We start from the raw sequence: 69570 nt of genomic DNA on the forward strand, positions 1-69570 counted from the left end.
TATCCTCTGGCCCCCAACCCCTTCCCTGCTCGTCCTCACTCTCCCAAAAATAAAATATGAACATTAAAACCATTTCTTAACAAGAAGTCTGATTTCAAGCTGTTAGAGCCCACTTTATCTCAAGAATTCAGTCTTTCCTCTTTCTAACCTCTGGGGACTGGCAGCCATCTTTGAGCTGGCCTGGCTTGGAGGTGCATCACTTAGTCCCTCCCTTGATCACCACACACCGTTCTGTGTGTGTCTGAATCCCCTTCTCAGCAGGACAGCAGTCAGTGAATTTGGTTGACCCGAATCCAGTATGACCTCATTTTAACTTGATTACATCTGCAAAGATCCTATTGCCCCAGAAGGTTACAATTACAGGTACTGAGGATTAGGACTTGAACCTATTTACTTGAGGCACACTCTGTGACCCACAACATGGCTAAAGGACACTATGTCGTTAAATGTCACTGAGGGGTTAAAGTGCACTACAGGTTTTGAGGTTGGGGGTGGAGTGTGTGCAGGGACATTAAGGATATGAGGGATATGTGTATCAATGGAACGAGAGGGTGAAGGGAAACATGGGAAGGAGGGAGATAATGAATAAGGAATTAATTGGCAAGAAGAGTTAGGAAGCAAGGTTGGGTAAAAGGCATACACACCTTACTGCCTATCAAGGATTAAAGAACACAGGGGTGGAAGGGAGAGAGTTGCTTATGAATGGAGACCTGGGAGTGTTCAATGCTCCAATCAGAGATACAGGGCAGAAGGTAAGATGATGCCCGAGGAACATAATGTGCATAGGAAGTAAGTGCGAGTAGAGGCAAATCATCAGAACTGGGAGAACAGTAGGCATCCTTCGGCTAAAGGACCCATGAGAAAGCATCATGGAGAGTAGGACTGGAGGTAATGGATGCAAGGTCATGAGGAAACTAAAGACTCCTGATAAATGATGGCTAGGACACTGAAGGACGTCAACATAAAAGACACAATGAATGAACTCAAACATTGGAGTAAAAGGTGGGGAAATAAACGGCAATGGAGAAGGAAGGAACGGAGAATGGAGGTTTGGGGGGCAATGGATGTAAGTTACATTAAAAGCTCTAGAATCAGGAAAAAAGGGGGTTTATTGGTACTGAGGTCCAAAATGAACAAGATGAATGTAGAAAAGCAATGGGGAAGCCTGGAAGGATTCTTTGGAAGGAGAGTGTTAGGTCTAATAGACACCCACATGTCAGGTGGGGTGCAGAGATTGAGGTCACAATGAGGGATAGAGATGGAGGGAGGGAAGGGTTGGATCTGGTAGTGATGGAATTTGCACACGTTCAGTTGGAGGTGATCAATTAATTCTCCTACTCATTAATTTCCCCATTTGCATTTGATTCACAATTGTCAACAGTTTCTAATTTAAGCCCATGAGGCAATAATCTCACCTCTACAAAATACCCAGTAGGCTTTTCAATGGAATACACAGTAAAGAACCACAGGCAAACTGTTTTTTCATATTTTTATTTTGAGAGATAGTGTGTGGAGGGGGGGGGAAGAGAGAGAGAGAGAGAGAGAGAGAGAGAGAGAGAGAGAGAGAGAGAGAGAGAGAAAATATTCCAAGTAGGCTCTGTGCTGTCCACATGAACCTGACATGGGGCTCAATCTCACTGACCAGGAGATCATAACCTGAGCTGAAATCAGGAGTCCAGTCAGACAATTAACTGAGCCACCCAGGTGTCCCAAACTTACAAAAATTTTAAATAAGTAAAAATCCCCATTAATTATCTCCAATTAGTAATAGTTCGATGTTTAGATACAATAGATCATCAGTTTGAGGTGTTTCCTCTCCTTGTGCAGTTTTAGAGTGTATATGAAGTTTTTTTAATTTTTTTAAATGTTTTTTTTATTTTTGAGAGACAGAGAAAGATAAAGCATTAGTGGGGGGCGGGGGCGGGGGAGGGGAGGGAGGAAAACAGACAGACAGGCATCATCTGACGGCTCCAGGCTCCAAGTAGTCAGCACAGAGCCCAACACAGGGCTCAAACACACAAACTATGAGATCATGACCTGAGCTGAAGTTGGAATCTTAACCGCCTGAGCCACCCAGGCACCCTAAGAATGTATGTGAAATTTCATTTGAAGTTTATTTGAGAGAGAGAACATGCATGGGGGCGGGGGAGAAATGGGAGAAAAGTGGAGAGACAGGGGACAGGAGAGCAAGAGAGCGCCAGCATGAGAGTATGTGAGAATCCCAAATAGGTTTCTCTCCATCATTGCAAGGAGCCCAACGTGGAGTTTGATCTCACAAGCCTGTGAGATCATGACCTGAGCAAAAAATCAAGAGCTGGACACTTTACCAACTGAATCACCCAGGCGCCCCTGAAGTGTCATTTGAAATTGTATAACCACAAACTAAAATAATTTGTACTTCCATCAATGTTTACATTGTCAATCAATTGCTTTCTTTAATCAATGTTACAGGAAGATGGTGTTTTCACACGAGTAGAATTGGATTTACCTGAATTGGCCTTCCACATGACATATCAAACTGAAACTGGCAAAATATAGAGAGAATTCTGAAAGCAGCTAGGCATAAAAGGGGCCTAACATTCAAAGGGAGACCTATCAGAGTAGTAGCAGACCTATCTACTGAAACTTGGCAGGCTAGAAAGGAATGGCAGGAAATCTTCTATGTGATGAAGAGAAAAAATATGCAGCCAAGAATCCTTTATCCAGCAAGCCTGTCATTCAGAATAGAAGGAGAGATAAAGGGTATCCCAAACAAAAATTGAAGGGATTTATCACCAATAAACCACCCCTACAAAAAATCCTAAGGGGGACTCTATGAGGAAAATGTTGCAAGGAACACAAAAGTACAGACACTACTACAAGCATGAATCCTACAGAGAACACAATGATTCTTAAACCCATATATTTCAATAGTAATAACACTGAATGTAAATGGACTGAATGCTCCAATGAAACAACATAGGGTAGCAGAATGGATTTAAAAAAAAGAAAAACGAAATCCATCTATTTGCTGTATACTAGAGACTCATTTAAGACCTGAGGACACCTTCAGATTGAAAGTAAAGGGATGGAGAACTATCTATGATGCAACTGGAAGTCAAACAAAGCCAGAATTGCCATACTTATATTGGACAAACTGGACTTTGAGGTAAAGGAGTAACAAGAGATCAAGAAGGACATTATATAATAATTACAGGGTTTCTCCATCAGGAAGAGCTAACAATTTTAAGTATCTACATATTGAATTCGGAAGCACCCAAATATATAAAACAATCACAAACAAAAAAAAACTTATTGACACCAATGTGCTAATTGCAGGAGATTTTAATACTCCATTTACAGCATTGGCTAGATGGACCAGACAGAAAATCACTGAACAATGGACCTAAATGATACATTGGAACAGATGGATTTGACAGATATGTTTAGAACTCTACATCGTGAGGCTAAAGAATTCATATTCTTCCTCAAGTGCACATGGTACATTCTCCAAGATAGACACATACTGGGTCATAAAGCAGCCCTCCATAAATATAAAAGAATGGAGAGCATACTATGCACGCTTTCAGGTCACATGCTATGAAACTTGAAATCAATCACAGGAAAAAGTCTGGAAAACTTCCAAATATGTGGAGGTTAAAGAACACCCTACTTAAGAATGAATGGGCTAATCAGGCAATTAGAGAAGAAATTTAAAAATATATGGAAACAAATGAAAATAAAAATACAACAATCCAAACTCTTTGGGATGCAGCAAAGGCAGTCCTAAGAGGAAAGTACATTGCAATCCAGACCTATTTCAAGAAACTAGAAAAAGTGCAAATTCAAAATGTAACAGCGCACCTAAAGGAACTAGAAGCAGAGCAGCAAGAGCACCCCAAACCCAGCAGAAGAGAAATAATATCAGAACCAAAATAAATATAGAATCCAAAAAAACACTTGATCAATGAAACCAAGAGTTGGTTTTTTGAAAAAATAAACAAAATTGATAAGCCTCTACCCAGGCTTCTCAAAAAGAGAGCAACCAAAGAGACAAAAATCACTAATAAAAATTCATATATATTACAACCAATCCCTCAGAAATACAAGCAACTATCATGGAATACTATGAATTTTATATGCCAACAAACTGGACAACCTAGAAGAAATGGAGAAATTCCTGAACACACACACACACACTACCAAAATTCAAACGGGAAGAGATAGAACATCTGAACAAACCCATAACCAGTGAAGAAATCGAATCAGTTATAAAAAATCTCCCAACAAATAAAAGCCCAGGGCCACATGGATTCCCAGGGGAGTTCTCCCAGACATTTAGTGCAGAGTTAACATCCATCCTCAAATTATTACAAAAGATCAAAAAAAGGAAGACTTCCGGACTCCTTTTATGAAGCCAGCATCACTTTGATTCCCAAACCAGACAGAGACCCAACAAAAAAAGAGAATTGCAGGTCAATATCCTTAAGGAATACAGATGCAAATATACTCAACAAGATACTCCCAAATTGAATTCGACAGCACATAAAAAGAATTATCCACCATGACCAAGTGGGATTCATTCCTGGGTTACAGAGCTGGTTCAATATTCACAAGTCCATCAATGGGGTACATCACATTAACAAAAGAAAAGATAAAAACCATATGATCCTGTTGATAGATGCAGAAATGGCATTTGACAAAATACAACGTCCTTTCTTAATAAAAACCTTCAAGAAAGTCAGGATAGAAAGAACTTAACTAAACATCATAAAAGCCATTTATGAAAAGCCCACAGCTAATATCATCCACAATGGGGAAAAACTGAGGGCTTTCCCCGAGATCAGGGACACAACAGGGATGTCCACTCTCACCACTGTTGTTTCACATAGTGTTGGAAGTCCTAGCATCAGCAATCAAACAACAAACAACAACAACAACAACAGGCATCAGAATTGGCAAAGAAGAAGTCAAATTTCACTTGTCACAGATGACAGGACATCTGCATGAAAACCTGACAGACTCCACCAGAAGCCTACAAGAACTGATCCATGAATTCAGCAAAGCCATAGGGTACAAAATCAACATACAGAAATCGATTGCATTTTTATACACAAATAATGAAGCAACAGAAAGAGAAATCAAGAAACTGATCCCATTCACAATTGCATGAAAAACCATAAAATACCTAGGAATAAACCTAACCAAAGATCTGTATGATGAAAACTATAGAAAACTTCTGAAGGAAATTGAAGGACACAAAAAAAATGGAAAAACATTCCATGCTCACCAATTGAATAAACATTGTTTAAATGTCATTATTTCCCAAAGCAATCTACACATTCAGTGCGATCCCAATCAAAATTGTACCACCATTCTTCTCAAAGCAGGAACAAATTGTCTTAAAATTCATATGGAACCACAAAAAAAACCTGAATAGCCAAAGTAATACTGAAGAAAAAAACCAAAACAGAAGGCATCACAATCCCAGATTTTAGCCTCTACTACAAAGCTGTCATCATCAAGATAGTACGGTATTGACACAATAACAGACACAGAGACCAGTGGAATAGAATAGAGAACCTAGAATTGGACCCACAAATGTATGGCCAATTTATTTTTTTTTATGGGTGGAAATTTCTGTATACTGAAATATTTATTTATTTATTTTTTAGACTGTAGGCTTTTTTTGCATTTTTCTAACTATATATATTTTTTTAGAATATAACACTATTTTTTAACATATGCAATTATTTTCCATCATTTACAATACAGTAGTTACAATGACACTCCAAACAGAAAAGGAAAATAAAAAATCAAAATACCAACTTCTATTTCATGTAATTAGACTTATATAAAAATTAGAAGGTTATGTAACAACTAGTTAATCCCCTAATTTCACAGCTATCTGAAGTGGCAATCATTATATAGCAGCTTATCTATGACACATTCAAGATAAATGATACAATTTATTACTTGCCCATAAGCTAAAACACAGCCTGCTTAATACCTTTCCTTAAATTCCACCTCTATACTACAATATACTTGAGGTCCATGCAAAAAAGTAGCTACCTTTAACTCAAAATGGCTCAAGGACCTGAATGTGAGACAGGAAACCATCAAAACCCTCCAGGACAAAGTAGGAAAAAACCTCCTAGACCACCATGCAGCAATTTCCTACTCGACACATCCCCAAAGGCAAGGGAAATGAAAGCAAAACTGAACCCTTGGGACTTCATCAAGATAAAAAGCTTCTGCACTGCAAAGGAAACAATCAAGAAAACTAATAGGCAACCAACAGAATGGGAAAAGATAGTTGCAAATGACATACCAGATACAGGGCTAGTATCTAAAATATACAAGGAACTCACCAAACTTCACACCCACAAAACAAATAACCCAGTGAAGAAATGGGCAGAAGACCTGAACAGACACTTCTCCAAAGAGGACATCCAGATGGCCAACAGGCACATGAAATGATGTTCAGTGTCACTCATCATCAGGGAAACACAAATCAAAACCACACTGAGATACCACCTCTCACCAGTCAGAGTGGCTAAAATGAACAAATCAAGAGACTATAGACGCTGGCGAGGGTGTGGAGAGACGGGCACCCTCCTACATTGTTGGTGGGAATGTAAACTGCTGGAGCCGCTCTGGAAAACAGTGTGGAGGTTCCTCAAAAAATTAATAATAGAACTCCCCTGACCCAGCAATAGCACTGCTAGGGATTTACCCAAGGGATACAGAAGGGCTGATGCATAGGGGCACATGTACCCCAATATTCACAGCGGCACTTTCAAAAATAGCCAAATCATGGAAAGAGCCTAAATGTCCATCACCTGATGAGTGGATCAAGAAGATGTGGTATATATGTACAATGGAGTACTACATGGCAATGAGAAAGAATGAAATATGGCCATTTGTAGCAACGTGGATGGACCTTGAGGGTGTCAAGTGAAATAAGTCAGGCAGAGAAGGACAGATACCATAGGTTTTCACTCATAAGTCTAACAAGAGAAACTTAACAAACGACCATGTGATACATCACATGGGGGAGGGGAAAGGGAAGAAAATAGTTGGGGAGAGGGTGGGAGGCAAACCATGAGAGACTCTTGAATACTGAGAACAAACAGAGGGCTGATAGGAGACTGGGAGAGGGAAAGGAGGGTGATGGGCATGGAGGAGGGCACTTGTGGGGAAGAGCACTGAGTTTTATATGGAAACCAACTTGACAAACTGTAAAAGAAAAAAAGAAAAGAAACAAAAGAAAAAGAAAATTTAATGTACATATCAGTTCCTTCAATTAACACCACACAGTATCACCTTCCGTTTAACCACTTTTCTCACGTGGCCTGAATGTCTTGCCCACTTCCATTGTGACATAGGAGTCAGTGTGAAGGCTTTCCCTGCCCAGGTCGGCCCATTTTGCACGTGCGCATAAGACACCAATGAAACTCTGCCCTCACTTGCCCAGACTTCACTCTTGATAATGGCTACCCATAGGGTCTGTGCAGGACGAGATTTCTGCCAGTTCTGCACATGTGCAGAGGACTTTCGGCACACACCGAACCGTTTATTTAGTTGATCGCTTACATAGTTGAATGTGTCTGTCATGTGATGTTACACACATCATGAACTGTAGACCTTTGATTTGCACACATTTGACTTGACTGGGTGGTTCTGGGACAACCCACTGCTGCATCATCAAAACTGCACATGGTTGTATGGGCGGACAGTTGCTAAATTACCCTTGCCAACGGTGCGGGGAGGGGGGGGGGGTCTTAACATCCTATCAACTATGTTTCCACTGTTCAACAGGGAAGCCATAGCCCGAGGTGACTCTAATGCCTCTATAGTGTCTGTAAGTGATGGACGACTTAATCCACAGTCACTGCACTGGAGTGGAAGAAAATGAACTTAAGAACACATGAACGCAAGAACACATGAACGCAAGAACACATGAACGCAAGAACACACTTGAGGTTAACTAGGCCTTCCAAAACAAGGCAAATGTTAAGGTATATCCAAGCACTCTCCTTGCTGTGCTTCTACCGCCACTGGGGAAAACCTTACCATAATTTCCTAGAGGTAGAGCATGCCAATTTGAATACAGTTTAACAGGTCAGATTAATTCTTGAAAACTTGAGTGCACACCCGTTCATCTCTTAACACCACACAGTACCACCCTTAATTGTAAGCACTTTCCTCACTTGGCCTGGCCCCCTTCCAGCGCGGCGAGTCCCATCTTTCCCTGCGCGCCTGGCTCGCCTTCACACATGCGCACAAGAAACCACCAGGACAGTTGCGCAGATTTCACCCTGGGGAAGGGCTCCCCATGGCGCCTGCGCAGAGAGTGGCCCACCAGTTCCGCACATGCGCATAGACCTGCAGCACACACGACCAGCTCAGGGCCAAGCCTGCAGTCCCGTGCTCCCTTCACGAGCCGGGTCTCCAGAGCGCCGGCCCCCAGTCCCGTTTCAACCAAGCACTGGCACCCGAGTCCACAGTCCCCCTCCCGTTTCTGCTTTTCCCACTGCCAAAACTTCACACGTGCTTACAAAGAGAATTCAGGTGAACCCCCCGCCCCGTCCCCACCCCCCACCCACCCGGAAAGACCTGAGTCCAGCACCTGCCACAATACAGAAAAACCCCGAGCAAACTAGGACCAGGGATCCAGGATCACGCTGTGTGAAATAAATGCATAGGTGCCCATCAGGCTTACTACTGCAGAGGACCTTCCGACGCCCCCCGCTTTAAAGGCCTCAGCACAGCCCCCCCTACCTGCCATCATCACCTCAGAGTAGGAGAGCCTTGAATGCGGAAAACGCCACCCTCCCCTTCACTTTGTCACAGGAAAGATTGAGAAAAAAGGGGTTCTTGCATGGACACTTACCTGTGAGTTTCTCCTTCCGGGTGTCAGATGTCCTCCCTCCACAGACAGCCACACGCGCTGCCACAGCTCGGGGACCTGCCCCTTCCGAGTCCACGATCCACGACGAAGAGCCCACCTTCGCCTCTTCAATCGAAAGCCAGACGCAGCCCTCCCGAATACATCTGCGAATCCTCGTGCTTCCCCCGGGCCTCCCCTGAGGATCACCTGGAGCTCACAGTTAAAGCAGCACCGAGGCCCTCATCCTGACCAATAGAAGCCGCTGCAGAGGGCACAGCTGACGCCGGTTCTTAAATCTCACCATGGGATGTCTACTGCAAACCCAGGCTGATAAGCAATTTGTGCTTCAAGTGTTCATGTGAATACGAATCACGTGCTGTCCAGGCCCCATAGAAGAAATGGGGATTCTGCGGGTTTGGAATGGGGTCTGTGAATTGGCATCTTTCACCACTTCCTTGTTAGTGCTGATCCTGCCCCCCCGAGACCCGCATTTAGGGGCACTACACTAGAGAACGCAGACTCAGCACACCTGAGCCCCCCACAGCCACCATCTGACTCAACACAGACAACTGCTGAGTTCCCAGGGAAGAGTTTACCACTGAGGTTCCACTGTGTTCGGTTTACTGTCTGTTCCCAGCAAAGACCACCATCAGCATCCTGCAGGACCACAGGCTTGCACAGCACTTCAAAGTTGACTGAAAGAAGGCTCCTCAATGCTCTGTGGGAGCCAGTCTCTACTTGGAAAACACGTGTGTACATGGATTACTGCAGTGTTTACTGAGCACTAATTTTGTGTTCACAAGGAAGTTACGGTGCACCACGCTGGGTACTCACATGCATGATGTGATGTAATCCACGTAGTCCCCTGCAGACTGGGTACGAGGTGTCCTATAATAACCACGAAGATGTAGATATTGGTCTCAACCTCAACCTCTCTGCCTCCTCTTCCGTTTCCCTATCAACTAAAAAACAAAGGTGGGGGGAAGCCTGGGTGGTGGCTCCGTCGGTTAAGTGTCCGACTTCTGCTCAGGTCATAACCTCACGGTTTGTGGGTTTGAGCCCCGTGTCAGGCTCTGTGCTAACAGCTAGCTCAGAGCCTGGAGCCTACTTTGGATTCTGTGTCTCCTTCTCTGTCAGCCCCTCCTTGGCTCAGGCTCTGTCTCTCTCTCTCTCTCTCTCTCTCTCTCTCAAAAATAAATAAAAACACTAAAAAAAAAAAAATTCAGAGTTTTCATTGTTGTGTTTACGCTTTCTTAACAGGATACAAAAATGTTTCAGTTTATGATTAAATGCCAGTTCTCCTGTACATGGTACACTCTCATCAGCAATGTATGATTATTTTAATTCCTCCAAATGGGTGTTAGCAATTTTGTTGTCTCCCCGCCCCCACCCCTTGTTTAGTCCTTCTAGAAAATAAGAAGTGTCATCTCACTGTATTTTCCCTGTTTCTAGGAGAGGTGGTTAAAGAAAATGTGATAGGAGTACCTGGGTGGCTCAGTCGGTTAAGTGTCCAACTTCGGCTCAGATCATGATCTCATGTTTGTGAGTTCGAGCCCCACATTGGGCTCTGGAGCCTGCTTCAGATTCTGTGTCTCCCTCTCTCTCTGACCCACCCCACTCACTCTCTGCCTCTCTCTCTCTCTCTCTCTCTCTCTGACTCTAAAGAATAAGTAAATACTAAAAAAGAGAAAATGTGATATATACACATTAAATGTATTTATATCATATTAATTATATATAAGTATATACTAATATATAATTCCTTAAATTACTTTATATTTTATATATTTATATCTTATTGCTTATATATAGTTATTATATATGTACTTATAATATATTATGTATCATAAATAATGTATCATATATAATATCTATTATCTACATATAAAATGCAGCCTTACAAAAAGGGAAGGGACAATGCAGGTGAGCCTGGAGGATATTATGCTAAGTGGAATAAGCCACACAAAATGTCAAATACTGTATTATCTCAAATATATCTGCAATCTAACAACACTGAAATCCTAAAAACAGAGTAGAAGTGTGATGGCCAGGAGCTGCTGAGGGCAAAGTTGCTCAAACGGCACAAAATTTCAGTTATGCAGGATGAATAAATTCCAGGGATCTAAAGCACAACATGGGGACTACACACATGTCTGTTATACTTGAGATTTGCTAAAGAGAGGCGCCTGAGTGTCTCACTTAAGCGGCTGACTTCGGCTCAGGTCATGATCTCACGGTTCGTGAGTTCAAGCCCCACGTCGGGCTCTGTGCTGACAGCTCAGACCCTGGAGCCTGCTTTGGATTCTGTATCTCCCTCTCTCTCTGCCCTCTCTCTCTCTCAAATGAACAAACATTTAAATTTTTTTTAATTTTTTAAATAAAAAAATAAAATATATCAAGTTCATTGTGAGTTCAAGCCCCACATCTAGCTCTGTGCTGACAGCACTGAGCCTGCTTGGGCTCTCTCCCTCCCGCTCTCTCTATGCCCCTCCCCTACTCTTGCTCTCTCATTCTGGATCAATATATATACAAAAAATAAACTTTAAAAATGTATCTTTTCAAACATAATCTAAACAAATCACGGCAAAATTACTGTATGATCCTTGGTCAAAATGCAAACTACAAACCTTCAACAGTCTTGTTCCTTGATATAATGATCTGAGAGTTAACGGTTTCCTTGGTTTTACAATTCAGATTCCAAATATGGGTTGCTCAAACCATTTATGTTCTCAGTAAGGTTTCTAGTCAACAGTAGTCTATAATAACAGTTAAATTTGGTGGGGGAGGGGAAATCAACGCTATTCACCTATTTCAACTGCACAGGGATTAGAGCCCCTAACCATGCATTTTGAAGACTCTACTGAAAATGATCTAAGTGTTTTAACTTGGGTTACTGTCTATAATAAATATTCCGATTTACATTATTGTCTTAAAAGTGATTATACACTGGGGCGGCCTGGGTGGCTCAGTCGGTTGAGTGTCCAGCTTCAGCTCAGATCATGATCTCACAGTTGTGGGTTCGAGCCCCCTGTCAGACTCCGTGCAGACAGCTCAGAACCTGCTTCAGATTTGGTGTCTCCCTCTCTCTCTGCCCCTCCCTCGCTCATGCTCTGTTGCTCTCTGTCTCAATAATAAACTTAAAAAAAAATTTTTTTAGGTGGTAATAGGCTTAGTGCTTTTCACTGTGAATTTTCATATATTTATTCAGATTTTCTTTTTCATTATATACATTGCCAATTTTTACATATTTGAAGTTTTTATGTTATATGAACCTCTTCTGATCTGAAATGTATATTTAAAACAAAAGTTTCCCCCTATTCATTATGTTTCTAGGGTTTCTTTCCAGGATACACTCTGAGGTTGAGTTGATGTTAAGTTCCATGTAAAGGTTTTGCCACATTCTTTACATTTATCAGTTTTCTCCACAGTAAGCACTCACTGATGTTTGCTCAAGTTGTGATTTGGCGAAGGCTTTGCTACAGTCTGTATATTGGTTGAGTTTCTCCCGGGTACATATACTCTGATGTCAAAGAAAGCTTAAGCAACGGCTAAAAGCTTTACAGAATTGTTTACATTTGTACGACTTCTTCCCGGTATGAGTTTTTTGATGTTAAGAAAGGCTCTGGGCTGATTAAAGGCTTTGCCACATTCGGTACATTTGTAAGGATTCTCTCCAGGATGAAATCTCTGCTTTTGAGTGAATTTTGAAGACCGCTTAAAAGCTTTGCCATATTTACTACACTTGTAAATCTTCCCTTTGGTAAGCATACAATGACGTACAAAAAAGTTTCAGCCTTGATAAAAGACTTTCTGACATTTCTTTTATAATGGCATCTGGAAAGTGAGTTCTCTGAAGTTTATTAGGACTTGACTCTTGTTAATGCTTTTCTCAGATTCATTGCGTCTGTAAATTCTGTCTCCACTATAAACATCTTGGTAATTATTGAAGATAAAGTCCTCACAAAAGGCCTTCCTAAGTTCACTACACGTGAAATGTTGCTCTAAATTATGTATTATGTGATAACTATGGAACAGTGATTGTTAAGTAAAGATTCTCCCATGTTTATCAAAATTAGGAACTTTGGAACAAAGGGATTATTTGTTGATAGAAAAATAATGAACCCTCAGAAAAAGACTTTTCAAATTGATTTAGACTCATTTTTTTACATTGTTTAAATGTTTGTTTTGTTTTGTTTTTTTAATTTTTAATGTCTTATTTATTTTTGAGAGAGAGAGACAGAGACAGCATAAGCAGGGGAGGGTCCGGGAGAGAGGTAGATACAGAATCCAAAGACAGGCTCCAGATTCTGAGCTAGCTGTCAGCACAGAGCCCAATGCGGGGCTCAAACCCACAAACCATGAGGTCATGACCTGAGCTGAAATCGGATGCTTAACCGATTGAGCCCCCCAGGTGCCCCTATAAATGTTTATTTATTTTGGATAGAGACAGAGACAGAGCATGAGTGGTGGATGGACAGAGAGAGAGGGAGATGCAGTCTTTGAAACAGGCTCCAGGCTCTTAACTGACAGCACAGAGCCCGATGTGGGGCTCAAACTCCCAGACTGTGAGATCATGACCTGAGCCGAAGTTACATGCTTAACCAACTGAGCCACCCAGGTGCCCCTGATTTAGACTTCTGATCTTCAGTTTGAACTTTCTGATATGCAGAAATCTTCAAATAATTAATTCTTCCTGTATTTGAAATGGGTCAAATCACTACTTTCAGCATGGACCAGGGGACTTTCCAGAATTTCCAAATTTCTTTTTAAAGAATATGTGTGTTTGAAAAATGGAATTGGGTCTTTGTGTTCGTAAGGACATTATCCTACAAACATACCTGTCTTAAAACACGTGTTTGCCCAAAATTTCTTCTACGCTCCATCTCTTCCGGCAATAAGGATTCCATCAAGGAAGTTCACTGACACCCATAATAACATTCATTCTGCCCTTCACTCCCTCCCATTACCTTCTCTACTTTTCATGACCTGTGCTTTCTTAAAGTCACAGCTTACATAGCTTCCCGATTGCACTTTATTGAATAAATCTTCTTTGCCTGTCTTTGTCAAAAATCCCAGGTGTCTTAGGATACCTGGGAGGCCCAGTTGGTTTTGAGCGTCCAACTTCTGCCTAGGTCATGATCTCGTGGTTTGTAGGTTCGGGCTTCACGTCCTGCTCAGTGCTGACGGCTCGGAGCCTGGAGCCTGCTTTGGATTCGTGTCTCCATCTTTTTCTGCCCCTCCCTGGCTTGTGCTTGCTCGCTCGCGCTCTCTCTCTGTCTCTCTCTCTCTGTCTCTCAAAGTGAATAAACATTTAAAAAATGTTTAAAAATTCCAGGGGTGCCCGTGTGGCTCATTTTGTTGGGCGTCCAACATCTGCTCAGGTCATGATCTCGTGGTCTGCAGGTTCGAGCCTGCATCGGATCTGTGCTGATGGCTCAGAGCCTGGAGCCTGCTTCAGATTGTGTGTGTGTGTGTGTGTGTGTGTGTGTGTGTGTGTGTGTCTGCCCCTCCCCGGCTCATGTTCTATCTCTGAAAAATGAATAAACCTTAAAAAAAAATCCCAGGTGTCATGAGAAGACATCACCGAAAAAAATACCTAATAAGTTACCCGACTTACTACACCTACCTGTATATACTTTAAGACGCTAATGTATAAAATTCAAATCCCTCATAGGACATCAGGACAATGGAGAAATAGGAAGCATGGGGACTCTGCTCTTCCGTGGAGATACGAACTAACCAAATTGCCTTTTTGAGTGCTCTGGAAGCCCGTTGGGAGAACACAGCGCCATCAGGCTGGCACAAATGAAGACGAGCCCGTTTGAAGAAAGAAGGAACGTTTGTTACCCTCCCCACCCACGCTGCTCGCCCTAGCTGGCGCTCCATGGCAACACTGTGAGGACACGCTCCACTCTGCTCGGGAGAGAGAGACACGAGTGACCTGTGGGGCAACAACCTGGCTTCCCTGCAGCTGCCCGGAGGACTGGTGTCTCTCGTGCATGAGGTGGAGGGCTGAGGGCATGGAAACGCCCTCTTACCAGAGTGTACTGTCTGCCCTCAGAACAGGTAAGTACTTGTTCAAACAGCAGAGAGACTGCAGGGCTGAACAGCACCGGGAGAGCAATGTATGAGGTGCGACGAACAAGAAACAACAAACACTTCAATTACAAAAACTCAGAGGTTATGTATCCCTGGAATGTGTCTCACACGCCCCAGATCGTGTTCTCCACAAAAAGCAAGTCCATATATCCTGGGACCAGAGGCTGGTTTTTAAATTCCCAAACGGCAGCAAAAGATCACAAGGCATATACAGAAATAGAAAAATGCGGTCCAGTCAAAGGATAAAATTTCAAAACTGGCTCTCAATGAATAGAGAGCTATTAATTACCTAAGAAAGGATTCAAAACAACATCATAAAGCTGCTCCTGAAGGAAGAGGAGAAAACAGATAGATAACTAAAATGATATCTGGTAAGTTATGCACGGCCAAAATAAGTATCCAAAGAGTCAGAAAATATAAAAAAAAAAAAAACAACAAACAGAAATTGGGAGCTTGAAAGTACAATAACTAAATTTAAAAGTACACTAAAGGGTCAGCAGTCTAGATCAAGCTGAGAAAGAATTAAACAACTTAAAGACCCCTTGTTTTATTTTTAAATGTTTTTTATTTATTTTTGAGAGGCAGAGAGAGAGAGAGAGAGCAGGGGAGGGTCAGAGAGAGAGGGAGACACAGAATCCGAAGCAGGCTCCAGGCTATGAGCTGTCAGCACAGAGCCCAACGTGGGACTCGAACCCACAAACCATGAGATCATGACCTGAGCCAAAGCTGGATGCTTAACTGACTGAGCCACCCAGGTGCCCCAAAGATCCCTTGTTTTAAATCATCCACGGAGGGGAGCAAAATACACATGAAAAAGGACAGAGTCTACTGGACTTATGGGACACCAAACGTGGACAAATAGAGTAAGGGGACCCCCTAAGAAGAGAGTGAAAGGGGGCAGAGAACTTACACGAAGAACTACTGGCTTAAACTTCTCACAACTATGGAAAGACAGACACAAATTCAAGAAGCTCAGTGAATTCTAAGTCGGATAAATGTCAAGACACGAACACAGTGGCACATTATAATTAATATAAAAAATCACAAATGAGGGGCACCTTGGTTCAGTCCGTTGACAGTCTGACTTCAGCTCAGGTCATGACCTCGCGGTTAGTGAGTTCAAACCCCACATCGGACTCTCTGCTGTCAGAGCAGTGCCCACTTCAGATCCTCTGTCCCCCTCTCTCTGCCCGTTCCTCACTTGAGTTCTCTCAAAAATACACAAACATTTAAAAAAAAATCACATGCAGCACCGAGGTGGTTCAGTCAGTTAAGCCTCTGATTTCGGCTCAGGTCATGATCTCACAATTCGTGGGTTTGAGCCCCGTGTCAGGCTCTATGCTGACTGCTCAGAGCCTGGAGCCGGCTTCGGATTCAGTGTCTCCCTCTCTCTCTGCCCTTCCCCTGCTCATGCTCTGTCTCTCAAAAATAAATAAAATGTTTAAGATGTTTTCAAAAAATTTTTTAAATTTTTTTTCAAATAAATCACAAGTGAAAAGGAATTTCGGAAAAGCATGAGGAAAACAACGCATCTTGTGCAACAGAGCTCTTCTAAGAATATGAACGGTCTCTCAGCAGGCCTCCCGTGAAGTAGGTGGGATAATACATTCAAGTCCTGAACAGCCAGAAACTACCAACCGAAGATATTGTATCTGGCACAACTGTCCTTCAAAAATGGAAAAATAAAGAATTTCCCGGGTAAAAACCACTAGATCTTCCTTGCAAGAAACATTAAAGGACGTCTTTCTGGTGAAAATACATTGACTCCAAACAGCAACTCAAACCACATGACAAGATGAAGCTCTCTTGAGATCATGACCTGAGCTAAAGTCGGAATCTTAACCGACTGAGCCAGCCGGCTGCCCTAAGTAGGAGAGTTTTGTATGCTGCTGACAGTGTCAGGTTAAAATGGTTTGTTACAGCTTTCAGAGGTTTTAAGTAATCCCCATGGTAACTGGAAAAGAAACCCTATAGAAGACATAAAAAGGAAATGAGAATGGTATCAAAGCATCTCATTACAAGGCTGCCTGGGTGGCTCAGTCGGTTAAGTGTGCGACTTCGGCTCAGGTCATGGTCTCACTGTTCATGGATTCGAGCCCCATGTTGGGCTCTGTGCTGACAGCTCAGAGCCCGGAGTCTGCTTGGATTCTGTGTCTCCCTCTCTCTCTGACCCTCCCCTGCTAGTACTCTGTGTCTCTCTATCAAAAATGAATAAATGTTTTAAAATATTTTTTTAAAAAGTATGTCATTACAGGGGCGCCTGGGTGGCTCAGTCAGCTAAGCGTCTGACTTCAGCTCAGGTCATGATCTCACAGTTCCTGGGATTGAGCCCTGGGTGGGGCTCCGTGCTCATAGCGTGGATTGTGCTGACAGTGCTTGGGATTCACACACTCCCTCTCTCTGCTCCTCCTTTGCTCATGGGCATGCTCGCTCTCTCTCTCAAAATAAAAAAATAAACTTTATAAATAGAAAGTTTGTTATTGGGTTACAAAACAAGATTAAGTGAAATGTTAACTGAAATTTTTTTGGATAAAGCATATACGTTCTATTATAAAAAGGATCCTTCTACGTAACCATAATTTTAAGATTTTCTTAATGTTATTTTCGAGAAAGAGACAGACATAGAGCATGAGCAGGGGAGGGGCAGAGAGAGGAAAACACAGAATCTGAAGCAGGCTCTAGGCTCTGATCTGTCAGCACAGAACCCAAAACGGGGCTCGAATCCATGAACAGCGAGACCATGACCTGAGCCGAAGTCGCACACTTAACCGACTGAGTCACCCAGGTGCCCCTAACTGTAAGTTTTAAACTGACTGGGCACTCAAGAAAAGCAGCCACCTGAAACGGTAGCAAGTGTTTATATGACATAAATTGCTCAGAAAATTCTTTTCACTGAATCATAAAATGCTCCAATAAAAATTTTGTAAGTATTAAATGACTCTATAGAGTATGTTATTAAGAGACACTCCCACTTTTACACAGAATGCCAAGGCTATATATAATTCATCCTTTAGAACCAACAACAGGGGTGCCTGGGTGGGTCAGTCAGTTAAGCATCCGACTCTTGATTTTGGCTGAGGTCATGGTCTCATGGTTCCTGGGATAGAGCCCCATGTCAGGTTCTATGCTGACAGTGTGTATCCTGCTTGGGATTCTCTCTCTCTGCCCATCTCCCACTCACGCTTCCCTGCTCGCTCGCTCGCTCTCTCTCTCTCCCTCTCTCACTCTCTCAAAATAAATAAACTTTTTTTTTTAATAGAAGGAAAGGGTGTCTAGGCTCAGTTGGTTGAGCGTCCAACTTAGGCTCAGGTCATGATCTCACAGCTCATGAATTCAAGCCCTGCTTCCGGCTCTGTGCTGACAGCTTGGAGCTCTGAACCTGCTTCAGATTCCGGGTCTCTGTTTCTCTCTGCCCCTGCCCTGCTTGCACTCCGTCTCTCTCTTTCTCTCAAAAATTAATAAACATTAAAAAAAACGTTTTTTAATGGAACAACAACAAACAGTTCTGAATAAAGCAGCACCATGATTGTTGGACAATATGCTGAGTATCACTGAGTATTACATGAGTATTACATAACATAGACATTTGAGTATTAATTATACCACAATTCAAATACATTTTGAGAAAAGTGGATGAAAATTCTGATGATTACTTTTTGCCCCAAAGGAATTTATATTTGTGAGCAAAACATTTTAACAAAAATGGGGATTATGACTAATTATTAAACTCACTTCTTATAAAACACATGTACATTTGCATGTTCTATCAGAATTCGGAATCTAAAACCACAGCTGAATTTCACAGAAAAACAATCACAACCTCAATGTATGGAACACAGTCATGAAGGGGGGGCCCTGAGTGGTTCAGTCGGTGAAGTGTCCAATTCTTGACTTCAACTCAGGTCATGATCTCCCGGTTCATGAGTTTGAGCCCCACACTGGGCTCTGAATTGACAGTGAGGAGCCTGCTGGGGATTCTCTCTCTTTCCCTCTCTCTCTGTCCCTCTCCCTCCCCCAACTTGTGTGCTCTCTCTAAAAATAAACATTAAAAAAAAAAGAACATAGTCATGGGAACATGATATAAACAAAATTCAAAAACATAGTTGTTAAGAAATACCAGAACAATTGACATCTGTCATACACAAAAATGGAACTTAAAAAATGGCTTAGCATAGAGTTCCTCAGAAATATGCACAGATTTCCCCAGACCCCCAAAGCAGCAGAAAAGCAGACAAGACATCGCACACCCTCACAGGTAATGGAAAGGTCTTGACCCTGACTGCAAATGTGATGAAAGATCAGGGGGGTCAAGAAGAGTCCGTAGAGGATGTAAGAGCATGGTGAGTGTTAGATAGGATTGCTTTTCTGTGACAACAAGGGAAATGAACAGAAGCTTCCAGAAAATTAGTTCCATCCAAGTAGAGCTTCCCAAGCCACATTTTTTAAGGTCTGGCTTCCTCCTTCACTTTTGCACCCCGTCTGCTATCTGCTTCATTCTTTGCCACCTACCTGGAAGTAAGGCGCTGTCTCTTCACACCCCAGGGCTCCTCCTTTGCTCCAGAAAGGTGACCAGCTCTGGCTTAGATATAGCAAGACCCATTTATTTTAAAAATAGGAATGTGAGGGGCAACTGGGTGACTCAGTCGGTTAAGCGTCCTACTTCAGCTGAGGTCATGATCTCACGGTTTGTGGGTTCGAGCCCGCATCAGGCTCTGTGCTGACAGCTCAGAGCCTGGAGCCTGCTTCAGCTTCTGTATCTCCCCCTCTCTCTGCCCCTCCCCCGCTCATGCTCTGTTTCTCTCCATCTCTCAAAAAAATGAATAAACATTAAAAAAAATTTTTTAAGGAATGTGAGTTTTGTTAAAGATTCTTTAATTTTCAATCCAGTAATGTCCTCATTAGAGATGAGAGGATATTATAGAATTCTAGAAAATTTCCCAAAATACTGTTATTTGATGAGTTTGAATGGAATGATTTTTTGAACATTTATTTTTGAGACAGAGCACAAGCAGCTGCATAGCATCACTACATAGCATCAGAACAATTTTTATAAGTTAATCCAAAAAAAAAAAAGCCCACCAGAATAATTTGAGACCAAACATAATACTCCTTTATGACAGTATTTTGCCACCCAATAAATGGAAGAAACTGGGTTTTAGCCGAGATGATCTGATCCAGTTTATCTAACATGGCACACATGTCTACACACAGTGACTACCTTAAAGCAACGTTCTGTAGGGGCCAGGGGCAGGCTACCCCAAGATGGGACACTTTGGCATGAACATTTTTGGGGGACAAAGGTAACTGACATCCTGTGCGCCCAAGAAAACCATTTTTCCCTCTCTTTACTATGTAGGAGAATCTAAATTGGGGGTCTTTCAGAGAATAAGTATTATCACCAGAGACAAGTTTTACCTGAGTGACATTGCGAACGGGCAAACACTGATTATCAGACACCTGCTCTCCTTACTGCCCTGTGAAGCATTTCTCCACTTCAAAGTCCCGGACCCTCCTCCTTGGTTCAGGATGACATCGAAGTCATTCTGACTGACTGTCTTTGGGATTTCTGTGTCTGTGAGGGTTCCTTATGCTTATGAAATTTAATCTGATCTTTTGTTAATGTGTCTCATTTCAGTTGGATTCTCTGTCCAGCTAGAAAGGCCTTAAATGGGAAATAAATTCATACTCCCTGACAGTATCAAGCAAAATCGATCTAATGAAGTCAGCATTGATCTTGTCAGTTCAGATGAAAGATGGCACAGGTCATACTGCTCCCAGGCACAGCTGTGCCAACCAAGGAACATGTAGTCTCGGCTCAAGAGTCAGGAGTGTAACCCACTAGCTTGCAAGTAGTCGCCCGGCACTGCCTTGCCGACATAACTACCAGATGCACCTAATAAAACCTTTAACATAAAGAAAAAATAATTTTCTGATTCAAAGTCTCTTGAGATGGAATGTACCTCTGGGGTATCAGGTAAAGTGGCAGCAAAAATTATTGAGTAACATCTGCTAACGTGGCCTTCGGGGTCTCCAATCAATGGCATCCACCTTTTTAGTGACAGTGAACCAAACCATGCCCTTGGGCTCTCTAAGCAAAATAAATGGATCATAAACCAAATTGGAGCTTCACGCAAGGTGTCATTGCACCTTATGCTTAAGAAGAAGGGACGCTGGGCAAAGGAAAGTGTCACAAAGGACACAGGACAAAGAAAAGTGTGGATGTCAGGGAGAGTCCAACATGGCGCACGCTGGTCCAGTCTGCCAGTGTTCATAGTAAGCATCCTCCCTCCCAATTCCTGCAGCATAAACTACTCAAGATGCAGACTTTTGTTTGCTTTTTTATTTATTTTTTTTTCCCTAATGGAGCCAAACAATCCTGGATTTCACGGTCAGTGTTAAGGGGGCCTGAGTCTAGCCCAGGTTCCGTCTCATCAGAAAAGTGTTGAACCAATTTTCCCCTTTAAAACTTTCACTTGCAAGCTACTGGGGAGTTCAAGACTTTTGAACATTAGCTCCCATTTCTCCTGGGTGGGTCCACACAAATAGCTTAAATGGATTCACTGCCGAAGCTCAGTATAGGATTTTACTGGCTTGCGGCACACGGTGGACAAACTCTCATTTGCTTTGGTTACTATTCTGGTGAGCACAAAGGGAACCCAGTTCCATGTGGCTGTCCTGCTCATGATTCATTGGCCCCTGGCCAGTGGGGGCATCTCAAGGTCCCTTTGTAAGAAGGGAGATGATTCATCTTCAGAGATACCAAATAAAAGCCATGTGGTCCAATTAACAATAGGTTTACAACTTATCCGAAATACATGCAAACTCTCCCTCCCCCGACGTTGGGAGTCCCAACACCTTAGACACTTCGCTTCCTGGCTCTTTTCCCCCTCTCCACTTAGCTGGTTTATTTTTGTGGGCTTTGCAGTGAGCATGCGCTAAAGAAGAGCGGGAGGAGGGACTGAAATTCTCTGCCTCCCCTCAGGGAATATACATTTGTTCCGATCAGACTACTTTTTGCTCTCCGTGGACATAGGCAACTTCTGGGTAGGGCTGTGACCTCTGCGGCACTCAGCCAACGAGGAACCAGAGGGACTACACGCTCGGAGGTCAACCGTCTGCTGTGACTGCCCCGCGTGTGCCTACGCAGCAGAAACCTCCTGCCAGACCGTAGTAAAGCCGCCCTTCCCGGTGCCCCGAGTCTCCGCTCCCTCCTCTGAACGGGTCGGGGGGCTTACTTCTCACGCCATCCGGCAACTGCCCAGAAACTTCTTCTGGGGACATCACTGAGACTCTGACTACTGGGCTCTGCGGTGTGCTTTAAAAAAAAATTTTTTTTTGAGAGATCCACTATCGTTTTTCTATTTCTTTTCTTTCTGTCTCACTTTGGGCCGCAAAATCACACCATTTCTATGATTTGTGGTGAGCTGCGGACAACAGAAATGTTCAAAGTTAACTTACTCTAACACTAAGGCAGTGAAGTGCAATGAAGGCTGAATTCTAACTGTAAAATTTTTGGTAACATTTTCAAATCTGCTTAAATCCAGAGATTTTTTTTAATGTTTTATTTATTTTTGATATAGAGAGAGACAGAGCATGAGAGGGGGAGGGGCAGAGAGAGAGGGAGACACAGAATCCGAAGCAGGCTCCAGGCTCCGAGCTAGCTGTCTGCACAGAGCCTGACGCGGGGCTCGAACCCACAAACATGAGATCTGACCTGAGCCGAAGCCGGCCGCTCAACCGACTGAGCCACCCAGACGCCCCCAGAGATTTTTTAATTACAAACTTTGATTTGCACAGCAATAAAACACTAGATACATAACAAGACAGATGAAGAAATAAGAACTTAATTTGCAGTGAAATTATTACATACATATAAAGCACATATAGTGAGAAGGGGTCACAATAAAGGGCGACATCATTCTGCTCAGTCACTAAGGAAAGCCACTGACACGTCCGATTTCACACCATGGAGTCTGTCGTTCTTGCTGATCGAGCAGAACACAAAACAAATGTAGATCTCAGGGCTGACTCTCAGAGGTTCCAGCACAGATAACTTACTACACTGACCCAATCTGGGAGTCAGTAGGGACCAGGAGATCGCTGCATGAAGGGGTGAATGAGTCCTTTTTCCTGTGTCAGCAGCTAGGATTATTATGTTTCTTGGATTTCCTTGAAGGGCTTTTCATTTTCTCAAATATTCAAGAGAAATATATTCACCTCGGAGCCCTACACTAGCATTTATGTGCTATGGTCTTGAATGTAGAACAATGTTTTACATTATACACTCTAGATGGTGTTGGCCCGAGGAATATAACTGCCCACGCTATACAACAGTCTTAAAAATGGGGCGCCTGGGTGAGTCAGATGGTTAAGCGTCTGACTCTTGATTTTGGCTCGTGTTAACCTCAGGGCACTGTGAGATTGAGCCTCGCATCTGATTCTCTGCCCCTTCCCCCCTGCCTCTAAAAATAAATATGTAAAAACTTGAAAAACTAAAAATAAAGGGGTGCATGTGTGGCTCAATCAGCTAAGCGTCCTGTTGGGAGTTTTGGCCGCCTGAGGCAAGGACATATGGCTCTCCAGGGAGCAACCAGAAAAACAAGATTTACATCGGGAGGCTAGGAGAGTGCATTTCCTGGTCCAGATTTTGGAGACTGTCCTACTGAGCCAGACGAAAAAGGCCAAGGTGATCAAAAGATCTAACCGCATTTTGGATCATTCAGCCCTAAGCTTCCCCTCCCCAGCATTGCAGAGGCAAGTCTGGGCGCTTTTTTTTGATGCTGTGTCCAGAGTTTGTTTCGGTTTTAATCATTTGACTCTGTTACCTGGCATCCAACCTGGGTCAGTTCCCCGCCCCAAATCCTATATGAGTGCATTATTTTCTTAATAAAGGAGAGAGGCTTGATCGGATTCCGTGTGCTGTCTTCACTCTCTGCGTCTCCCTTCCTGCCCTTTCTCTCCCTCCCTCAGGATCAAGAACCCGCAAGGATTCACCGGCCCGCGGGCCGGAGCGGGACCCGACAGCGTCCAATTATGGCTCAGGTCATGATCTCGTGGTCCATGAGTTCAAGCCCTGTACTGGGCTCCATGCTGACAGCTCAGAGCCTGGAGCCTGCTTCAGATTCTGTCTCCCTCTCTCTCTGCCCCTCTCCCTCTTCACACTGTCTCTCTCTCAAGAACATTAACAATTTTAATTAAAAATAATTCTAAAAATAAAAATAGATTCAAGAGAAGTTACTAGGAAATGCTGACATACTATATATACACAAATTTTTAGTTTGATGTATCTCATTATATGGAAAAGCAAAAAATCCATTTATAAAGGAAAGGGTTTTTTTTAGGACTCCAATGTTTCTAACCCTTCTACATTTGTCCTGAAATAGACACATCAGAAATGTCACCTTCCCAAAACATTGCCCATTTGGCCTCAACCTACAAATACGTAGGTAAGCAAAACTTCATGTCAGAAGTAATTGTTCTATTTTAATAGTACAAGATAAAATTTATAATTGAACTGTCATGAAATGAACAAAAAAGATTTAAACAGACTATGCATCAAACATTTAGCCTTAAGGCCATGATGGAAGATGTGAAATTATTCAACTATGATGCTTTCATCGTCCAGTGAGAGAAATAAGACCCCTGGCTGGGGAAACCTCTCTTGATAAACAAGATGACACCATAGACATTTTTGTTACTTAGAGTTTCATCATAAACTCGTTTTGGTGAGGACTTGTACTCTTCTGGTTTCAGAATCTGAGGCTTTGTCGTTCTGGGTCTGTGCTGGTCTGTGCTGGCGTTGTTTCTTGGCTGGCAATGGGAATGGTTTCTGATTCAGCTCCCCACATGCAGCCCAGTAGGCTGCGTGCTACACAATAGGCTGGTGTCCAGTTAGGACAAATAAAGGATGGTCATTTTCCTTTGTAATGCTGCATGGCCACAATACACTGTAGAGTCAGGAAAGAGCAGGTTGCAGGTCTATGGCAGAGATGACTCTTCCTCTTAGAAATTTAAAATCCTTGGTGTGCCTGGGCGGCTCAGTTGGTTAAACATCCAAAATTGGCTCAGGTCATGATCTCATGGCCCAGGAGTTCAAGCCTGCATTGGGGTCTGTGCTGACAGGTCAGAGCAAGGAACCTGATTCAGATTCTGTCTCCTCTCTCTCTGCCCCTTCCCTCGAGTGCTCTCTCTCAAAAATAAACATTAAAAAATTTAAAATTCTAAAGTGTTTCCAATGTAAATGCATGATGCATTCTGTAGACGAGATTCTGGATGAATCCCAAGACAAAGGCCATTAGCTCTTCTCATGAGACAGGGGCCGAGTCCACAGCACCCACCAGCCATCCCACAGGGACTCCCGTTCTCAACACAAATAATTTAGTTGCTCTCAGGGGAACCATAGAAGAATTAGCCACTTAACATGCCGAACACTTTGAATTTAGGCAGGCTCGGTGCAGAGAAAACCAAGATACAAAATACAATCAACCAACTCCCTGAGCAAGATCCTGCAGGACCAGACTCTAATTAGCACATTCATTCACAGCTCAAACTCCTTAGGTAGAGCTGAGCATTTAAACTCAACAGGAACCAAAATAAACCATCACAATAGGGGAAAGGATGGAGAACCACCTTCCACGTCTAGCGGGACTTGTGTTTAACACACACAGATGACATTTCCAAGTATCTAACTACAAAGAGCTAGACTAAGGATGACTGTAATGTTCAAGTGGCCTAAAGGAGGACCCATGAAATAATGTATGTAGTTACGCACCCACCTCGAGAGCCATCTTTTTGGCTAAACAAATCGAGTGGGATACATATTTAGACTGCTTCTTTAAAGAAAACACTATTGGGGCACCTAGGTGGCTCAGTCGGCTAAGCGTCTGACTTTGGCTCAGGTCATGATCTCACAGTTTGTGAGTTCGAACTCCCCATCAGAGCCTGGAGCCTGCTTGATTCTCCCTCTCTCTCTCTCTGCCCTCCCCCACTCACTCACTCTCTCAAAATAATAAACATTAAAAAACAACCTAACATGATAGTACCAATGCAATAAACAAAGAACCTTCTGAAATCATGGCAAAAACTGAGCTAAAAAATCAACTCCTCTAGAAGTACTTCCTACTGCTCCATGTTTTTATACATGAAATGGGATGCCAGGAAATGGCACTAAAGTCAAATCTTCTGTCAGAGAACAAGAATTCCTGTTGTCTCAAAGATCCTTCTAGCCAGACTAAGAATCAAATTGACACGAGACATGTTAACAGAAGATGATCAAATTCAATAGGTATATTTACAGGAAATCCATATAAATATGGAAATTCCAGAGACTGTCAGGTAAGATGAGGTATGAATGTCATCCTGAACTAAGGAAAAAGTGGTAGGACCCTGGAGCTTCCTAGGAAAGGAAGGCCTTTCACATGAAGATAAAATCACATATTTGGAAATTAGGCACTTGGCCTATCTCACAGATGGGTCACTCAGATAAACCTTATCTTGGTTAACTCTTACTCTGGGAAAAGCCCTACAATTTGGAGTCTTCTGTGTGGTTAAGGGAGGGGAAAATGTTCTCTTAAGCCCACAGGTTCAAAGTACCTTCACCTCAAATCATCAACAAGAGAAAATGGCACATTGTTGGGGGGGGGGTAGGAGGTTGTCCTAAACCACTTCGGTTCCCCCATTGGAAACTTCTGTGGTAGGCTCACGTGGTAAAACCTGACCTGGTAGACTTTTCATATCATTGATCTACTACTTTAATCCTAACACTAGGTCAGTTTGATTAATCAAACAAATTTCAGGAAACAAAGATTCAGCTGTACATTCAAAGTTAGCCTTGTGGTTTTAAGAAATGTCACTAAATGAGGCATTTATACGAGAGCAAATGAACTATTGCTAATAGTCCCTGAGAGTTTCTGAATTCTGAAGGAATCATGTAGGGAGAAAAGATAAATGTTTCAATCTGTTTAAAAGGTATGTTTTGTGAAACTTCTGCAAATCTGTTAAGAGAAAATGTATGCTTAACTCTGTAAAAAACACAATTATTTTTTTAAGGTTTTATTTAAATTCCAGTTAGTTAACATACACTATGTTAGTTTGAGGTGTACAATAGTGATTGTGTAATCCCCTACAACACCCAGTGCTCAACACACGTGTACTCCATAATTCCCACCACTTATTTAACCCATACCCCCACCCCCCCTACTCCGGCAACGATCAGTTTCTTTGATATAGTTTAAGTCTACTTTCTTATTTGCTTCTCTTCTCCCCATTTGCTTGTTCCTTTATTACACACGAGTGAAGTCATGTTGTAGTCGTCTTTTTTCGCTTACACCTTACTCTACCACCATCCAGGTCAGTGCAATTGTCAAGATTTCATTGCTTTTTATGGCTGAGTAATATTCCGTCGTGTACATACACAAGAACCTTCTTATCCGTTCATAAATCAGTGAGCACTTGTGCTGGACTGTTTGAATCAACAATGCTCACTGCCACTAATTCTCCAATTTCTCCTCTAACAATTCTATGCCTTGGAAAGTGAGCACAGAACTATATTCCTCATGGGGCTGACTGAAGACAGGAAGGTCCCTCACAGCAGTACATCAGCTTCCCTAAAACGCCACCCATGTAGAGTGGATCTAACCATAAATGGGGTTATATACCAGGGATATTAGGGCTTTGATGTGACCAACCATAGCACAGGCCTCGCTGATCCTGAGCGTCCAGAAGGCTTCTTCAGCTCCGAACTACTCTTACATGTGACATTTTACAGCCAGGCCACACGTGTGCACCATTCATTATACCCCCTCCTCCATCCAGGGCCACTGATGTGTCTGGGCAATCACCCAACATCTAGTCTTCAGTAACACACAATTCAACTGAATCATGAAGATAAAAGATGAATTCCTTAATCCTCAGAAACTCACATTTCCAAAATCCTCACCTCCATGACATGTACTCATGAGATGACACCACCAAGAGCTGCCTAGGACTTTGGGGGACCAAAGGGCGCTCCTCACGTTCTCCCTTCACAGGTCTTCTCTCTCTAGAGATGGCGCCATGGTCATGTTTTCCTTATGTTCTTATTCCACACACCAGGGCTAACCATCCGCATTACTAGTGTCCCACTGGCCAACACGTCTGTGTGACCGGATTTAGGACATTCTAGCCGCAACACAGGCAGAGAAGACTGTGATGCCTGTGTAGCTGGAGACAAAACGGAGGAAAACCAGAACTGGAGATCTAGAGGTAACTAGGAAATAAAACAAATAAAAGTCTTACTCCTTGAAGTCCAGAGAGTCAGTTGTGTAACACAGGACAGGTGTCTTCTCTTCACGTGCAGAATTTATGCCAATTCCTCATCCTGTTTTCTAGCTCTTACCTGGGGCTATATCACTCCTCTTGAAATGTTTCTCCTACTTATGGTACCTACTACTAGTCAACCAACACTGTCAAACATGTACGCTAACTTCAGGTAAATATCAAAACACACACACACACTCCCACCCCCATAACTGGGGGCACTTACCTTTATTTGGGGCCATGGTGTAGTGCTTTAGAGTCCCTGTGCTAAGTCCAGATTGGGCCACTGCTTAAATTGGTTTAGGTAAGTTCTGTGAAAGTTTTCTCTAAAGAACACACACAGGAAAGCTGGGAAACAGGGAAGTCATATCAGAAGATATACTAAGAGGTGCTGGAGTAGCTCAATCCACTAAGCGACTCCGATCATGATCTGAAGTCTTGTGAGTTTGGCCCAGGTTGGGTTCTGCCCTGCTGGCACAGAGCTTCTTTGGGATTCTGTCTCCCCATCTCTGCCCCTCACCCCTCACCCTCTCTATCTCAAAATAAATAAATAAACATGAAAATAAAAAAAGAAAAGTTATACTAACTTGTGACTCTGCAGGGTGTTATCCAGGGACGATAGTAGTGAGAAAGGGTGTTAGTTTAAGTCGCTGTAAAACTACTGGCGACACAAAATGATTGCCAATTAGCGTCATCATGGAGTCCTTGAGATAAACGGTCTACAATATCCCTAGATCATCTGCAACACATCCATGTACTATCCCACTAGTCCCGAAAAGGAGAAAATGATACAAATGAGAAGCTAGGGGGAAAATAATCACAAATTATTTAAACCTTAAAGTCGCAGAGAAAATGGACTTCTAGGCATGTTATTCCGCTCCATTACAAATACGTGATAGATAGCATCAGTTTCCTACAACCTTAAATAAAATGAGAAAGGTTGACATTGGTGTTGGGTTAACACTTCATTCATTTCACATCCATGCGAACACGTTAAAAACCATTATGTTTTAGTAACTAAAATATATTAAGTTCATACACAGACTAAATAATGCATTCCAAATACACTCTATAAATCCTCTTCAAAATACAGAATACAGGCATTCAAAAAGCCATTTGTCTCCTGACATAATGATGTGGAAATAGTGCTTTCCCTAACTTTCAGGCCTGAGGTCATTCGTAAAACATGTGTACGTATAATCACATGCCATTTGGAGGAAGCGTTAGCAATCCTGACATCAGTGAGGATTTCTTCATTTCAACCACATCAACTGACATTCTCTACTTCGAATTAGAACTGTGATGAAAATACACCAGTATTTTGCTAGACTGCCACGTCTTATTCCTTAAAGACCAGTTGGTTAAAAAATATATATAATATTTGGGAAATTCTTTACTTTGAATAAATGGGGGAAGACTGGTGTTCTGAACACCTATCTCAGGATAAACATAATCACTATCTCCACTTAGATTTTCTTCATAGATTGTACAGCATACTGTCCATCTCCATGAAAGACGAGGTGTGCAGGAGTCCCGCCTAACGGAGGACACCTCATCTCTGACACATCAACAATCCGCCACACACGTTCACACATCCACTAGGAATGAATGAATTCTGTGATGTGAGAATAGAAATACGTTAATATCTGCTAGTCAAATATCAGATAAGGTCAATGTAGGAAAAAAAAAACCATATTGAAATTAACTATACCTTTGCAAAAATCCATCCACTTAAGCTTTTGAAGCATATTAGCATATATATATTACCTAAGTGTTTAACATTGTATTATTACTTATAAGGAGTATTTTGATGTAATGTCTAAATAAGTTGACAATGCTTTTCACTGAACTTCTGTGACATTTACTGACATTTGATACTCAATTAAATATCTTCCTAAATATTTGTATGTTTCAAGTTACTTTCTTCAATGCTCTCTGGTGTTTCCTAAATTGTACATTTAAAATGAAGGTCTTTGCTCATTCATTACATTTTAAGGGTTTGAAACGAGTGTGCATTTTGAGTACTCAGTACAGACTGGATTCCGGTTAAAGGCACTGCAACTTTCTCTACATGTCAGGGTTTCTGAACTGTAAGACAGCCGAGACGCTGAGCAGGCTGGGACTGTGGGCGGCAGGCTGGCCACATTCTCCACCTTTGTAATGTTTCTTCTCAGTATAAACTCAGTGATGCTCAGTGTAAACCCTGAGTAGGGCTGAAGAGTCCTAAAAGTTTTACCAGGTTCCTTACATTTGTAAATGTTTCCAGCAGGAATTCTGTGATGTTGAATGAGGCTCGACCTCTGGTTAAAGGGCTTGCCAAGTTCTTTATATTTGCGAAATCCTCTCGGGTGTAACTTCCCTGTTCAGGAGTCAGGGTTTGGCACTGCTTAAAGGTCAGGCCATATCCTTTACATTTGTTTGTACGGTTACTCTCCAATAGGAATTCTCTTGACGTGGAGTTAAGGGCTGAGAAGTCCTCAGTGGTTTCCCCACATTCTTTAGATTTGTAAGGTTTGCTCTAGTGTGAATTCTGTGCTAATGAGTAAATGGTTAACCAGAGATTAAGTATCTTGCCACATTCTTTACACTGGTAAGGTTTCTCTTAGGTGTGTATTCTATGATGTTGAATAAGGTGGGAATATTGGATAAAGGTGTGGCCACACTCTTCACATTTGTACGGTTTCTCTCCAGTATGAATTCTGTGATGCCGAGTAAGGTTTGAGTGCCTGTTGAAGGCCTGGCCACAGACTTTACATTTGTAAGGTTTCTCTCCGGTATGGACTCTGTGATGCCGAGTAAGGTAGGAGTGCCTGTTGAAGGCTTGGCCGCATTCCTTACACTGGAAAGGTTTCTCTCCTGTATGGATTCGGTGATGTTGAGTAAGGTTTGAGTGTCTGTTGAAGGCCTGGCCACATTCCTTACACTGGAAGGGTTTCTCTCTAGTATGGATTCTGTGATGTTGATTAAGGTGGGAGTGCTGATTAAAGGCCTGGCCGCATTCTTTACATTTGAAAGGCTTCTCCCCCGTGTGGATCCGGTGGTGCCGAGTCAGGTTGGAGTGCTGGTTGAAGGCCTGGCCGCACTCCTTACACTGGTACGGCTTCTCCCCCGTGTGGATTCGGTGGTGCTGGGTCAGGTAGGAATGATGGTTGAAGGCCTGGCCGCACTCATTACACTGGTACGGCTTCTCCCCCGTGTGGATTCGGTGGTGCTGGGTCAGGTTGGAGTGCTGGATGAAGGCCTGGCCGCATTCTTTACACTGGTACGGCTTCTCTCCAGTGTGAGTTCTGTAATGGTGAGTAAGGGTTGTGTGCTGCCTGAAGGCCTTGCCACACTCCTTACAGATGTAAGGTTTCTCTCCAGTGTGAGTTCTATAATGTTTACTGAGGATCGAGTGCCATTTAAAGGTCTTGCCACATTCTTTACACTGGTAAGGCTTCTCACCTGTATGAACTCTATAATGCCCAACAAGGGTTGCGTGCTGGGTAAAGGCCATCCCACATTCTTCACATTTGTACGGTTTTTCTCCAGTATGGATTCTGTGATGTTCAGTAAGATGTGAGTGCCTGGTAAAGAGTTTTCCACATTCATTACATTTGTACAGATTCTCTCCAGTATGGATTCTGTGGTGCTGAGTAAGGCTTGAGTGGTGGATAAAGACCTTGCCGCATTCGTTACAAATGTAAGTTTTCTCCCCAGCGCTGATTGCCTTATGTATGTATAGTCTTGACGTTCGACTAAACATCTTCCCAGATTTATTATGTCTGTACGGGATTTTCCCCACATGAATTCTCGGATGATCATTAACATTGGAGGTCTGATTAAGAGCTTTCTCACATTCATTATATTTGTAAGGATTCTCTCCCATATGCATACTCTTATGTATAATAAGGTTGGAGCCTTGATAAAAGACTTCCCATTTATTACATTCAAAATGGTTCTCTGGAAAATGAGTAATCAGATGTTTATTAACATTTGCTCCCTGGATAAATATCTTCTCAGATTCACTGTATTGAGCAATGATGTTTTCATTGAAAATGTTCTGGTAATTTTGAAGGGTTGACTCCTCAGTGAAGGAACTCTCAAATTGATACCACATACCACTTTTTTCTTCATTTTTAAATGTCTGATTTTCAGAAATATTGGACTGAAAGGTCAATGCAAACCTATTCTCAAAATGGTTCAAATAATTATTTTCAGCCTGGACTAGGTAACTTTCGAGATTTTCCAAATTTGGATTCTCCATATACATATCTTTGATCATGGGAGTTGAACCGGTGCTGACAGGAACACAAGGCTTTGCAGACGTACTGGACTTAAAAAGGGATGTAGTCCAAAATGTTTTGTACTCTTCACCATTGGGGGCAGTGAGATTCTCGTAGTGGGCAGTGATCTCTGTTTGGATATGCCCTCCGTATCGTGGATCTGCACTCTCTCCAGCATTGTCCCAGTCTATCATTAAGTGTAAATTCTCAAGGGCACTCTGTTTATAGCTGCCCAATGACACATTCGGGAAACAAGATTCTACACAGGGCACTGGCAGCACACTCTGCGTGTCATCTGAAGATATGGCTGCAAGAGATCAAATAACAGAAAAGCAAAGTCATTTATTCACCTACTGTCAGATAGGTATACAGACAGCTTCTAACATGCAAAAATAACATCAATCAGAGAACTTCAACAAGATGGCGGAGAAGGGGTCATCAGGACCTCATTCTTCCATCACAGAAATTCGCATGTAACGTGCTGACCGCACAGCCTAACAGACCATTCTGGAGTACCGTCACACGGTGGCACGCGTCACTTTCCTATATGGCCAAAAGTCAGGAAAAGTGCCATTTGAGGGCAAAATTGACAGAAGGAAATCTAAACATAAACCAGAAACGAACAAAATACGATATAGAATAAAGAGGAAAATATCAATAGGAGTTGGTGTTCAGCAAAGATCAACAAAACTGACAGACCTATACCTAAATCAGGTAAAAAGGAGAGAAGACCAACGAAAATCGGAAGAGAAGTGAAAGCAGCCACATAACAGCTGATAAGCACAGAAATGAAAATAAGTGTAAGATGTGACCGTGGATGACCGTGGGTAATTACATGTCCACAAATAGGTATCAAATCAAAATGCAAAAGGAACCTGTGTATATGGGGTGCGTAACGGGCTCAGTTGCTTAAACATCCAAAATGGCTCAGGTCAGCATCTCAGGGTTGTGAGACAGAGCCCCGCCTGGGGCTGCCTGAAGAGTGTGGAATCTGCCTAAGAGGCTTTCCCTCTGTCTCCGTCCCTGTCCCTCCCCTGCACTCTCTCACCCTAAAAATAATAGTAATACATTAAGGTAACTTCTGTGGCAACTGGGTAGCTCAGTCAGTTTAGCATCGGACTCGGTGTCAGCTCAGGTCATGATCTCACCATTTGAGGAGTTCAATTCCTATGATGGACGCCACGTGGACAGTGTGGAGGCTGCTTCAGATTCTCTGTCTCCCTCTCTCTCTGCCCTTCCCCAACTTGTATGTCTCTTTCAAAATAAACTTAAAAAAAAAACTTACTTGTTAAATAAATTCTAAGTTTCAACAGGTATAACATACCTGACTCCATAAATATATATAATATAATTAAATAAATTATATTCTGCCCTTCTCCAACTCTCAATCTCCCTCTCAAAAATAAATAAAACATTAAAAAAAATTTTTAAGTCTATTTATTTGTTTTGAGAGAGAAAGGAAGAGCAAGTAGGGGAGGGGCAGAGGGGATGGGAGAGAGAACTTCAAGCAGGCTCCATGTTGCCAATGTAGATCCTGATGCAGGGCTCGAACCCAGGAACCTTGAGATCATGACCTGAGCTGAAGTCTGATACTTAACCGAATGAGCCAGCCAGGAGGCCTGATAAAGAAATTTCTACAACTTTCAACAATAAAAAAAAATCCTCTGCCAGATGATACATTAAAACATTTAATGAGAAAGGGCTTCAAATCTCCTCCATTTCCAAGGAGTGAAGAGAAGGTAAAATTATCAAAACGCTTTCTGTGACACGAACATTACCTGGTTATCATCAAAGCCAAAGGAAGACAACACTATAAGTAAAAACGATTATCAAGTACTCCCTGTGAGGAATATGCACTACAAAGTCCACAATAAACTAAAGAAAAATGACTGAAAAGAACACTATTTATAACATCATCAAGTAGGAATTCTTCCTGAAACTCAAAGGTGTTTCAACTTATGGAAATCAAGAACTTTAAGACTGCACAGTAACCAAATGAAGAACAAACAGGACTTGATGTTATTAATTGTTGCAGAACAAGAGAATGAGCACATTGGGAAGCGTTTCATGATTTAAAACGCTCAATAGTAGGAACAGAAGAAAACTACCTCAACCTAATAAAGAACACAAGCGTACAACAAGTTCAAATCTAACATATTCAAAACTAGGAGACTGACAGTATCTCCCGTGCGATCACAGACAAGGTAAGGAAGCAACATCACCACTTTCGCTTGACATAGTTACTGGAATATTCTAGTCAAAACAGTTGGGCAAAAAAAAATACAAAAAAGGAATCCAATATAAAAAGTAAAACTCTGTTCACAGATGACAAGATCTAAAAGAAAATCCTAAAGAAAGGATTTCTTTTTGATGTTACTTTATTTTTTGGTCATCACTTATGTTGTTTACTTCTGCTAATTTTCCCTGCTGGAACATCGATTTTCAATTTGGATTTGTATGGGGGTTCTGAGTTTCCACATTTCTCACAAGTGATGCCAAACACCTTTGGTTCCAGGGCCACAGATTTAGATTCCAAAAATAAGCATAAAAAAAGAAGAAATCGTGGGTGACTATGAACTTACGGATTATTGTAGATATTACAACTTCTAGTGTTGAGAACCAAAACAATGGTTCCTGAATATTTACTACACACTATATAACCATTTCCATATACACCACTTTTCCATAAACGTACCCATGAATCCACAGTAACCTATGAGTGGTTTTTCATCATTCAAAAGACTCTCCTGGCAAAACTTCAGTAATAGTAGAGCCTGAGTTTACCCCAGATTGCCTGACCTTGAATTCATCTGAGAGGTACACACAGACCACTGTACGGATGCTAATTTAAAGAAAATTCACAGCAGGTTTCAAAGTGACCATGGGAATGGAAACACATTTACGTCACACAACTGATCCACTACAAGAGGTAAATGAGGATAAAACAGAAAACACAAAAATTACAAACTTCATAAAAGGAGTAGGAATGAGGCACCGGGCGGCTCAGGTCATGATCTTGTGGTTCGTGAGTCTGAGGGCGAGGTCGGGCTGTGCTGACAGCTCACAGCCTGGAGATGATTCCAATTCTGTGTCTCCTTCTCTCTCTGAACCTTCCCTGCCCATTCTGTCTCTCTCAAAAATAAACAAACATAGGGGCGCCTGGGTGGCTAGGTCGGAGAAGTGGCCCACTTCAGCTCAGGTCATGATCTCAAAGTTCATTCAAGCCCCGTGTCACGCTCTGTGCTGACAGCTCAGAATCCCTGTCTCCCTCTCTGACTGTCCCCCGCTCACACTCTCTGTCTCTCTCTCAAAAATAAATAAATGTTAAAAAAATTTTTAAAAACATTAATAAATGCTTAATAAAAAATAACAGACCATGCCTTCTTTAAAAAGAGCATGCTCTAACTTCTAGCTAAAGCAATATGTTACTAAGCACCGTGTTCACAGAAAAAGAATGAAATGTTGAATTAGTTTCTTAGTACGAATACAGGAAAACATAATAAGTAATACAAAATAGAATATAAGGAAAAACACGAAAATCTTGGAAATCCAAACCCCAGGATCTACGTTAGAATATTAATTTTTCACCTAATCGAGTTGTTACAGGAAAATGAATAACGTGCATGATGCCACTTCCAAGGACACCAACTAAAGAAATCTTTTTTTTAATGTTTACTTATTTTGAGAGAGAGCGCAGGCAGAGAGAGGGCGTGCAGAGAGAGAGACAGAGGGAGAGAGGGTGGACCCAGAGAGAATACCAGACGGGCGCCGTGCTCAGCACAGAGCCTGCGAGGGGCTGGATCGCAGGACCATGAGATCAGATCACGACCTGAGCTGATCTGAAGAGTCAGAGCCTTACGCCTGAACCACTCCACCCCTAACGAAATCTTACTTAGTGTTCTCCAACTGAAAAGGAAGCAGTGAAATGTAGCAATTAAACGACATGGAATTGGGGACGCCTGGGTGGCTCAGTCAGTTAAGCCTCCGACTTCAGCTCAGGTCAGATCTCACGTTCGTGGGTTCGAGCCCCGCATCAGGCTCTGTGCTGACAGCTAGCTCAGAGCCTGGAGCCTGCTTCCGGTTCTGTGTCTCCTTCTCTCTCTGCCCCTCCCCCCCTCATGCTCTGTCTCTCTCTGTATCAAAAATAAATAAAGCATTAAAAAAAAAAAGTAACTTCAATATGATGTAGAGAAAAGTATTCCCATTATATATCTCTAACATTTGTGTTTGCTAGAAAATCAATATATTTATATCTTTTTTTAAATTTTTTATGTATCTCATCTTGAGAGACAGAGACAGAGAGAGTGGGGGAGGGGCAGAGAGAAGAGGAGACACAGAATGTGAAGCAGGCTCCAGACTCTGGGCTGTCAGCAGAGCCCAACGCGGGGCTCGAACCCATGCACCGTGAGATCATGACTTGAGCCAAATTTGGACGCTTAACCAACTGAGCCAACCCAGGGGCCCCTTATTTTATATTTTAGAGACAGAGTGCAAGCAGGGGAGGGACACAGAGACACAGAATCTGAGGCAGGCTCCAGGCTCTGAGCGGTCAGCACAGAGCCTGATGCAGAGCTCAAACTCAAAAGCAGGGAGATCATGATCTAAGCCAAAGTCCAACACCTAACCGACTGAGCCATCCAGGTGCCCTGAAAAGTCATCAATTTTGAAATGTGGAAATCATCTCTTTTGATGTAATATTCCCTTCCCTACTGAAGATCTATCTGTACACCCCCACAACCATATGCACACATGAACTTCGTAGTTCTGGGACTCCGAAATAGATCTCTAGCTTAATATAACATATTGCGTTCGGCACATATCAAAACAACAAAAATCTGTGTTCTCTATGCTCACAAAAACAAGAGCAAAGAAAAAGAGTAAAATTTCATAAATAGTGATTGAAAATTCTGTAGGTATGGCTTATAATTATATTAGCTTCAAAAGCACTCTCAACAAACTACCACAAGATCAGAAGAGGAGTCTTGGTCAAATACTCATTACAAGCATTCAAGAGTCATTCTTGGGGCACCTCGGTGGCCCAATCAGTTAAGCATCTGACTTTTGCTCAGGTCATAATCTCACCGTTTGTGGATTCAAGCCCTGTGTGGGGCTCTGTGCTGACAGCTCAGAGCCTGGAGCCTGCTTCACATTCTCTGTCTCCCTATCTGTCGGTCCCTCTCCTGTTCATGCTCTGTCTCCGTCTCTCTCTCAAAAACAAACATACATTAAAAAAAAGAAAAAGAAGAAGAAGAAAAAATTATCACCGCCTGGGCGGGTGACTCTGTTAAGTGTCTGACTTCGACTAAGGTCTTGATCTCATGGTTTGTGAGTTCAAGCCCGGCATCAGGCTCTGTGCTGTCAATGCTGAGCCTGCTTGGGATTCTCTTTCTCTCTCTCAAAATAAAATAAACTTAAGAATAAGCAAAAGAAACAATCATCTTCCTCTGATAGAATGATCCGTGAGTTCTGCTGTCCATGCTTTATAAACTGAGGCTAATTATCGAGTAAAAGTGGTTGTACAATAATCTCACACCTGTTTACGGACAAGTTAGCCAAACTTCTCTCAGATATTTGTGAAAATTTCTTTATGTCGGCCACATAACTAACGTTCCTGACTTCTGTGGATGACCGTCTTGAAGACACATCCAGATTTAATGCACTGTCAATGCCAATGTTTCCTCCTTACATGGCAACTGGCAAAACTATTTAAATTTTTAAAAATGTCTTTATTTTATTTTATTTATTTTTGAGAGACAGAGACAGAGCATGAGCAGGGGAGGGGCAGAGAGAGGAGACACAGAATCTGAAGCAGGCTCCAAGCTGTCAGCACAGAGCCCAACGTGGGGCTCAAACCCACGGACTGTGGGATCAAGACCTGAGCCGAAGTCGGATGCTTAACCGACTGAGCCGCCCAGGCGCCCCATGGGAAAACGATTTAAGATGCGGACAGTTTCTCTTACTATAAGATAAGGATGACGCCCAGGACACTTACTTCATGAGTCTTGCGTCATTCAGACGTCCCCACAAACAGCATCTCCGTGTGGACCCCCTTCATACAGTATACGGGACACCCTCCTAAATCTTCCAGGCAAGAGAAGGTATGAGGGTGCCCGGGTGGCTCAGTTGTTAAGCATCTCACGTGGGGTCAGGTCTTGAGTTCAAATCCCCAAACAGGTGAGCACAAACCCCACTTCTCTCTCCCACGCTCTCCCTCTCTCCTCTCCACGCCCCTTGCGGGAGTCTCTCTGTCCCTCGCTCACTAGTTCCCTTTCAGACAAAAAGAAATGGAGGTGAGTGTATTCCGCAATGTAACAGAGCCCCTCCTGCCTGAGACCGCGACACAGCAACACAGGCCACGCACGAGATGACTCCAGAGCACAGCTCGGGGCCCCTGGGCGGCTCAGTCCGTGTAGAGCTCGACTCTTGATCTTGGCTCACAGCACGATGCGGGAGATGGAGCCCCCTTTGTGCTCTGCGCTGCCAGCACTGAGCTGCCTGGGATTCTCTCCCTCCCCCTCTCTGCACTTGCCCTTCGTGCTCTCTTTCGCTTAAAATAAAAAAATCAGGGCGCCTCAGTGACTCAGCTGGCTAAGCCTCAAGCCTCCAACTTCAGCTAAGGTCCCGGTATCGTGGTTTGCAACTTCAAGCCCCGCATCCAGCTCTGTGCCGACAGCTCAGAGCCTGGAGCCTGCTTCAGATTCTGTCTCCCTCTCCTGCTGGTGTTCCGTCTGTCTCTCTCAAAACTAAATAAAGGACATTTAAAAACATTTTTAAAAAAGTTAAATTAGTGGAGCGCCTGGGTGGCTCAGTTGATTAAGCCTCTGGCTTGGGCTCAGGTCATTATCTGACGTTCGTGGGTTCGAGCCCCGCGTCGGGCTCTGTGCTGACAGCTCAGAGCCTGGAGCTTGCTTCAGATTCTGTGTCTCCCTCTCTCTCTGCCCTTCCCTGCTCATGTTCTGTCTCTGTCTCAAGAATAAATAAATAAATAATATTTTTTAAAAAAGTTAAATTAGTAATATTGCCACACAAACCTCAAATACAGCCAAAAGGAAAAAGACACACTCAAAATAATTCTCTCTCTTCAGACATCCACTCCGCCTCGACCCTCTCAGGCATACGAACACACGCCGAGCAGTCTGAACGGCCTGGGCGCGCTAGTGCACAGGGACAGACGTGTTTTTATAGCTACAGTACAGCTCTGTGAGGGTCTTCACGTCATGCTTCCCCTCGTATTTTGTATTCCCAAGCTTATATTATACAAATGCCGTGTATAATACAACACACCCACTACGGGATGACTGCCAACGTCCTAGACGAGGCCTCTGGTCCACAGTAGACTATTCATATGGAAAAGTGGGTATGGTTCTAGGTTTTGGGGACTCAGGAGTTACAAGCAGATTTTCAGTTGTGCACCTCTAGGCCTGTTATTGTCCACGGCCTCTATGTACCTGACTGGAGTGTTTTAACGTGGAGTTTTCCGTATACTAAATACTGCTTTACAATCCTGTCTGAAAAGTGGTATTGACTTCTTGCTTTCTGCTGTGAATTCTCTGATTTAATTTAGCTTTGCCTTTGCATTACATAGTTTGCCAGTCGTTCGTTTTCGTCCTTGATAAAGACTCTAATTTTTATGGGGAGCTGGATGGCTCAGTAGGTAAGCATCTGACTTCAGCTCAGGTCATGATCTCAGTTTGTGAGTTCAAGTCCCACTTAGGGGGAGCTCAAGCGCTACTTCAGGTGAGCCCTTCTCTCTCTGCCCCTCCTGGGATTCTCTATCAAAAACAGATTATTTTTTTCCCTCAGGCCTTTGTTAAAAACAAGGAAGTTTCACCATTTTTTACATTTCTGGGGTCTCTGTCTGGTACGCTTGCCCTGATGCGGAGTAAGGCTCAGTTCCAGATAAAGACATTGCCAACGTTCATGACATTTGTAAGGCATCTCCCCAGGATGTAGTAACTCAGAGGTTAAGTGCCACATTCTTGGTAGTTTAGGGCTTTAGTCCACTGTGCATTCTCTCATGTTCAGCAAGTGTGTAGTTCTGCTTTCCGGCTTTGTTACATTTTATTTTACATTTGCCAGCCTTTGCCCTGCTATGTTCTACTTCAGGCTGGAAGTTCTGAGCAGCAGTTAACTGCTTCGCCACACTTTAGATCTGTAATACTTCTTCCCACTATAGAATCTCTGACGTTGGGATGCCTGGATGGATCAGATGGTAAAGTGTCTGAATCTTGATTTCAGCTCAGGTCATGATCTCAGGGTCTGGAGATCAAGCCCCACGATGGGCTCCACACCGAGCGCAGACCTCTCTCCCCTCACCCAGCTCACGTGTGCACGCTATCTCTTTAAATCAATAAGTGAATGAATGAATAAGTAAAATCTCTGCCATTGAGTGAGTTTTGAAGTTAAAAGCTTTGCCAAAGTTACTACATTCATACGTCTTCTCTCTAGTAAGGATACAGTGGTGTGTAATAAGATTTGAACTTTCATAAAAGACTTCCCCACATTTATCATTTTTAGGCTGGCTCTTTGGAGACTGACTTCTCTGATGTTTATTAGGATCTGACCCTTGATTAGCATTTTCCAAGACTCACTGCATTGGTAAGTTCTGTCTCCATTAAAATACCCAACTAATTATGGAAGATAAAGACCTCACTAAAGACCTTGTGTTCACAACACATGAAAACTTGCTCTAAACCAAGTGTCATGTGGTAACTACTGAACAGTGAAATTTGGTTAAAGATCCTTCCATGTTTATCAAGATTAGAGACTTTGGAACAAAGGATTATGTGTTAGTGGAAGAATATGAAACCTACCAAAAAGAATTTCTCAAATCAATCATATTTAGACATTTTATCTTCACTTTTAAATGTCTAACATTCCCAATGTTTCGGTGATTAATCAATCCGGTTTTGTACTTGAAATGCCTACTTTCAGCATGGACTGGGTGCCCTCCCAGATTTTCCAAATGTCCTTAAGAGAACGTGTATGTTTAAAAAATGGAGTGTGACCCTTGTGTTCAAGGACCTTGCTCTGCAAGTGTAATCAACTTGCGCTGCAGTTTTCCTCCTCCGAGTGTTTTACGTCCTTGATCTCTTCCGGCAGAAAGAACTTCACATGGATAACTATCCCAGTTATATCCACCATAAGAACACCCTCCGTTCCTTCTGCCCCCCATCATCATCCCTGTCAAGTAGTATAAATACCTGGGCCACAGCTTCCGTATCTTCCCAAGAGCACTCTACGGAATAAACCTTCCTTGCCAACAAGCCTAGGAATTTACGGAGAGACACAGCAAAAAGACACAAAACAGGCTATGTCGCTTCCTAAACTCACATGCACAGTCATTAAAATACTGATGTGCAAAACCAACACCCGTCACAGGACACGAGGAGAATGGAGACCTAGGAAGCATCAGCACTTTGCTCCTCCGTGGAGACAAAACTGACCACGTGACCTCCTCCCGGAGCTCCAGAGCCAGTTAGGGAAGCAGCGCGAGCCGGCACGCAGCAATGAGGAACCACACCGCAGGGACCAGGAGGGTCTGTGACGCCTGCGCACAACAGCTGTCCACTCTCGCCGGTACTCCATGCCGGGACAGGGAGAAGAGTCTCAACTCTGCTTAGTACAGAAAGACAGGAGCGACCTGCGTGAGCAATAATCTGGCTGCTTTGCCGCTGCCTGGGGGACGTGTCTTTGTCACCGTGACACAGAAGGGAGAGAGAATGAGAGAACCCTCCGATGCACTGTGGTGGCTGCTGACACGAGGTCAGCGTGGGTCCAGACACTGGAGAGACGACAGAGCTGAGAACACACAGAGAGGAAGGCGTTACGGGCTCTGAAGAAGTGAACTCCACTTTCGTAAACCGAGAAATAACAAAATCCAGACAATACAACTGCCCAGAATACACGTGAGCAGCACCAGAATTACCACTACGTGGGTTCTCCTGCAGAAGGCAAGTTCAAGAGACAGAACGGGCTCAGAGGCTACTTCTTCAATTCCCTAATGCGAACAACAGACCACAAGGCATACAAAGAAGTAGAAGAACTGTGCCAACCAGAGGAACAAAATAAATCTCCAAGACTGGCCCTAAATTAAAAAAGAACTATTGATTACCTGACAAAGAATGCAAATAACCATCATAAGGATGCTCATGGGAGGAGGAGAGAAAACAGGTAACGGAATGACATCAGGAAGACTATGCATGGCCAAACCGTAAACCCAAAGAGACAAAAATATAACAAACACTCAACCTAGAATTTAAAAATGCACTATGGGCTCACCAACAGATGTGATCAAGCAGAAGGAAGAAATCAGATTAACTGAGCGACGCCTTGTTTTGAAAGATCTACTGAGAGGAGCCGAGAACAATGTGGAAAAGGACAGAGCCGAGGGACTCGTGGGACACCAACAAGTGAACCCAAATGTACATTACGGGGACCCAGAAGGAGAGGAGAGTGAAAAAGGACAGAGAGTCTACATGAGAACCACAGGCTTCTACTTCCAGCATATGTGGAAAGAGACAAATTCAGGAAGCTCAGTGAATTCTAAGTAGGATAAATGTCAAGACCTGAACATACGGACACATTATAATTAACCCATCAAAAGTCACAGGTGAAAAGAGAATTTCAAAACAGTAGACAAAGGCATCTCGTACAAGAGAACTCCTGTAAGATTGCTGGCGGGTTCTCAGTAGACCTTCGGGGAGAAAGAATATTCTATTAGAACAGCTCATGTGCGCACAATACAACATTCAGTGAACACTAACCAAGGAAAGAAATCAACAACACGAGTCACAAAGTATGCATGCGTGATATTCATACAAATATATACATAACTTTACCGGTAAAGTGAATAAAGCTGATTCACATTTTGAGTTAAACTCATATTATCTTAAAATGTACTCAACTGAAAAGTGTCATCCTACCACAAAATACACAGGCAAAACTGAAATCACAAGTAAATACTGTTGTGAAAGGTCCCAACAAAGGAAACACAGTATTCCCAACCGCAAAACCACAGTAAGGCAAAATTTAACCCAAAAAAATTCTACATAAAAAATAGATGAGGGGCGGCTGGGTGGCTCAGTCGGTTGAGTGTCTGACATCGGCTCCGGTCATGGCTCAGGGTTCGGGAGTCCGAGCCCCACGTCGGGCTCAATGCTGTCTCCTTCAGATCCTCTGCACGCCCCCCACCTCTCTCCAGCTTGTGTGTGCTTCTCTCCCGCTCTCAAAATCAAATAAATAAACTTAAAAAATTCATTAAAAAACAGATGAAGGTGCACCTGCATGGTTTAGTTGGTTGGGCATCTGATTTCAGCTCAGGTCATGATCTGCCTCCCAGTTCATGAGTTCGAGCCCCATATTGGGCTCTGTGCTGACAGCTCAGAGCCTGGAGCCCGCTTCGGATTCTGTGTCTCCTTCTCTGTCTGCCCCTTCCCTGCTCACACTCTTGTCTCTCTCTCAAAAATAAACATTAAATAAATAAAATAAATAAATAATAGATGAATTTTAAAAGGCAATCTTCTGTGTAACTGTGATTTTAAACTGTGACTGTGTACCCATAAAAAAACGGCATTTTCAATTACTTATAGGACTTCCTTGATGGTTAAACAACAAACAGTATTCATTAAAAGCAATCATGGAAAGTTCTTATGAAGAATATTATGAATAAGCACTGAAGAGACAGCAAAAAATTGCAATTAGAATATTCCTCCTCTTACACAGAATATGAGGCTATAATCCATCTTTAGAACCAAGCAGACCAAAAAAGATTCTTTTAGTTGTAAATAATGAAACACCACCTGAGCTGTAAAATATGTTGCCAATCACTTTATGAAAAATAAATATTGGAGATTAAATTCTGAAACACTCTGAGGAAAGCAGAAGGCAAACCCCCCGGTTATTTTTTTCTGAAATAAAATTACATTATAAAGAAAATGTTTTAAAATATGGCGATTTTACTAATTTTCTACCTCACTTCTTATAAGCATATGCCAATGACATATCAGAACTTTTAATCTAAAAATTCGACTACTGTGTCATGCTAAGCGAACTAAGTCAGGCGGAGAAGGACAGATACCATATGTTGGCGCTCATAGGTCTAACAGGACAAACCTAACAGAGGACCATGGGGAGGGGAAGGGGGAAAGAGAGCGGGGGAGAGCGAGGGACACAGATCATGAGAGACTACTGAATACTGAAAATGAACCATGGACTGAAGAGGGAGGGGGAGGAAGGGAAGGGGGTGATGGTCATGAAGGGGGGCACTTGTGGGGAGAAGCACTGGGTGTTATATGGAAACCAATTTGACAATAAACTATTAAAAATAAGTAAATAAATAAAATCTTTAAAAAACTAAATAAATAAGACCCACTGGAAAGAAACATGAAGTACCAGAAAGACACTAACATGTATTTGGCTCAATGTATCCCCCAAACCCTATGAACTGTCTGAATACATACAATTATAAATTAAATATTCTTGAATAGGGAAAAATAAAAAATAAAAAAAATTAAAATTCGACTATTAATAGGGAGCCTGCATGTCTCAGTCAGTTGAGTGTCCAACTTCTGCCCAGGTCATGATCTCAAGGTTTGTGAGTTCGAGCCCCGCCCTGGGCTGTGTGCAGACAGGGCGGAGCCCGGAACCCACATCAAGTTCTGTGTCTCCCTTCTCTGCCCCTCCCCCGCTTTAATGTTTAAATAAACATTAAAAGAAAAAAAATTTTAATTCAGAGATTAATCTCATATATAGCTAATCAGAAAACAAGAACATAAATGACAAAGTCACAAGAACTTCATATAAGATAAAATTATAAAATAAAATGATGCGATTATGAAGAACCACAGTGACCACTGAGACTTAATTATAGGCTGTGTCGCGGCTGCCCCGCAGGAACTCTCGGATACACATGGATACATTAAAGTATTTCGCCACTGAGGAATGGAACGCAGAGCGAAAACTTCTAATTTTAGTTAACAGAAAGACAAATGAACTTCTGATACGAAATAAAGGATCAGATATTCTCATTTTAGGGACGTGCTTTGCTATCTGATGAAAATTTTGAGCCTCAATTACGTACGATTAAGATTAAAGGCTGTGTAACGTTGGAGAGCGTAAACCACAGAACATGTGACATCGGTCTCCAGGGTTCCCAGGGTTTCTGCGCCAAACCCCAATCCACCCCCCCTCCCCTGACACACTCGTCACAGGAGGTAAAGCAGAACGTGGAAAGAGCTTAGCACAGAGATGCTCAGAAATGTGGAGACTTCCCAGGGCCCTCAAAGCAATCGAGAAGCGCTCAGAGTCTGGAGGCCCTCACCCCGCAAGGCAGGTCCCCTGTCCTCACTGTGACGTGACGGACCGTCACTGGAGCTGAAGGAGAATCCTCAGACAATGTAAGAGCATGATGTGTTAGACAGCAGGGGTCTCACTGGGCGAGGGAGAGACCTAAAACGAGGCTTCTAATTTCCCTTCAAGGAGATGCTCAAACCACATGTCAAGGCTTCTCGTCCCCCTTCACGTCCCCCTTCACGACTGGCCCTCCCCTCGGTCATCCGCCTCATTCACGCCCACCTACCTAGGGGTGTGGCGGTGGTTTCCTTTTCGTTCACGTCACACAGCTCCCTCTTTTCCTCCAGGAAGATGACCAGGTCTGGCTTTGACACAGCAAGACCTGTTTATTAGAGAAAAGGAACAGAGTATTGATGGGGATTCTAACTTTCGACCCACTATTGCGCGCAGCCGATGAGAGAGGACACTGTAGAATTTTCAGAAGTGATCTCCCAAAAGCCCTTTTACAGCATGCAGGAGGGACTTCCCACGCTCACATCCTGACCTCCACTTGCAAATACTAGCTACAAGCAGAGCCTGGGGTTCAAGATGCGGGCAGTACCATTTTACATCACTCAGTGCTCACAGTTGCCACGCATCTACAGAAATGATGGGCTCTCCTTCAGGAAGGGGAGGCTAGCGCTGAAAAGGAAACATCATGAAGATGTTTCTCTACGTCTACAAAGCCCTACCTCTTTCCCCGACTGCAGGGATCTGAATCCCAGTCATGCAAAGGGACAGCCTTCAAAGGGAGGAACGAAACCGGCGTGTGGTCGGGGAAGCCTACAAGGAGCGGTCCTCACCCAGGAAGAGCAGGTGTCCGTAGTTCTCTAACATCACGTCCCGGTACAGTTCCCACTGGACGACGTTCAGGCAGCCCCACTCCTCCTGAGAGAACTCGATGGCCACGTCCCTGAACGTCAGCAGTTCCTGCAACAAATACCCCAGTTACCGAGTGGCCACAGGCAGCATTCATAACGGGACCTAAGACGCAAGAGGGAGTTAATGTCACAGCTGGACCTTCACTGCTTACCTGCTTGTGCCCACCGACCTTAGTCCCACATTTTACTTCACCTCTTCTTTCCACCGTGTCTTTCTACTTCAGGCAAAACACCCACCGCATGGGCACAGTCTCCAGTGGTGGACACAGAAAGTAGCCAACGACAGGGACTGACTGCCCTGAGGAGGAGCTTGGGCGGGCCCAGCCTTACCGCAGACTCACAGCTACTGCAGAGAGACCCGAGAGTAACCGAGGGAGAGACAGCTGCCATTATTCACCAGAACACTACAATCTCCCGGCGGGAGTGACTGGGAGGACTGGGAACTATGTAACAGGAACGGTGCTACAGCCCCGTGTTCTCAAGACACACGGTGGACATATGCCCACCTCTACGTAAGACGGAGAGACTCCCATGCCTAAATTTCCACCCTAAGCCTCAAAGGAAACCACTCCCGCTGCCTCTGTGAGCCTCTGCTTTGGCAGTCATTCCCTGGGTTCTCCTAATTTGCTGAAAACCAAGTTTCCTTTGTGTGATCACCGGCTGGTTTATTTCTAGGTGAGTCGGCAAGGAGTGACCTCTTGCTAGTATGGTTACATCAGGAGAGCTGGCGCTGGCCTACGTGAGCGTCCTGCTCCATGCAGAAGTGATAGTTCTAGTGTGTCCTCTAACTCTAGGTAAGAGGCCGGCATGTGACTCACCCAACACTGTAAATACTGTGTGTTTACCCAAGAGAATCTGTGAAATGAAGACATCGAAACAGGAATACACATTTTTAAACACTGCATTTGTATCATCCAGTAGAAGTTGTGTCCCTTTCTTAGACAGAAAGTTTGAATGGGTTACAAATGTACTTACCAAACGCTAAGGCAAATGAGAATTTCACTAGTGTACTGAATTGTTAAAATACAATAAAAATTATAATTAAATTTTAACATTTTAAAATTAAGTTAAAATTGAATTGTGAAAATGCAGATTCTGTCAAAACTTTTGGAGTGGTTATCAGGAGTCTGCCCTTCTAAGGAGGCATTAGCCTCTGGGCCAAGGGATACATTTTTGAAGAACAAAGGTAGAACTTCAAGGCAAGAACTCCCGGAGGACTGGGCACTCGGGTTCTGCAGGCCTAGCAAGAAAGCCGACCGTTTTTTCTGAGCATTCCACACTTCCCAGTGAGCATCTAACTTTTTCATAAACTAATGAAAAATAGTAATAATACTCTAAGGGAACGGCCTCATGGAGTATTCTGTCAGACACCCAACACGTGGAAGGGATCCGGTTGTACCGCAGGTTCTCTGCCCTGGAGCTGATCTAAAATGACGCACAGGACCCTACAGAATCGTTCATAAAGGTGTCAAACCTGGGAAGAGTGATGGAAACAAGGGGTCCACACAAAACCGATCTGGAAACTTACACTTCCTGCGCACACCCATACATTCGGGAAGTAGTTACATACATGGAAAAATGGCAGTAGAAAACGGTCATGGTGACTTAAATGAACATTTTGAGTGACATAAAACTCATCTATTTGTGCCTGACGATGCTTCTTTTGTTCACAACGGCAACACAAACACATAGTATGAGCTATTATTGCATGTGAGCCTGGTGTGGTGAGGGAAAGAAGCAGTAAACTGTTCACCTTGGCCCAGAAAGCTGAGCTCCGGCCTGCAGATTCCGGAAGAATCAAATGCGTGCTGGCTGCTGCCTTCTTACAGGGTCTGTGGCTGCTCATACAGCTCCTCGATGGCCAATATGGAGATCAAGGATTAAGTACCAGAAGCGTCTTGCAAAAGTAGCTTTCCAAGCAGAAATTCCAAGAAACACTGATAATCTAATACTCCCTTCACGTCCCCTCGCCCCTGAGCACTGAGCATATAACCCCACCTGGATACAGCCAATGTGCAGTCCTTTCTGCCCAAGGCCCCTCTTCCCCAACTACTGAAATAAAATTAGGAACAGGCACCACAAAACGCCTCAAGAATTGTTCCTTGACAGTTGTGCTCAGAGATCCCACAATATAGCATTTCACTGAAGGCTTTTGCTTCAATTCTCATTTTTGCTCTATGATATTTCGTGATTTTAACCATGTGAAATACAGGATTCTTCCTTTTTTCGGTTGCAATGACAGGTAAATAGAAGAGGAGGTCTGTGACCAGAGTGTGGAGCGAAATAAAAGCCTACAGAATGGGGGGCTGACTGAATTAGAACCTCCAGCCTCAGAAGTCAGGGTCTCTGCTACACAAACGTTGTCCAGTGGAAACCGAGGCCATGTGGGCCCGGGAACCGAGAGTCAAGACAGAATTCTTGAGACATATCCAGTTCAAAAAGCTGTTTCCATTGAAGTGTGGGGACAGGATCCCCACTGAGACAGTGAAGAGCCAATAATCATCTACTTTTAAGTTCTGGGGTGAGGGAAGCTTCTAAGGGAATTTCCACACGTTAAAGAGGACGCAGGGGATCCTGAAGGTCTCGCTTCTGTCAAACTGAGGTTGTTTGCTTTTGTGGGGGGGTTTTTGCCTCTACCTACAAGCTGTCAGGAAGTTTTATTTTACCTACGTTTCTTTCGCCTTTGTTCTCCTTAACAGAATCTACACGCAAAGAGAAACTCAGGAGAAACAAGTTTCCAGCTGAAATGTGGTTTCAGTAAAATCCGTCTAAGGTCCCGAGGAATGGTACGGGGAAATATATAATGAAATCTGGAGAGAAATCTGGCGGCCAGCACCAAGCCAAGCCAAAAACGAGAACACCAGCTGTAAGGAAGCAATGTGATGTCTCTGAACCTGATCGCTGGTGGTTCGCGAGGCCCCCAAACCGTAATTCGGAATATAAATCTAACTATGAAAACCAGTAGATCTATCCAAATTCCAGTCACATATCGTTTCCATGTCCTAGAAGAGCTGGTATATTTTAAATAGAGTAGCTTTTTCACATTCTAAAGACCCAGCCTGCCCTTTTTTATTTGCACAACTCTCGGAGTTATTCTGGGCCTCATATCCATCTTGAGTATTTGTCCATTTTCTTAACCCGGGTCTTCAGGGAGCTGATAAAGCATCCAGATCAGACCTACATGGGAAGTGTTTTCCTTGACTTAAATCCCGGGACCAGATCCCATCGGCAAAGGAATTTTGGACTCCTCAACTTCGCCTGGGGATCTGTCACAAGGGGAGTATTTTCAATTCTTGCAGGACTTGAACTCCAAGTGACAGTGACCATTGTTGAGGCCCTCCTGGAAGCCAGGTCGAAAAGGGATATAAAGAACAGTGCTTGAAAGACCTAAACTTGAGTATGATTTTTGAAGAGGTTTATAAGTTAGGTGAAAACAAAGCAGAAACATCAGGCCTAGAGGAACCAACATTTGCAATTTCTAAGAGCTCATAATTTCAGAGAGAAAGAGGACACGCTTCTGACGCGGGACGCCAGGCTTACCTGAGAACTGGCCATTTTCTTCTTCCACCTGGTCAGCTAGAGTTCTTTCTCAGTTGATTTTTGTGGTGAAATCACAGCAGCGACAGGAGAAAAACGCCTTTAAACGCCACCAACAGTCTCCGCACCAGTAAACTGCACGCCTGCAGGCAGGACATTGTGATGCAAAAACGGCCCAACTTCCTAGTCCTTTGTGTCAGGAGCTATTCAGAAACTCGGAGCTCCAGCTTGCAGACCTGAGTTTCCCCTTCTCCGCTTGCAGGGGACTTCTTCCCCCACAGGCACCCCCAAATTAGGCTACAGCGTGGGAGCAGTGTGCCGCACGATCTGACCCTCCCCAACTCCTACAGAGGAGACCCCATAACCTCCCCTTGAGCCAAAGCCCGCACCCAACTCTCATAAATCACTGGGAAGCCTTCCCGCGGAACCCCGGCCTCATTCTGAATCACCTGATGCAGTGAATCAAAATAACACTCGGGAGGCGCCCGGGCCGCTCCGGCGGCTCGGCCTCCGACTCGGGACTCCGGCTCAGGTCGCGATCCCAGGGTCGTGGGGCCCAGGCTGCGGCAGGCTGCGGCGGAGCAGGGAGCCTGCTTAAGATTCTCTCTCCAGCTTTGTCCCTGCCCCCACTTACGCCGTCTCTCACTTGCTCTAAATCAACGGGGAAAAAACCCACTTGGGGCGCCTGGAGGCTCGGCCGTTCGGCGCCCGTCTCCCAGTCCCAGCGCAGGCCGGGCTCCCAGGTGGTGGGACGAGCCGCGCACTGGTCTCCGCTCCGAGCGAGGAGCCTGCTTAACATTCTCTCTCGCCCTCGGCCCCTCCCCCGCCTGCGCAGGCGCGCTCGCTCCCTCGCGCGCTCTTAAAAAAATACTGTATAAATAACAGTAAAACAAATAAAATATTGCTATCCTTCCTACCCACACCAATTGACAGATTCCGAGGGGGAGGGGAGCAGATATCATTTTTCAAACTCCACACGTGACCTTCTTGGGAAGCATTTGGGGAAGTGACCCAGCAAAAACCAGTGACCAAGGGTACGGTCGTTACCCAGATTTAAATCCACGCCTTCTCCAACTGATCAGTGCTTCTGGAAATTTACACTTTCTCCCTCTTTTCTCATCACCGAGGGAGACACTCATTCAAATGCAGCCTCCTCTTATACATGCAAATGCCGCTTACAAAAGGAAATCTACACCAGGTTTCAGAGCTTTTCACTTGTCTGCTGGATCTTTAAAATAACCAGCCGAAAATAACCCCCATGGCAAAGAGACAGATTTTGTACTGACAAAATGCTCCCCCTCTTCAATAGGGAAATGTTTATTTTCCTAAGTCCCTGCCAGTTTTCCGAAGCCAACGAGTATTTTCCACCCCCATCAGTAACATATGGGAATTCTAAACCCTCCCAATTTTGGTGGTAATTTGGGGTTACCCTTTTCCCGTTGTTTTAGCCTTTCCAGAAAATACTCAGTGCTTTCTCACTGTAAAATACGAAGTGGTCTTACTACCGTTGTCCTGGTGACTCAAAGTGAAAATGCTTAAAAGCATACGCTGAACAAAAATAAATATGACTGCACTAAAACATCAGCAAGTCTTGACATTAAACGAAATATCATTTTTTCCTCTCATCCACAAACCTCCCCTCCTCCCTTTTCATTTAGCCTTTTTCTTCAGGAATCCAGTACCACCCAGAAAACGCGATGAACAAGGATGGCAGCACAAACAATTCCTGTTGAAACCGGATAAATCCTGTATTTCCCTACATCCCGCCCCCCTCCCCAGCCCCTTCCTCCAGGTGGGCTTGCGGTTCTGAAGGCCCTCGCCCGCCTCGGCCTCCTCAGCCTGGCGAAGCAAAGAGAAAAGGCTATTATTCCTCTTTATCTCAAACTCTTGTCTTTACGTTAGATTTTGACTCTGAACCACAGAGGTCAGTTTTCGACAACAGAATCAATGTGTAGGAGAGGAAAACATTTGTCTTCATCTGTTCTCTATTCTTTGGCGGGTCTAATAATTAAAATGATATAAGATGGTTCACAAAGGAAAAAAATAATTTCTTAATTATGGGAACCTCAAAATAATGAGGCTCAAAGGCAGGCAGCTGATGCTTCGGTGCCAGTGTGAATTAAGGAGAAGGGGGTAGGCATTTAGAATTTCAAAAAGGTGGGAAGTACATTCACAGGAAAAAGAAAGAAGCAAATATTTGTTAATCACCTGGCATGCCAGGCAGGCAATTATTTCCGATAGGAAAAGTTAATCTCTGGTATTTGCTCTCTTCCTGATAGGGAGGTCCCTCCTCTCATTCATCCTTGGGATGAATATCAGCCTCGGAAATCAAGGAAATCCTTCCTTATGCAGCAACAGAATAAACTTAAAGAACGTTTTCTTAAGTTAAATATAAATACATAAATATAAAGAAGAATATATACTGTATGAACTCATACACGTGGCATCTAAAAGAGACGAAATTATAAAAGATTACCACGTTTGTTGCCAGGGGCTGAGGACGGGGAGATGTTCAGACACGTGATCAGAGGTCAAAGGAACACTTCGGCAAGCCGGATGAGCGCTGGCCGGTTACGGCAGGGCCACGAGAGCTAGCAGGAGAGTATTTTGCACTGGAAATTTGCTAGGAGAGGCTATAGAAGTGTGCTCACGGATGTGCAGAACAAAGGCAAAAGGAAAAAAATACAGTTTTCTTAGAACTTCCCGCCCACTGACAAGCCTCTGAGACGGGCAGAGTGACTTTCCTCCATGACTCAACTGCCTCAATGTGGCCACTTTGCCAAGGGCAAAAGGCAACCTTAGTTTGACATTAGCCCAACTCCGAGGGCCTGTAAATTATCCTTTAACATAAAAAAAGCCCCTTAGGAGCCTTCCTTTATCTTTACCCCCCAAGATAAAAGGCAGCAATTATCCTCCAAGCTTATGGCCCACTGATACCCACCTGAAGGGTCTCGGGGCTGAGGCTTCACCAGACAGTAAAAAATGACCCTTTCCTAAGAACAGCGAGCCCTCAAGGCCCTTGAAACCTTGCTTCCAAATTCCTTAGAGACCTAAGCTGGCCCTGGCCGCCTCAACCTGAAAGTGATCCTGGCCCTCTTACCGACCCCGGCGAGCCCCTTCGGCCCACAGGCCTTGTCCCTAATGAAACCCCGCACTTGGCACTGAAGACGTCTCCAGAATGCTTTCTTGTCTGTTTACTCACAAACCCCAACATTTTCATAGCATCACCACACACACACACACACACACACACACACACACACACACAATCTTAACTGTGGGAGGTAAGGGATGTGTTTCTTAGACACACTGTGGTAATGACTTTGTGAGCAGGACCCAAGGGTGCAGGAGCACCTGGCTCCAGGGGCCCCGACAGGCCCAGTTCTGCCAGTCACAGCTGACAAAATCCAAGGGCCAGGAAGAGGACTCCCACTGCCTCAATTCTGACCCCAAACTTTCAAACCAGGTTCCTTCCAGCCTGTCTCCGGGCTCAGGAGGGAGGGCCTGAGGCCAAAGTGTCCCTGAGGGGAACTGGAACAAGCCACAAGGACTGCCCGGAGCCAGAAAGACCCCACCCCTGACTGACTCCTAGACAGTGACAGATTTAACCTTCACCGCCTCCCTGCAGGAACCCACTCACTTCGGGCTCCGTTCGCCTTACAGAAACCCGGAAGTATTTCCAGCACGTAGGAGACGATTCTTGAGACGTTAGTCAGCTCTCCTCCCAGGGCTGGCCTCCCGGAAATAACTCCCCTTCTGTTTCTCCACCTCCCATCTCTCTGCCTTCTGGTCTGTGTGCGACCCCGGAGACGCGTGCTCTTGCGCCCCATCCCCGCACCCCAGCTACCAGCAGAGAGATGAGCGGGGATAAAACCAGAAAGGGGTTTTCTTCGGGGAGGCCACACCGAGAAGGCAGTAGACTAACATCTCACTGTCTCTAAACTACTGGAATAATATTCAGCCTTCTAAAAGGAAACTGATCTTTTCAAATCAAACAACATGCTCGAATGTGAGGACATTATGCTAAGTGAAATAGACACTGAACTTACTTATGTGACTAACCTACTGTAGTAAATCTCATGAGAAAAGGAAGGAATGAAGGAAAGGAGAAAACAAGGAATGTGGAAGCAAAAAAAGAAGAAAGGAAGAAAATGTAACTGCTGGGTTTCGAATAGATACAAATGTGGAAGGGGCGCCTGGGGGCTCAGTAGGTTAGGCTTCCAACTCCTGGTTTCAGCTCAAGCCATGATCTCAGGGTTCACGGGTTTGAGCCCCGCGTGGGGACCTGCACTGACAGTGCGGAGCCTGCTTGGGATTCTCGCTCTTCCTCTCTCTCTGCCCTTCCCCCCCATCTCTCTCTCTATCTCTCTGGTATGCACGCATACTCTCTCAATCTCTAAAAAAAAATAAACATTAAAAAAATCCAAAACCTAAAGTTGATACATAGTTGAGTTTTAAAACATTATCTTCAATCCAAGAAAGTACGTCTCTCACAAAAGCAATAAACGTTCATCCATAAATAGATTAAATAGACGATGAACTGAACTCAATTATAACTATTCACCAACACAGGACAAAACCACCACTGACCACTAACTCAGAAAAAAAAAGAAACAAGGTGTCATGAGCAAAGAACGTATGGGTAATAGTTATATAGAAAAACACAAAACTTTATTGGGAATTGATAGATGGCTGTTTCCAATTTGATTTAAAGCCTACACTGTGGTAAAATGTGCTGTGTTGAAAACTGCCATGTAAAAACATAAACATAGGTAAAGAATTAAAAAAAAAATTAACTCGTGTTGTGGAACCTATCACACAAAAGAATGCATTGTTCAGGAATTTGAAAACAAAAATAAGACAAACATTAAACCTTAAAATTCTGCATACAACAGATGCTTTAGGCACAGCGCGGGGGGGGGGGGGGGGGGGGGGGGGGGGGGGGGGGGGGGGGGGGGGGGGGGGGGGGGGGGGGGGGGGGGGGGGGGCTCGGGGCTCGGTGGGCTGAGCAGCCCCACTGATTTCAGTTCATGACTCCAGGTCAAGGGACAGAGCTGTGGAGCCCACTTAAAATTCTCTCCCCTCTGTCCCTCCCCACGCTCCTGCAAGCGCTCGCTCTTGCCGCCCCCCCCCTGTCTCTCTGCTATGGGGCAGAATAGTGTAGTATTATGTGAGGGCACTGAATGAAACGACCTGGCACATTGGGGTACATAAACATGAAGCAATAGTTAAGTTTAGCAAGAATAACAAATGTTCAAAGACATATTTTTAAAGTTTATTTCTTTTTTTGAGAGAAAGAGAGAGAGAGAAAACAGAAGTAGGGAAGAGGCAGAGAGAAGGGGGGAGACTCCCAAGCAGGCTCCGCACTGTCAGCATAGGTCCTGATGCGTGGCTCAAACCCGTGAGCCATCAGATCATGACCTGAGCTGAAATCAAGAGTCACATAACTGATGGCGCCACCCAGGCGCCCCCAAACACAGTTTAAAACCGAACTGTGATCTCTAAGGAACTGTTTAGAACCACGTTACCCATAATACTCTGTATGTATTATGTATTAAGATTTGAAATTCACAAATCATGCATTTGGATAAGAATGCAGAGTTGGGGGCGCCTGGGAGGCTCTGTCAGTTAAGCATCCAACTCTTGGGTTTCAGCTCCGGTCATGATCTCAAGGTTTGTGAGCCCGCAACGGGCTCTGTGCCGGCAGCTGGAAGCCTGCTTGGGATGCTCGCTCTCCTTCTCTCTCTGGTCCTCCCCACCCATAATGTCTGTGTCTCTCTCAAAACTAAAATAAATAAAGCTTAAGGTGTCAAAGGCTATGTCCTCCCCTCCTTTCAAAATAATAGGGTAGAGGGGCACCTGGGTGGCTCAAGTGGTTGAGTGTCCAACTGCGGCTCAGGTCATGACCTTGCAGTTCGTGAAATCAAGGCCTGCGTAGGGCTCTGTGCTGACAGCTCGGAGCCTGGAACCTGCCTCAGATTCTGTGTCTTCCTCTCTCTTTGCTCCTCCTCCACTCACACTCTGTCTCGGTCTCTGTCACTCTTAAGAATAAATACACATCAAACAACTTAAAGAAAATAATAATAGGGTAGGTTTGCCTTTTTTTAGTAACACATATGCAGGCTTAGTCCTAAAAGAGAACCCTGGAATCCAATTTCAGCAAACCCAGCAAATTCCAAGAAATTGTCATTCTTGGTGCCTCCTTTTAGGACTGGGGAGGGTCAGGGCGTCTTCATTTACACTTGGATTGAAGTCTAGTCCTTGTTCTGACAGCAGGTGCCCTAAATATCCAACCTGAGTCTGAGCAAATGGCAGTACTTCTGTTTTTTTGAGACTTTATGTCTCCTTAATGCCAAAAGTCTTAAAAGATAGAAGATGTCTTCATGGAAACGAGCTTGAGAAGTGAGCAGAGAAGCAAATCACACAGACACGGTAACAAAGCAGAGCCTGCAGAAAACGTTACGTCATTCAGGTCACCCTTCGAGGTCTGTGACCAACAGGAGAATAGGCCGGACGCCGTGTGTAAGCTGGAGGCCTTCAGACCAGGTAGACGGCCCTTCCCCCCAAGTGAAGGCAAAAATATTGGGTACCCTTATCAACTGGAATATTCTATTTTATTTTAAAGTTTATTTACTTCAGAGAGACTGAGAGCACACTGGTGGGGGAGGGGCAGAGAGTCTGCAAAGGACCCGAGGGTGGGCTCCAACTGTGACACTGCTGTGACATGCTGAGCCAAAGTCAAGATTTGGACGCTCAGCCGAGCTCAGCCGCCCCTCAATGAGAATATTTTGAAAAGCGCTGAGGAGGTCAAGTCCACTGAAAATGTACTCAGAACTGAGGTCACTGGAGCATGAGGGCTGGGAACAGGATGCTGACAATTACCAATGTTATTTATTGCTCAGAGGTCTTGGAAAAACTTGCCTCCTCTGCCTCTGGGTTTTCTCAGAGGCAAAACAGGGGCGCTGCAAGGACTGGTGCTGGGAGCAAGGAGGCCCTGAGCCCTATATCCCCGGTGTGGGCTGGGTGCCCCCAAGACTTCCTTTATTTGCAGGCTGGTAATTCCGCTCAGAGAATTGGGGGATCTATTTGAATTGTGACGGGTGATGCCGGGCAGACTGTGCCGGCAGCAGCTGACCATTTCTTCCCAGAGAAAGGGCGATCCAATAGGAGTAAGTGCTCCAAGTCCCTAGCCTCACAGCAGTGACAACCCGCCAAAGGGTCACTTCCCCCCCCTTGTTTCCAACTGTGGTTCCTACTGTCAAATTCTAGAATTATTTCCTTCCTCTTTTGGGAAGAAGAAATTCTGGCCTGGTGTTTTTTCCAGAGAAATCTCGGCCCTGCAAATGAAGTGGGGCAGGTGAACTAAGGACAAAAGGGTACATGACACTCAAGAGCTTAGACCCGAGGAACAGGTTCAGAGAGAGGGACGCCTTGGTATTTGTTAGGAGCCCGTATTGTTTGAACTGTTTAGTTCCCTGAAGCAGCGGCTGCTTGACCGCCATGGGCCTGAGCACTGGGTGAAGCTCAGGCGTCAATATGGACAGAGACAGATTTGTCCCAATGGGGAGAGTAGACACATTTATTCCCAAGGTTTCTCCAAGCCAAGGGGTGGGGGGGGGGGTTTGGGAGGAGTCCCTATAGTTCCTTGGGGATCTGTCACTGGAATTGGGAGGACACTGAAAACAGCCTGCGTGGCTCAGTCCGGTTAAGTGCCCAAATCTTGGTTTCGGCTCAGGCCATGATCTCACAGTTTGTGGGTTCAAGCCCCACATCGGCCCTGCAATGACACTGCAGAATCTGCTTGGGATTCCCTATCTCTGCCCCTGCCCCACTCTCTCTCTTTTGTTCAAAATAAATAAACTTAAAAAAAAAAAGAAGAAGAAAAATTGGCTAAAGTGCTAAAGGCGCCTTGGGGCACCTGGGTGGCTCAGTCGGTTAAGTGTCTGCCTTCGGCTCAGGTCATGATCTCATGGTTCGTGGGTTCGAGCCCCGCACTGGGCTCTGTGCTAACAGCTCAGAGCCTGGAGCCTGCCTCGGATTCTGTGTCCCTCTCTCAGTCTGCCCCTCCTCCGCTCACGCTCTGCCTCTGTCTCTCAAAATAAAATAAAGACATAAAAAAAATTTAAAAAAAATAAAGGGGACTTAAAGCTCTTAAATTTGTAATATTCATTTTTCCAATGTCCTGGTTCCTTGCAGTAATTGCAGAAACAAGGCTTCCACTTTTGTTTACAGGCATTCATTTGCTAGAATTGAATACTGAAAACTGTTAGCCATCTTTTCTCTAAGGGTGAGAGCAAACTGGTTTGCAAAGTTAATTAAATCTTTAGGGGACATACTATCATTCCATCTTGGTCCTTTTAATGAAAAGGGAAAGATCCTGCATCAGTCCATAAATGTAACATAGGTAAATACTACTACATGGGTGGATTCCACATCTAAAGACCAGAATTTTCGTTAAAGAAAAGTTGGACTCAGAAACAATCAACAAATCTAAAAGGCAACCAACAGGATGGGAGAAGATATTTGCAAACAGCATCTCAGATAAAGGGTTAGTAGCCAAAATCTACAAGGAACTCACCAAACTTCACACCCACAAAACAAATAACCCAGTGAAGAAATGGGCAGAAGATATGAACAGACACTTCTCCAAAGAGGACATCCAGACGGCCTACAGGCACATGAATCGATGCTCAACATCACTCATCCTCAGGGAAATACAAATCAAAACCACACTGAGATACCACCTCACACCAGTCAGAGTGGCTAAAATTAATACCCAGACAACAACAGATGTTGGCGAGGATGCAGAGAAAGGATCTCTTTTGCAGTGCTGGTGGAAATGCAAACTGGTGCAGCAACTCTGGAAAACACTGTGGAAAATTTATAGAGGTTCCTCAAAAAATTAAAAATAGAACTACCTCACGACCCAGCAATTGCACTACTTTTATCTAAGGGATATGAAAATGCTGATTAGAAGAGGCACACGCATCCCAATGGTTGACAGCGGCGCTATCAACAATGGCCAAACTACAGAAAGAGCCCAAATGTCCATCGAACGATGAATGGATAAGGAAGATGTAGTACATACACACATTCAGCGATTAAAAAGAATGAAATCTTTTCGTTGGAACAATGTGGATGGGACTAGAGAGTATTATGCTAAGCAAAATAAGTCACTCAGAGAAAGATAAATATCCTATGATTTCACCCATGTGGAATTTAAGAAACAAAACAGATGAACATAGGGGAAGGGAAGGAAAACGAAGATAAAAACAGAGAGGAAGGAAAACCAGAAGAGTCTCTTCAATACAGAAAACAAACAGAGGCTTCCCGGAGGGGCGCCAGGTGGGGGGAGGAGCTAAGGAGGTGATGGGCATGAAGGAGGGCACTTGTTGGGAAGAGCACTGGGCGTTACAAGTGATGACTCACTAAATTCTACTCCTGGGATCTAAAAAAGGAAAAAAGAAATCACAATTCCTTAACGACGGAGAACAAACAGGGTTAATGGGGAAGGTGGGTGGGAAATCGGCTAGATGGGTGATGGGCATTAAGAAGGGCACTTGTTACGATGAACACTGGGTGCTGCCTGTAAGTGGTGATCACTGAATTCTACTCCGGAAACCAATATTCCACTGTATGTCAACTAACTAGAATTTACATGTTGGGGAGAGGAAGGGAAGGGAAGGGAGAGGGAAAGGGAGGGAAGGGGGAGGGAGAGGGGGAGGGAAGGGAGGAAGTTGAACTTAAGTAATCATCATGAAGGGATTATCGGGTTTTGTGTATAAGACTGAATCTTGTTCCCACCCACAGGATTGGGAAAAGCCATGATAACTGAGAGGTGGGTTCTTCCAGTGATGCTTCTAGCATCTTCCCTAAACTCAGCAGTCTTGTTTCTTTAGACCCGATCTATGATTCTGCCAGTGGGTGTCCCCGTCCCGTGTGCGGCCCGGCCCCGGCCAGCACCCAGGTCGGTGAGAAACCAGGCTGGGAAGGCTGAATAACCATGTCAAATCCCTCAACACCCCTATGGGCACCCCCAGTCACCTTAGGGAACTCTCTCACTATAGCTCAAAGTTCAGCCTTACTCCAGAGAACATAAGAAACTTTGGGCTGACCTAGATCCTCAGAGGACTCATCTTCAAAGGGGCAGACCTTAACAGGTTCAGGAGAGGAGGCAAGGTGCAGCAGAGGGACGGAATGAGAGTGGAGATGAAGAAGTAAGGGGGCGCTGGACGCTGGGACCCGCGCACAAATGGCTTCAAGTGTTTGACAACGCTGAAGGCGGGGAGAGGATGGAAAGTCGGCAGCTCTTTTCTGTCCTTTCAATGGTTGGGTGACCTTATTTCACTGAAAAATTATATATGTGTTAGAAGGAGGCAATATTACATTCCTGATAGGGCTTGGGACCTTCAAAATACCAATAAGTGGGGCGCCTGGGTGGCTCAGTCGGTTGAGCCTCCGACTTCGGCTCAGGTCAGATCTCACGTTCGTGGGTTCGAGCCCCGCGTCAGGCTCTGTGCTGACAGCTAGCTCAGAGCCTGGAACCTGTTTCCGGTTCTGTGTCTCCCTCTTTCTCTGACCCTCCCCATCTCATGCTCTGTCTCTCTCTCTCTGTATTAAAAATAAATAAAACATTAAAAAAAATTAAAAAAAGAAATACCAATAAGAAATTCTATTCCATTTTGTTGACTTCAGAATCATAGTTGTGCAACTCAGTTTTGATTAAAGCAACTTTGGAAAGTTCAAAGAATCCAGAAGAGGCCACTGAAATTCTAAACTGCCTCTGGTTAAGTCCGCCCAGATGTCCAAGCAGATGGAAAGTATTTTTTATTTCTTTTTCAGAAAGAGAGAGAGAGAGAGAGAGAGAGAGAGAGAGAGAGCGAGCGAGCACGCCAGGGGCAGATACAGAGAGAGACAGAGAATCCAAAATGGTCTCCACACTAACAGCACAGAGCCCAACACAAGGCTCGAACTCAAGAACAATGAGATCAAGACCTGAGCTGAAGTTGGATGCTTAACTGACTGAGCCCCCCAGAAAGTGCCCCAGAAAGTATTTTTTAAACATAAGGAGGGTGTGTCTTCCTTCAGCTGGAATAGAGGAGTAGCATCCATGAGCAAGATCAAGGCCGGGGAAGATGAGCCCAGGTGACTAACAGTGCTATGGGGAGAGAGCTCCTCCTGCGAACCCCGACTCCATTTTAGCGAGGTATCCCATCACTAACTTTCACAACTGGAAAGGAAAATTTGCTTTGTTCAGGAGGCAGGTGAGCATCATGGACTATGTCCAAAGACAGTCTACAAAGTCACGTAGCAAGCAGGGAGTTTTTAGGGGAGGCGGGGACACAGAACTAGGGAGCGGTGACACGCAGGGCAAGCCTGTCACAGTGCTGGATCATTCTTGGTATGGTTTCGAGGAGACTTGCTGGCATCAGTAAAGGCCACTGTCCACCATGGTCAAGCTTGCTCTTCTAGGAACATCGTGCTCCTTGTTTCCCCAGACTCAGTGGTCTGTTGAAATCTCAAAGAAGCTACAACTGTCAAACCACAAGCTAGAGAGCACAGGTCGGGGGTAGATGTATGCAGCCAGTGTAGTGCTTGGAACAGTTAGAGTCTGAGCAGGTCTGTACTTGGAAAATAACGTAGATACATCATTAAATGTTCACTGAGCTTTCACTCTGTGCACACACACAGGTGGCATGGTGCTGCGCTGGGTACCTCAGGAACAGGTATGTGAGTTAATCTTCGTAACACTTTAGGACTTGATGTAGGTGTCCCTGATTTCCCCCAGAATGGAGATGCTGGGCTCTTCCTTTCTGTTTCTTTTTTCCCCCCTTAATATTGATTGTATAAGATTAGAGCAAATTATGGATTGGAGGAAGATACAAAACCCTGAACTAGAACTTAAGAAGTTCTGATTGTTGACTATGAATCAAACTGGCAGGGCGCCTGGGTGGCTCAGACGGTGTAGCATCTGACTTCGGCTCAGGTCATGATCTCACGGTCTAGGGGTTCAAGCCCTGCGTCAGGCTCTGTCCTGTCAGGTGGAGCCTGGACCCTGCATTGGATCCTGTGTCTCTCTCTCTCTCTCTCTCTCTGCTCCTCCCCTGCTCACACTGTCTCCCTCTCAAAACTAAATATACATTTTTTTTAAATTAAAAAAAAAAAAAGAATCACATTAGCATTAGATAAACAGAAGACAGTAAAAACTGAAATGGAGAGATTCCACAAAGATGTAAAAATTGCAAAGACAGACAAAATAAAATAAATATGCATCTGAGGAGTAGCAGATAAGCAGGAGCCTGGGACTTCAAAGAGAAGAAAGGCACCTCACTGAAAGATGAAAGAGATCTAATACTTGGTAAGCCAACAGTCTTTGAGCCACTAAAAAAGGGAGGGGGGCATAGCCTTCCTAGGTTCCTCCTGTTAATCACACCTAGTCGACACACCGATCCGTGTGTGGTGGCAGCAATCCTCCTGAGGCGGGTTCTCCATCTACATTCTTTTTAGGCAACAGTGGGAGATAAAGACATTTCCTGAATCTGTTGCATACGGGCTGCTTTTTAACTGCCAAAGCAGCCTGTTATGGGATAGCCTGGGCTGGGCCTACACAAACTGGAGGATATTGTGTTGAATTAAATGTAACACACACAGAAAAAAAACTACTTTATAAAATCACGCAGAATCTAAAAAACGTTAAAACCATCAAAGCGAGGATTAGAATATTAGAAACGTTTTGATAGTGGTCCAATGAAAATGTGACAGTTCAGGGGCGCCTCGATGGCTCAGTAGGTTAAGTGTCTGACTTCAGCTCAGGTCATGATCTTGCGGTCTGAGGGTTCGAGCCTCGCGTTGGGCTCTGTGCTGACAGCTCAGACCCCAGAGCCTGCGTCGGATTCTCCCACTCTCTGCCCCTCCCAAACTCAAGCTCTGTCTCTCTCAGTCTCAAAAATGAATGTTAAAAAAAAAAAAAGTCAAAGTCAGTAGTGGGAACCCTCACTCAAATGGAGTTGGTGCGTTTCAGCAGGAGGGGCCCTCCAACCCTAGCGCCTGGTCAACGGCAGGTCCAACGGAAAAGAAGGCCTTGACCTTAGAGGCATATCATACTCTACTGTTTCCGCCGGAGGACGAGAGGTTTTTCTCATTTCCCCCAGGCAACAGCTTAACCAATGGAATTCCACAGTCTGTCATTGACAAACTACCAATTTACTCCAAAGGACTTGAGGTTATAACAGACTCCCAACTTTGCCCTGGTCTCCTCAAAAAAGCATGTCCCTTGTTTCTTCCCTGGATTTGCCTATGGTTTTGCCACGGCCCAAACATTTCTAATTACAATGCTTTGTTATTCCCAAATGAACCCTTCTTTTGATGGTAAAATAACTGGTAGTTTTCTTTTTTTTTAATGTTAATTTGTGTGTGTGTGTGTGTGTGTGTGTGTGTGTGTGTGTGTGAGAGAGAGAGAGACAGAGAGAGAGAGAGACGGCACAAGCGGGTAGGGGCACAGAGAGAGGGACACTCAGAATCCAAAGCAGGCTCCAGGCTCTAAGTTGTCAGCACAGAGCCTGATACGGGGTTCAAACTCATGAAACGTGAGATCATGACCTGAGCCGAAGTTAGGCGCTTAACCGACTGGGCCACCGAAGCGCCCCAGGAGTTTGTCATTTGTAACGTTAGATCCGTGTGAGTTGCTAGGAGAGAGCATCGAAAGTGTTCTCACCACACACAAACAACATTCTTCACCCTGTGAGCTGAGGGACAGGCTCATTAGGTGGACTGTGGTAATGGTTCTGTTGGCAGACAGAGGGGGAGGAGGCAAGATGGCGGCGAGGAAGAGAAGGCTGTAAACTCCGTCCACCCCATCTATCGAACTGAGAAGGACAATACTCTCATCTGAAGAGTGGAAGGAGAAAATACAGACTCCAGAAAGAAGACAACCTCAAAGATGCCCGAGTGACTGAGTGAGAACTGGGGAGATTGGAAAACGGGCCAGCCCGAGAAGGGCAGGGGAGGTGGGAGCCCCAGTCCAACACGGGGAGCGCGCCAGGAGCCCTTGAGAAACGAAGGGAAGAGAAAGAGAAACTGAACACACTCATAGTACTGTCTCTAGAGAAGAGATGAAGAACTTAACCCAGGATGGAGAGGAAAACTCTCACTCCATATATAACTGCTGGGCAGCTCTAATCCTGAACAAGGGAAAAAACAGCCCCCACCCCTACACGATCCCGGCTAGAGGTTGGGGGCTGGGAGTTGGTGGTGGCATCTGTGCACACTTCGCCTCGGGCCGCGGAAGCTCAAATCCCAGCCAATGCCAAGAGAAACTGCTCCCGAGCCCTACGAGATCCCTGCTAAGAAGCCAGCCTCCAAAGCGAGTACATCTCATCTGTGGCAGCATAAAAGTGCATGGACTAGGATTTTGAAGTGAGGCGGGCATGGAAAATACAGCCTGTGTCAGCTGCGACACAAGGAGATCGGACTCATAAGAGTGGCCCGCAGTGCTAAGTTCCAGCGGAGCTGGCGCCCCCATTCTACTCTAGGCAGCCACCAAGGCAGGGCCTCCAAGAGCAGCCCCCGAGACCTACCTGAACCAAACCATGTCTATTTGCAAGGGGAAGCTGCTGCTTTTTTTGTACTTATTTTTTTATTATTATTACCCTTTTTGCTTTTTTTTTTAATGTTTACTCTTTATTCTCCTTTTTCCTTTCTCTTTTTTTTTCTCTTGCCATCCAGATATATTCTCCGTTATCTCATCCTTATCTTTCCCCTTGACTGGTCATACACTTTTAGACTGTCCATTGTCCTTTGTTGTCTCTGCCCCCCTTTATTTTTTTCTTCTTTTCTTCTTTTTCCTCTCCCTTTTCTTTTCTTCCTTTCCCCCTTTTGTTTGTTTGATCTCTCTGTACAACTGCATGCATCTGTTCCATCTGTGTCTGTCTATTTTCCTTCTCAGGGCTATCCCAAGAAACAAGACAAAGTGTGCATGATGGCAAGTCCCAAATATCACTCAGTAGAGAAATAAAATAATCAAAGGCACAACAAGAGAAACTGAGAGACACCATGAAAAAAAAATTTCCTGAAATGACAGGCACTGGACGGTCAATGAGCCTCCTTTAATAGAGCAATACTAACAGGTGCACAGTGCACAATGAGCTTTTTAAAACTGACAAGAGACAGAAAATGAGCCAAAATGACAAAACCAAAGAACTCTCCCCTAAAGAAACTCCAGGAAGAAGTCACAGCCACAGAACTGCTCAAAACAGATCTAAACAACATAAGTGAGCAAGAATTTAAAATACTTGTCATAAAATTAATTGCTGGGTTGAAAAAAGCATCAGAGAAGCTACTGATACAATGACTAGGTACTTTCAAAATAGCTGTGACAAGTTAAAAAAGGCTATAAATGAGGTGAATAATAAAATGGAGGTGGCCACCTCAAGGATTGAAGAGGCAGAGAGAAGACTAGGTGAATTAGAAAACACAGTTATAGCAAAAGAGGAGGCCAAGAAAAAAGAGAGAAATTGATCCAGGAGCAGAAAAGGAGAATTCGAGACCTGAGTAATACAATCAAACGGAACAACATCCATATCATAGGAATTCCTGAAGATGAAGAAAGAAAGAGAGGGCCTGAAGGGATACTAGACCAAATTATAACTGAGAATTTCCCAAACCTGGGAAAAGAAATAGACATTCAAATTCAAGAGGCACAAAGAACCCCCTTAAGACGTAATTTGAGTCAACCTTTGGCACAACATATGATAGTGAAACTGGCAAAATAAGATAAAGAGAGAATTCTGAAAGCAGCTAGGGAGAAAAGGGTCCTCACATACAAAGGGAAACCTACCAGAGTGCTTACAGACCTATCTAATGAAACAAGGCAGGCCAGGAAGGAAAGGCAGGAAATCTTCAATCTGATGAACAGAAAAAACATGCAGCCAAGAATCCTTTATCCAGGAAGCCTGTCATTCAAAATCAAAGGAGAGATAAAGGTGTTCCAAAATACACAAAAATTAAGAGAATTCATGACCACCAAACCGGTCCTACAAGAAATCCCAAGAGAGACTCTATGAGGGAAATGTAGCAAAGAAGACAAGGTGCCAGAGACACCACTATAAACATGAATTCTAGGGAGAACACAATGACTCTAAACCCACATGTTTCAATAATAACACTGAATGTAAATGGACTGAATGCTCCAACCAAACAACACAGGGTAGCAGAATGGATAAAAACAAAAAACAAACAAACAAAAAACCCAAAATATATCTGTTTACTGTCTACAAGAGACCCATTTTAGACCTGAACATACCTTCAGGTTGAAAATAAAGGGATGGAGAAATGTCTATCATGCAGCTGGAAGCCAAAAGAAAGCCAGAGTAGCCATAATTATATCAGACAAACTATAGACTTTAAAGTAAAGGCAGTAACAAGAGATGAAGAAAAACATTATATAATAATTACAGGGTCTCTCCATCAGCAAGAGCTGACAAATATAAACATTTCCACACCAAATTGGGGAGCACCCACATACATAAAACAATTAATCACAGACAGAAACAATCTTATTGACAAAAACGTGCTAATTGCAGGAGACTTTAATACTCCACTGACAGCAATGGATAGGTCAACCAGACAGAAATCACTAAGGAAACAATGGACCTGAACGACACATTGGAACACATGGAACTGACAGATCTATTTAGAACTCTGCATCCTGACGCTAGGAAATTCACCTTCCTCTCGAGTGCACATGGCACATTCTCCAAGATAGACCACATACTGGGGCATAAAGCAGCCCTCCATAAGTATAAACAAATAGAGATCATACCAGCACACTTTCAGATCACAATGCTATGAAACGTGAAATCAACCACAAGAAAAAGTCTAGAAAACCTCCAAAAATGTGGAGGTTAAACACCACCCTACTAAAGAATGATAGGGCTAATCAGGCAATTAGAGGAGGAATTTAAAAATATATGGAAACAAATGAAAACAAAAATACAACAACCCAAAATCTCTGGGACGCAGCAAAGGCAGTCCTAAGAGGAAAGTATATTGCAATCCAGGCCAATCTCAACAAAGTAGAAAGAGCGCAAATTCAAAATCTAACAGAGCACCTAATGGAACCAGAAGGAGAGCAGCAAGAGCACCCCAAACCCAGCAGAAGAAAAGAAATAATAGAGATCAGGGCAGAAATAAACAATATAGAATCCAAAAGAACAGTCGAGCAGATCAATGAAACCAAGAGTTGGTTCTTTGAAAAAATAAACAAAATTGATAAACCTCTAGCCAGGCTCCTCAGAAAGAAAAGAGAGAGCACCCAGATAGACAAAATCATGAATGAAAAAGGATCTATTACAACCAATACCTTAGAAATACAAGCAATCCTCAGAGATTACTATGAAAAATTATATGCCAACAAACTGGACAACCAGGAAGGAATGGACAAATTCCTAAATGCACATGCACTACCAAAATTCAAACGGGAAGAGATGGAAAGCATGAATAGACTGATAACCAGTGAAGAAATCGAATCCGTTATCAAAATTCTCCCAATAAATTAGAGCCCAGGGCCAGATGGCTTCCCAAGGGAATATTACCAGACATTTAAAGCAGAGTTAACACCCATTCTTCTCAAACTATTCCAAAAAATAGAAGTAGACAGAAAACTTCCAAACTCATTCTACGAAGCCAGGATCACCTTGATACCCAAACCAGACACAGACCCCACAAAAAAAGAGAACTACAGACCAATATCCTTAATGAATACAGATGCAAAAATACTCAACAAGATAACCAGCAAATCGAGTTCAACAACATATAAAAAAAGTTATCCATCACGATCAAGTGGGATGCATTCCTGGGTTACAGGGCTGGTTCAATATTCGCAAATCCATCAACGTGATCCATCACATTCACAAAAGAAAAGATAAAAACCAAATGATCCTGTTGATAGATGCTGAAAAAGCATTTGACAAAATACAGCACCCTTTCTTAATAAAAACCCTTGAGAAAGTCAGAATAGAAGGAACTTACCTAAACATTATAAAAGCAGTTTATGAAAAGCACACAGCTAATATCATCCTCAACGGGGAAAAACTGAGAGCCTTCCCCCTGAGATCAGGAACACGACAGGGGTGTCCACTCTCACCACTGCTGTTTCACATAGTGCTGGAAGTCCTAGCATCAGCAATCAGACAACAAAAGGAAATAAAAGGCATCAGAACTGGCAAAGAAGTCAAACTTTCACATTTCACAGTTGACCTGATACTCTACATGGAAAACCTGGCAGACTACACCAGAAACCTTCTAGAACTAATCAATGAATTCAGTAAAGTTGTAGGGTACAAAATCAATGCACAGAAATCGTTTGCATTCCTATACACCAACAAAATACCTACCAGTAAACATAACCAAGGATGTAAAAGACCTATATGATGAAAATTATAGAAGACTTATGAAAGAAATTGAAGAAGACACCAAGAAATGGAAAAACATTGCCTGTTCATGGATTGGAAGAATAAACATTGTGAAAATGTCATTACTACCCAAAGCAATCTACACATTCAATGCCATCCCCATCAAAATTGCACCAGCATTCTTCTCAAAGCTAGAACAAGCTATCCTCAATTCCATATGGAACCACAAAAAATCCCAAATAGCCAAAGTAATAGTGAAGAAGAAACCGAAAATCGGGGGCATCACAATCCCAGACTTTAGCCTCTACTACAAAGCTGTCATCATCAAGACAGTATGGTACTGGCACAAAAACAGACACATAGACCAATGGAATAGAATAGAAAACCCAGAATTGGACCCACAAGTGTACAGCCAATTAATTTTTGACAAAACAGGAAAGAGTATCCGATGGAAAAAAGACTGCCTCTTTAGCAGGTGGTGCTGGGAGACATGGACAGCAACATGCAGAAGAATGAAACTAGATCACTTTCTTACACCATACACAAAAATAAACTCAAAATGTCTGAAGGACTTGAACATGAGACAGGAAACCATCAAAACCCTCGAAGAGAAAGTAGGAAAAACCTCCTTGACGTCAACCACAGCAATTTCCTACTCAACACATCCCCAAAGGCAAGGGAAATGAAAGCAAAAATGAACTACTGGGACCTCATCAAGATAAAAAGCTTCTGCAAGGCAAAGGAAACAATAAAAAAAAACTAATAGGCAACCGACAGAATGGGAAAAGATAGTTGCAAATGACATATCAGATAAAGGGCTAGTATTCAAAATCCTTAAGGAACTCACCAAACTCCACACCGAAAAAACAAATAACCCA

The 69570-nt window shown here is 43.8% G+C and overlaps 1 protein-coding gene across 1 annotated transcript; it reads right to left on the reverse strand.

The window, feature by feature from the left end:
- Positions 1 to 29213: 29213 nt before the first annotated feature.
- Positions 29214 to 50259, reverse strand: LOC115280320 (zinc finger protein 708-like). Its single transcript, XM_029925143.1, has 4 exons — positions 48499 to 50259; positions 46668 to 46794; positions 46112 to 46207; positions 29214 to 32839 (listed from the first exon to the last, which is right to left on the reverse strand). Exons 1-4 carry the CDS (start codon positions 48589 to 48591, stop codon positions 30870 to 30872), a joined length of 2286 nt encoding a protein of 761 aa, XP_029781003.1. The 5' UTR covers positions 48592 to 50259; the 3' UTR covers positions 29214 to 30869.
- Between the last annotated feature and the right edge of the window lie 19311 nt (positions 50260 to 69570).

The sequence above is a fragment of the Suricata suricatta genome, chromosome 16 (assembly GCF_006229205.1).
Source record: "Suricata suricatta isolate VVHF042 chromosome 16, meerkat_22Aug2017_6uvM2_HiC, whole genome shotgun sequence".
Classification (NCBI taxonomy): domain Eukaryota; kingdom Metazoa; phylum Chordata; class Mammalia; order Carnivora; family Herpestidae; genus Suricata; species Suricata suricatta.

Coding starts and splice junctions, on each gene's coding strand:
- LOC115280320 (XM_029925143.1), bottom strand. CDS start 48,591: ATGAGCAGCCACAGACCCTGTAAGAAGGCAGCAGCCAGCACGCATTTG. Junction 46,795..48,498: donor GCTCAGCTTTCTGGGCCAAG/GTGAACAGTTTA, acceptor TATTTGTTGCAG/GAACTGCTGACGTTCAGGGA. Junction 46,208..46,667: donor CGGACACCTGCTCTTCCTGG/GTGAGGACCGCT, acceptor TCTAATAAACAG/GTCTTGCTGTGTCAAAGCCA.